The sequence below is a fragment of the Nicotiana sylvestris genome, chromosome 4 (genome assembly GCF_000393655.2).
Source record: "Nicotiana sylvestris chromosome 4, ASM39365v2, whole genome shotgun sequence".
In the NCBI taxonomy this organism is placed as follows: domain Eukaryota; kingdom Viridiplantae; phylum Streptophyta; class Magnoliopsida; order Solanales; family Solanaceae; genus Nicotiana; species Nicotiana sylvestris.
The window spans coordinates 65,014,504-65,086,592 of NC_091060.1; the positions used below are offsets into that span (position 1 = coordinate 65,014,504).

General features: G+C 40.6%; 1 protein-coding gene and 1 non-coding gene across 3 annotated transcripts; both read right to left on the reverse strand.

The window, feature by feature from the left end:
- Window positions 1-27,121: 27,121 nt before the first annotated feature.
- Window positions 27,122-27,270, reverse strand: LOC138890891 (U4 spliceosomal RNA). The gene has a single exon (XR_011407255.1). It is a non-coding gene; the product is annotated as a U4 spliceosomal RNA (small nuclear RNA).
- Window positions 27,271-27,334: 64 nt separating this feature from the next.
- On the reverse strand, window positions 27,335-36,380 carry LOC104233946 (probable alpha,alpha-trehalose-phosphate synthase [UDP-forming] 9). Of its 2 annotated transcripts, XM_009787412.2 has the most exons (5): window positions 36,101-36,380; window positions 31,065-31,130; window positions 28,521-30,611; window positions 28,087-28,354; window positions 27,335-27,978 (listed from the first exon to the last, which is right to left on the reverse strand). In XM_009787412.2, the coding sequence occupies exons 3-5, from the start codon at window positions 30,500-30,502 to the stop codon at window positions 27,655-27,657; spliced, it is 2,574 nt and encodes an 857-aa protein (XP_009785714.1). In that variant the 5' UTR covers window positions 30,503-30,611; window positions 31,065-31,130; window positions 36,101-36,380; the 3' UTR covers window positions 27,335-27,654. The 2 variants fall into 2 exon arrangements, with proteins under 2 accessions (XP_009785714.1, XP_009785713.1); XM_009787411.2 differs by lacking the exon at window positions 31,065-31,130.
- Between the last annotated feature and the right edge of the window lie 35,709 nt (window positions 36,381-72,089).

Below are 72,089 nucleotides of genomic sequence, written 5' to 3' on the forward strand. Positions count from 1 at the left end.
TAAAACACTATTGGGGTGGTGATATTAAATGTCACAAGACCTCGATAGATTTGGTTGATGCATAATGATGTGTTGAATCGTGCCGCGACGTTAAATTAGGCGCTTGTTGGGAGGCAACCCAATGACTAACATCACTAACTTTTAATTGTAGTTTACAATTATTAGATTTTATGTGTATAATGTTTTTAGTCAGGTGCAACCAGGAATTTGGCATAAAATCAGTGTACAATGATGTAAGGGGTGAATGGTGAGCTAAAAAATCAAAAAATATGCTAACTCTGTGAAATATTGGCCTACCGCATCGCATGGGGCGTCGTGTCACACACCGCACCAGGCAAAATTGCACAGATGAGGCAGAATACAAAATTTTCGGAGCAGCTAAGAATTTTGGCCTACCGTGCCGCGGGGTGCGCCGCGTGGGGCGTCGCGGCAGGCCAGTTTTATATATAATTTTTTTTTTTGCTTAAATCCGAACCCCCCTCCCTTTATTTCATTATTTCACTCCCCAAACTCTCTTCTTCTCTATCACTAAACTCAAGCACCCCAACCAAACAAATTCATTCAAAGATTCATCCACAAATCCTTCTTCTTCTTGCAAGGTAAGTATTCTCTTCTCTCTTTTCCTTCAAACTAGTAGTATTTCATTTTGTATTTCTTTCTTATTTTCAAGTATATTTGTATAAACCCTAGCAAGAATTGTGTTCATAATCTTCTTTTAGTTTCTTTTGTTAATATTGTTAAATATAGTATTAGAAACTTAGCTTGTATATTCTTTTTGGGGTTATGGAGGATTTGAAGGTGTGTTGAGGTGAAATGAGTTGAGTTTCTTGTTGAAGATTGTTAAGGAGTGTACTAATCCAAAAATGCATATAAAAAGTGAAAAATTGTGTATTGAATATTATTGTGAAGATGTGGTGATGTCATAGTTGTGATGAGAGGCATATTGGTGTTGTTGATATGGTGATTAGGCCTCTTTTGAAGTTGAAATTTTAAGAAAAAAAGACATGCTTACAATGTGTTTGTTAAAATGCCTAAGTGACATAAAATTGAGTAATGTTGCAAATTGAGAAACAAATTGCATTGTGAGATGTTATTATTGATAACAACTATAACATTAGGCCAAGCCGTGATTTTTTTGCTTTCTTTATGTAAAAATGAGATGTAAGATTCATGCTAATGTGCCTATGTAGTATATTTTATATATAAATTTTGAATTTTGTAAAATAGACAAATTTCTTTTTATGTTTATGTTTAATATTAATTTAGCTTGTAAAATCTAGCTTAGTTTTTGATTTTTATTTTATTTTTAATTGTTGCAAGTCTCTTTAATGATTGGGTAGGCCGATAAGCATTATATCATTCTAATTGAAGAACAGGGTAGTCTGAATCCCTGTTATACATCCTAAGTGTCAACATGATATAACATAAGTGTGGGGTATTTAATCCACTTGCTCTTAAAATAATTGTCTATCTTTAACTAATATATCATGTTGTGTAGGTATAATATCTCGGCGCCCAAGCAAAAGATCAAACGCTGGCCTAACTGAGGCTGCATCTACTAGCCGACGTGGAGGTAGAAGGGCACCACCTCCGGCACCAGTGGAGGAGGAAGAGGAACACTTTGACCCTGATGCAGATGAGGTGCCAGAGTGTAAATATGACATCAGGGCTATTCCAGCCCATACAATACAATGGTTCCAATCCTTCGTCCCTGCTGTGCCACCAACCCCAAAAATTGCCATAGATGAAGCAAAGCTTGCCCGTAAGTATAATGCCATATATACTGATATTCGAGCTTTGGATTTTGAAGGGTTTTTTCGCCAAGGTGATAGTGTGAACATCAACTTGGTAAAAGAATTTTATGCCAATTGGCAACCGGGCGGTGATTTAGATGCCAACTATCAAGTTAGGGTCAGAAATATAGTGATCCCATTTTCGTCAAAGGTCATAAATCAAATAATGGGTTTCATGGAACATTCACATAAGTTGTTCCAGAGGTTCGTGCGTAGACCAGATTACCCAGACATCCGCAGACAGCTATGTGGTGAAGATTCCTTTGCCTTGTGGACTAGAGTTACAAATGAGTGTCACAAGGAAATGAAAAAAGGAACATTCCAGCGTCCTGCACGAGTCATTTTGAAGATAATAAATGCCAAAATCATGCCAACACAAAGTGATACAGACGTATCAAAACTAAAGGTTTGCTTGATTTATGCATTTTTAACAGGAATGCGGGTGGATCTTAGGAAAATTATGCTGGAACACATGTCAAAGGTGAGACCTTTTCGAGGATGCCGCCTACACTATCCAAGTATAATTACTTGGTTATTGCGGACGCACTTCATTGAAGAAGAGTATCACTATGATCGGCGGATAGAAGTAACATATCCTATCAGGGCGCTTGATGTCACGACTGTGATAGATCTGCCTGCAGCTGCACTTAACCCCGATCAAAGGTTTGTCCGAGTGGAAGAGACTTTGCAGATATTATTTGCTGACCTGCGCCTTCGCGCTTCTAGAGGGGAACTGAACTTGGAAGAGTTGCAACAAAATCACCCTTTATCTCCTTTCACACAACAGAGGTTAGGAATGGCTCAGCATGGACAAATCCCACCGGATGAAGATGTGAACTCTATTCCCTCAGATGACGAAGAATATTTGCGCACCTTTGAGGATGACGATGCTTAGGACAATGGCCTCAGGGAGTCTTTTTTGATCTATTTTTTATCTTTTCGCATTAGGGACGATAAAACTTTTTTAAGTGTGGGGTGGTTGGCCCCTATTGTAATGTACTTACTTTTATATTTTCGTATTTTGTTTGATTGAGTTTAGTTATTTTGTTTGATTTTGTTTAGTTTGTTAAAATTGCTTTTAGTTTGTTTTGTTAGAATATAGTGTTGATAGATAGTAAGCAATCATAATTTCGGTATAGATCCCTCTTGGATTTTCTTGTTAAAAAATAAAGTCGGAAAAAAAAAAATCCATCAGAAAAATTCGAAATTATTGAGTTTGCAATTTTGTTTTATTTTCAGTTTAGTGTATGCTAGTTTTGGTTTAAATTAAAACTTTCCCCTTGGTTTTTCTTTACACCACGGTTGTTTTCCAAGGGTGTATTTGAACCGGGTATAGTGTAATTTTTTATTTCAATTGAATAAAAAGTTCCTAACTTACAGAGTTAATCTCCTCAAATGCACATGCTTTAGAAGTTATATGTACCTTATTTGTGATATTCAAATCTCAGTTCTTGATTCTAAATTAAGTGCCTTAAATTGTGTATTTATAACTATGCTTAACTGCTTTGACTAGAGAGTCAAGAAAGATCCAAGCTTGAATGAGTTGTGTGCCAATGTGTGAGTGAGGTTGTTGAAATATTCTGTGTGTAACAATTGATATCTAGAACTTGCCCTCAAGTGTTTTGCAAAGTGAAATAGTAGCATTATTCAGTTTAGGAGATGATATAGGCATTTCTTTGTTGAATCAGTTTGATAATTATCTCCACCTAATTGTATATATCTTAGTCAAATCTTTTGATCTGTTAATCATATTTCTTTGGCATCCGCATTATAAACCTTACCAATTTATGTAAATATATTAGTTGTTTGAACCTCTATCTCTTATGAGCACTTAGTCTTGTTTTAATATTGTTAAAGTTGAGAAGAGATTTGTTGGTTTATTAAAGGTTGTTTATTTGAAAAAAAAAGAGTGAAGAATAATTCATATATGTATATATATAGGGGGTGAATTTTCAGTAGTAACATTCCCTAACTTATGGTGCTTAAAGAAAAAGGGATTTGTTGTTAGTATGAAAAATCTCAAAAAGGTTGGAGATGGTTTAACATAAGAGTAATGCTGAAATTGTGAAATGAAATGGTGTATATATGAAGTGCTCAAAGAGATGTAGCCACTACATTCTATATTTATCACACTCTTCCTCAGCCTGCATTACAAACAATTAAAGTCCTATTTGATCCTTGATTGAATAAGCTCAATTAGTAGAGTATTACACTAGGGGCAAACATATGGTATGTCATCTGTTGCACATGAATTTTAATTCTGAGAGCGAGTTAATTCTTCCTATTTTGAGTTCCTAAATATTTGTGAATACTATGTTGAGATGAACTAATCTATATTAGTTGTGGGAGGGCACATGATTTGTGAAAGCAAGGAAACATTTTGACCTTTGTGTTAGAGTAAGTGAGCAAGTTATGAAAATGCGTGGCACTTGTGAGTCATGTCTTGAGGATTGAACTATTATGAATTGGTACTTAACTGTTGGCATGTGTTGTTAGAGAAATTGTTTGATAAAAAGGTCGTCCTTATGTGAAATGTATGTTAATTGCTCGAGGACGAGCAATGGTCTAAGTGTGGGGTGTTGATCATAGGCTAAAAACTCGTGTTTTAGTCGTTGTAACAACACTTTAATTATTGCATTTTACAAAGGTTTGAGCTTAAATGATCATGAATTGTACTAAATTCATGCTTTATGCCTTGTAGGAAGCTAATCCGACTTAAGAATTAACTTTGGGATGAATTTGATTGATTTGGGGCTTTGAAGTCTGAGTAAAAGCTAAATAAATCAAGTCGGGATCGTGTTCGGGGGGTCGCAAAGCAAGCCCGGATAGCAAAACAAATGAAAAAATGAAGCAGCGCAAAATTTTGCACTGTCGCGCCGCGGGGGGCGCCACGACAGTGCAAATATTTTCGCTGCATTGTTTTGCTTCGTTAAAATGCATTTTGCCTCTGTCCAATCCATGTACGCGTCGCACGGGGCACCGCGGGGCGCATTGCGGGTGTATAAAAATCACAAAATTATTCTATTTCGGACTAAAAAGGGCATACTTGTCAAAACCCCTTCCTACACGATTAAAAAGGCAAAAGCAGTGTCATTATTGGGGCAGACCTGTTTTTGGAGAGAAAAAGAAGAAGGAGATTCATCTTGAAGAAGAGAATCAAGGAGGAACATCAACTTGGAACGAGGATTAAAAGAGTTGTTCTAAATCTTCTCCTAGTATTTACTCATATTATGTTTAAGATTTTTATTGTTGATGTTTGTATCATTATGAGTGGCTAAAAATCCAAATATTCTGGGGTTATGAGTGTTAGATGATTATGTTGTTTGAAGCTTAGATTGATGATCTTGAAATTATTGTTAAGGGTTGTTTATTTGATTCTGTTGTTAATTATTTTACTGCGTAGCTAACAGTGAAATACATTTACGAATCTTGAGTTAAACTTGAAAAAGGAAATTCTTGATTGCATATAGAATCAAATAGAGCAAGATCGGGATCCTGGGCATCGGGTGAAAGATTCGCGATTAAGATAGAACTATACTGTCACGACCCAAACTGAAGGGCCATGACTAGCACCCGACCACACTTGCCGAGCACCAACGTACATTTCATCTAACCTTCATTATTATCTTTTAAGGCTAAAGAGATCAATATAAATGGTAGACCTAGATCATGGAATACCAGCAATAAAATATGATGGCATGAATATACATAGCAGGGGATGACCAGACAATCAAGAAACTACATATAAGGTATGAGCTACCACGCTACTATGAAAGACTATACAACAAAAACTAGCCTACAAGGCATACCAAACTATACATGAGCCGACACCTGTCTATGAGCCTCTAAAAGAACATAAGTGTTGCAACATAGCCGGAACAGGGCCCCGACATACCCATAATGTCTATAACAAAAATTGCATACCAAGACCAAGGCAAGTCCGGAGAAGGGATCTCGCCAATCACCGCTGATCTACTGTGGTGGGGGAGCTGCACCTGCCTGTCTATCAGGACCTGCAGCACGACATGCAACGTCCACAAATAAAAGGACGTCAGTACGAATAAAGTACTGAGTATGTAAGGCAAGGAACCATAAATACGATCAGTAATGTAAGCAAGGATAGAGAATATACAACCTGTAACATCTTAGTACCTCTGAGGGCTACTTACATGAAATGCATGATACATATGTATAAATACATAAACCTTTAAAGCATTCGCCTCTGTGGGCATCATCATCATCATATCGTACCCGGCCATAATAGGCTCGGTAGAATCGTACCCGGCCACGTGGAGCTCGGTAAAACCCAACTGATCAGTGGTTGCACAATAGGTGCCGTACCCGGCCAACTATAGCGTGGCTCGGTAGAGTAAAATAGATACATATATATAATGCATGCTCGACTCATGGAATCACATTCTAAACCTTTCGGAGTGACGTAAGGTCGGTATCCTCTGTACACGTTATTAGGACTAAGTCTTCACTATGAACCTTATAAGATTCAGGAAGTATGAACAACATTGATAACATAAGAATAAGAGAAGCAACATTAACATCAATCGTTCCATAAGAGGGAAAACAATGTAAGTACTGCTAGCTTCTAAGAGTAGAGTATCTTTGGAAGCTCGTTCATTACATTATGTACAATCGGAGTCGTGCAAAAGAAGGAAAGGGATAGCCTCACATACCTTGTATATACTGCCCAAATCTCAAGCTATGCAATTGTCAAAACTCCTTAGTCTACAATAAGAGAAACGATACTATCGTTATCATTTAAGCGTCATAACTATTATGTATCGACCACAACCTATTTTACGATGAAACGGACAGCACCTCCCCTATATATATGACCTCACACCATTCAAAACAATCACCAAACAGCCCAAACATCATCAATAATAAACATATTGAGCCTCCCGAAATAGTCCACACACAGCCTAATCACTCCATACATACGACGACCACCGTAGTCGTGTCAAACAACCTGGAAATGTTACGAATAACTATCAGCCCATAAACCTACATATATATGGTGTTTCTCCACACCCTTCCTCCTCCAAAACTCCACAAGATAGTAGTAAAATACGCAGCCCAACAACAACGCAAAACAGTCCACAAAACAATAACACTACTACCAAACCTTTCGATATATATCTCACAAGTTCTAGCTTCAATGGCTTAGCCGCAACTTGGATAATCTTAAATACATATAGAGTAAGAGGTTCCTTACCTTTATACAGAAAGAACAACTCCAATTTGACCTTAAATTTCCAAGAAATATCCCTCCAATGCTGCCACAACAACAAAAAAATGAAACTAGCGATCAATTAGTGTTTTTCGGCACTAGAATCACTTTAGAAGGCTTGAAATCACCTAGGATTAATATTAAGAACATTAGGGAGTATTTACAGAACATATACCCTTTAAAACAACCTCCCACACGAGTTGGAACGACACAAAAATGAGCAACAACAAGAAGAACAAGAGACTTACTAGCGCCACGGAATTCCCGACACTTGATTTGTGTTGTTTGCCCTTTTTTTGGGTCTTGAATCTTGAGAGAACCTTGAGAGGATGTTCCTAGGGTTCTAAGTTCTGAAAATAGTGAAAAGAAATGACTAAAAACGGGTTGTGGTCATCCTATATAAGTCCAAATATCTTAAACCGACTTAGTGGGCCCCATAGAGAGGTGCTTGGCGCAGTCTCGCGAAAACGCGAATATCTCTCTACTCCGAGATCGTATCGATGAACGGTTTAATGCGTTGGAAACTAGACTCATAGATCTTTAATTTGGTGGGTAGATAACCCCGTAATTCCTTGTAAATTATGAGAAAAGATTAGAAACATTTGACCTAATGTTTAAGTAAAATTATGAACCTAAGTTGCGACAACTTTTGTCGACTTTTGTTTCATAACTCGTTTGACTTCAAGACTTATGATACGGATATTATATGATTAAAATACCTTAATAAATGACCTCTTGAGTGTATTAAGCACCGCTAGATTACCTGAAAATACGAGTTACAACATCCTTGATTCGTTTAACTTCTAATATTGGTTAATCACCCTTATACACTCTTGTATCACTTAAGACCAATAGGATTGACTTCTTATCATCTCAAAGATAATTCCTTCTTGGATTTATGTTAACTAATATATGGCATGAACTAACACATGTGGATATGGGTTGTAACACCCTCCCCCCCTTAGGAACATTCGTCCTCGAATGTAAGGGTTTAGGGGGAGTTTAAATCACCGTGGATTCCAATGGAAATTTCCGATCAATTTTCCCCTATAAAATGGTCACTAGCAAAACTTGCATGTAATTAAGCCCAACATATGGCTTCACAAGGCTACACAAAGCATTATGCGTATTTACATTATCTACATATCACCATTTTGTATTAAGGAGGAGTATTCTCAAATTATTGCTTACCTCATAAAGCCGTTTCTTCTTCCAATGTATCCTGTCTTCCACCAGCATCCTTGTTATCTTCATTCTGGAATAAGTAAGGGTATTTAGACTTCATCTCCTCTTCTGCTTCCCATGTCATTTCTTCCATATTTTTGTTCCTCCACAATACTTTGACGGAAGCTACATCTTTTGTTCTCAGCTTGCGGACTTGCCGATCTAATATCGCCACTGGCACTTCTTCATATGATAGGTCCTCTGTAACTTGTACATCTTTGATAGGGACGACTCGAGAAGGGTCTCCAATACATTTTCTCAACATAGATACATGGAATACCGGGTGGACAAATTCCAATTCGGATGGCAATTCTAACTCATAAGCAACCTGTCCAATCCGTCGAAGAATTTTATACGGCCCGATATACCTTGGACTCAGCTTACCTTTCTTCCCAAAACGCATAATACCCTTCATTGGTGAGATCCTCAGGAAAACCCAATCACCAACCTCAAACTCTAGATCACGACGTCGGACATCAGAATAAGATTTTTGCCTGCTTTGTGCCGTCCTCAATCGCTCCTGTATCACTTTCACCTTCTCAATAGCTTGGTGAATCAAATCTGGCCCATATAATTCTGTTTCACCGACTTCGAACCATCCAACTGGTGATCTACATCTCCTCCCGTATAGTGCCTCGTATGGGGCCATTTTAATACTGGAATGGTAGCTATTGTTATAGGCGAATTCTATGAGTGGAAGATGATCATCCCAATTCCCCTTAAAATCTAGAACACATGCTCGTAGCATATCTTCCAGTGTCTGAATGGTACGTTCAGCCTGTCCGTCAGTCTGCGGATGAAATGCAGTGCTGAGATTTACCTGTGTGCCTAAACCCTTCTGGAAAGACCTCCAAAAGTTAGCCGTAAATTGAGCTCCTCGATCTGATATAATAGATATGGGCACACCATGAAGCCTAACAATCTCCTTGATATACAACTTTGCATAATCTTCAGCCGTGTAAGTTGTCTTCACTGGCAGAAAATGGGCACATTTTGTAAGTCGATCAATTATCACCCAGATGGAGTCAAACTTATGATAAGAGCGAGGTAATCCAATAATGAAGTCCATATTAATCACCTCCCACTTCCAGGTCGGAATCTCTATATTTTGAAGCAATCCACCGGGTTTCTGATGTTCTATCTTTACTTGTTGACAATTGGGACACTGGGCTACAAATTCAGCAATAGACTTCTTCATATTATCCCACCAATACTGCTCCTTGACATCATGATACATCTTTGTCGAGCCGGGATGGATGGAATATCGGGATTGATGAATCTCATTCATAATCTTCTCTCGCAACCCTGCCACATTAGGCACACACAATCGGCTCTGGTATCTCAGTGCCCCATCTTTTCCGATCCCAAAAGCCATACTTTTACACTGTTGAATGCTTTCTCTTAATCGTACTAAGATAGGATCTTCATATTGTCGTGCTTTTACCTCGGCTACCAAAGATGATTCTGATGTATTCTGTACAGTAACACCTCCGTCATCAGAGTCTAACAATCTGATTCTCATATTGGCTAGCTGATGAAGCTCTTTAATCAACCCCCATCTACCTGCCTCAATATGTACTAAGCTTCCCATTGATTTACGGCTGAGAGCATCTGCCACAACATTGGCTTTACCGGGATGATACAATATCTCGACGTCGTAGTCTTTCAATAATTCAAGCCACCTACGCTGCCTCAAATTCAACTCTTTCTGCTTGAAGATGTATTGTAAACTCTTGTGATCTGTGTAGATGTCAACATGGACGCCGTATAAGTAGTGCCGCCATATCTTCAAAGCATATATTACTGCAGCCAATTCCAAATCATGGGTTGGATAATTCTTTTCATGCTTCTTCAATTGTCTTGATGCATAAGCAATCACATTCCCACGCTGCATCAATACGCACCCCAAACCTATACCTGAGGCATCACAATATACCACATAATCTTCTGTTCCTTCAGGAAGAGTGAGCACTGGTGCAGATGTCAATCGATTCTTCAGCTCCTGAAAACTACGTTCACAAGTGTCAGACCACTGGAATTTGGTAGCTTTTTGTGTTAACTTAGTCAATGGTGATGATATAGAGGAAAATCCTTCTACAAACCGCCTATAATATCCTGCTAGTCCTAGGAAGCTGCGGACTTCTGATGGTGTTGTAGGTCTCGGCCAATTCTTTACTGCATCGATCTTCTGAGTGTCGACACTAATACCCTCATCAGATATCACATGGCCAAGGAATGCTACTGAGTTCAGCCAGAATTCACATTTGGAGAGCTTAGCATATAACTTACGATCCTGAAGCGTCTGTAATACTATCCGCAAGTGGCCCGCATGTTCCGCCTCCGAACGAGAATACACTAGAATGTCATCAATGAATACAATCACGAACACATCAAGATAGGGCCTGAATATAGTATTCATGAGATCCATAAAAGCTGCTGGGGCATTTGTTAGCCCGAACGACATCACCAAGAACTCAAAGTGCCCATATCTTGTCCGGAAGGCCGTCTTTGGAATATCTTTCTCCCTAACCCTTACCTGATGATACCCTGAACGTAAATCAATCTTGGAGAAATACTTGGCACCCTGGAGTTGGTCAAACAGGTCATCAATTCTTGGAAGTGGATACTTGTTCTTTATAGTAGACTTATTCAACTGTCGATAGTCGATACACATCCGTAACGACCCGTCTTTCTTCCGCACGAATAGGACTGGTGCACCCCAAGGTGAAGTGCTAGGCCTAATAAAGCCCTTATCCAGCAAGTCCTTCAACTGCACCTTCAACTCTCGCAACTCTGCCGGGGCCATTCTGTATGGAGGAATAGAGATCGGTTGAGTGTCAGGTAACACATCAATGCTAAACTCAATCTCCCTTTCAGGAGGAAGGCCTGGGAGTTCATCTGGGAAAACATCTGGGAATTCGTTGACCACAGGGATTGATTGTAAAGTAGGCGGTTTCGCCTCCGCATCCCTAACGCGAACGAGATGATAAATGTAACCTTTTGAGATCATTTTCCTTGCCTTAAGATAGGAAATAAACCTACCTTTCGGTGTAGCAATGTTCCCTTTCCATTCAATGACGGGTTCACCCGGAAATTGGAACCTAACCATCTTCGTACGACAGTCAACATTTGCATAGCATGAGGCCAACCAGTCCATTCCCATTATCACATCAAAATCAACCATTTCTAACTCAAATAAATTTGCCGAGGTTTGACGACTACAAATCATCACAGTGCAACCTCTATATACCCTTCTAGCAATCACAGAATCTCCTATCGGAGTAGATACCGCGAGGGGTTTACTTATCAATTCAGGTTCAATGCCAAACTTATTAGCCACAAAGGGTGTAACATATGATAATGTAGATCCCGGATCAATCAACGCATATACATCATAAGAAAACACAGATATAATACCTGTAACAACATCTGGAGACGACTCGAGATCCTGTCGACCTACTAGAGCATAGGTTCGATTTTGAGCACCACTCGAACTCGGCACTGCACCTCTACCCCTACCACGACCTGTCGACTGCTGAAAACCCCGTGCTGGAGGTCGAACTGATGAGGAAGAACCAGACACAGATCCAGTCGGCTGAGCCATACCATCACCTCCTCTATTAGGACAATCCCGCATCATATGGCCAGGCTGCCCGCACGAATAGCATGCATCAGAACCTCGACGACACAGTCCAAAGTGGGCCTTGCCGCACTGATCACAATGTGGTGTTGGGGGTCTCATCTGACTAGTATCCCTGTGATGTTGCGAGCCAGATGCCCGCGAACTCTGACCTGGACCAGAATAGGATCGATCATATCGAGGCCTCTGAAACTGTGGAGGAGCACTAGCTACAGGTGGCGCCGAACTCCTCGAAAACTGTGGCCTGATGCGGCCTCTGAAGTCATCAGAATACCCTGCAAATCTCGCCCTCTTATGCTGGCCTCTATCCTGCTCCCTAACTGCCCTCTGCTGGCGCTTACGATCCTCTAGGGTCTGGGCATAAGCTTGAATACGGGAAATATCCATGCCCTCCACCAAGGAGGCTGTCGTACACTCATTTATCAGATGTGGTCCCAACCCATTCACGAACATATGCACCCTATCACTCATCTCGGCCACCATATGGGGAGCATACCTTGCCAAAGAATCAAACTGCATACTGTACTCTCGTACACTCATATTACCTTGTCTAAGGTTCAAGAACTTATCAGCTCTAGCTCGTCGTATCTCAACTGGCAAGTAGTGACGAAGAAAGGCCTCAGAAAATTCCTTCCACACAGCTGGAGGAGGGTTCGGACCCCTGGATCTCTCCCAACTATCATACCAGAGAACCGCTAAATCCCGTAGCCGATAAGAAGCCAACTCTACTGTCTCTGTATCACTAACATGCATAACACGAAGTGTACGATGAACCTGGTCAATAAACGTCTGTGGGTCCTCCTTGGGGTCTGATCCGGTAAACACTGGAGGGTCTAAATTAATAAAATCACGAACTCTTGTACTAACTGGTTTCTCAGCAGCACCTGTATTCTGCCTCTGAGCCTGAGCAGCTACCAAGCTAGTCAATAACTGCAAAGCACTCCGCATATCCTGGTCTGGAGTGTCAGACGAAGGAACTGGAGGCGCTGGGTGCCTTCTAATATCCTCTGGAGGAGATGGAGTAGATGAGGTATGAGAGGGCATCTCACTTTGAGCCTCACTTTGTCCTGCTCTGACTTGGGGCACCTGACTGGTACCCTCTCCCGCTGCTGTATCAAGCCGCCTACTAATCGTTTGCTTCCTAGTCGAAGGCATCACTGAAAAAAACAAGGTGAATATTAGAGACAAACACTTACGACTCAACTCTACGCACGATCTAGATTCAGGAAGAAGGTAACAACCCTAGATGTCATGTAGCCTCCTGATTATAAATGTGGCGCGCTACACATCCATAATCAAGACTCTACTAGACACGGCTCATAGACAACCCCTAGGACAGACTTGCTCTGATACCAAGTTTGTCACGACCCAAACTGAAGGGCCATGACTAGCACCCGACCACACTTGCCGAGCACCAACGTACATTTCATCTAACCTTCATTATTATCTTTTAAGGCTGACGAGATCAATATAAATGGTAGACCTAGATCATGGACAACCAGCAATAAAATATGATGGCATGAATATACATAGCAGGGGATGACCAGACAATCAAGAAACTACATATAAGGTATGAGCTACCACGCTACTATGAAAGACTATACAACAAAAACTAGCCTACAAGGCATACCAAACTATACATGAGCCGACACCTGTCTATGAGCCTCTAAAAGAACATAAGTGTTGCAACATAGCCGGAACAGGGCCCCGACATACCCATAATGTCTATAACAAAAATTGCATACCAAGACCAAGGCAAGTCCGGAGAAGGGATCTCGCCAATCACCGCTGATCTACTGTGGTGGGGGAGCTGTACCTGCCTGTCTATCAGGACCTGCAGCACGACATGCAGCGTCCACAAATAAAAGGACGTCAGTACGAATAAAGTACTGAGTATGTAAGGCAAGGAACCATAAATACGATCAGTAATGTAAGCAAGGATAGAGAATATACAACCTGTAACATCTTAGTACCTCTGAGGGCTACTTACATGAAATGCATGATACATATGTATAAATACATAAACCTTTAAAGCATTCGCCTCTGTGGGCATCATCATCATCATATCGTACCCGGCCATAATAGGCTCGGTAGAATCGTACCCGGCCACGTGGAGCTCGGTAAAACCCAACTGATCAGTGGTTGCACAATAGGTGCCGTACCCGGCCAACTATAGCGTGGCTCGGTAGAGTAAAATAGATACATATATATAATGCATGCTCGACTCATGGAATCACATTCTAAACCTTTCGGAGTGACGTAAGGTCGGTATCCTCTGTACACGTTATTAGGACTAAGTCTTCACTATGAACCTTATAAGATTCAGGAAGTATGAACAACATTGATAACATAAGAATAAGAGAAGCAACATTAACATCAATCGTTCCATAAGAGGGAAAACAATGTAAGTACTGCTAGCTTCTAAGAGTAGAGTATCTTTGGAAGCTCGTTCATTACATTATGTACAATCGGAGTCGTGCAAAAGAAGGAAAGGGATAGCCTCACATACCTTGTATATACTGCCCAAATCTCAAGCTATGCAATTGTCAAAACTCCTTAGTCTACAATAAGAGAAACGATACTATCGTTATCATTTAAGCGTCATAACTATTATGTATCGACCACAACCTATTTTACGATGAAACGGACAGCACCTCCCCTATATATATGACCTCACACCATTCAAAACAATCACCAAACAGCCCAAACATCATCAATAATAAACATATTGAGCCTCCCGAAATAGTCCACACACAGCCTAATCACTCCATACATACGACGACCACCGTAGTCGTGTCAAACAACCTGGAAATGTTACGAATAACTATCAGCCCATAAACCTACATATATATGGTGTTTCTCCACACCCTTCCTCCTCCAAAACTCCACAAGATAGTAGTAAAATACGCAGCCCAACAACAACGCAAAACAGTCCACAAAACAATAACACTACTACCAAACCTTTCGATATATATCTCACAAGTTCTAGCTTCAATGGCTTAGCCGCAACTTGGATAATCTTAAATACATATAGAGTAAGAGGTTCCTTACCTTTATACAGAAAGAACAACTCCAATTTGACCTTAAATTTCCAAGAAATATCCCTCCAATGCTGCCACAACAACAAAAAAATGAAACTAGCGATCAATTAGTGTTTTTCGGCACTAGAATCACTTTAGAAGGCTTGAAATCACCTAGGATTAATATTAAGAACATTAGGGAGTATTTACAGAACATATACCCTTTAAAACAACCTCCCACACGAGTTGGAACGACACAAAAATGAGCAACAACAAGAAGAACAAGAGACTTACTAGCGCCACGGAATTCCCGACACTTGATTTGTGTTGTTTGCCCTTTTTTGGGTCTTGAATCTTGAGAGAACCTTGAGAGGATGTTCCTAGGGTTCTAAGTTCTGAAAATAGTGAAAAGAAATGACTAAAAACGGGTTGTGGTCATCCTATATAAGTCCAAATATCTTAAACCGACTTAGTGGGCCCCATAGAGAGGTGCTTGGCGCAGTCTCGCGAAAACGCGAATATCTCTCTACTCCGAGATCGTATCGATGAACGGTTTAATGCGTTGGAAACTAGACTCATAGATCTTTAATTTGGTGGGTAGATAACCCCGTAATTCCTTGTAAATTATGAGAAAAGATTAGAAACATTTGACCTAATGTTTAAGTAAAATTATGAACCTAAGTTGCGACAACTTTTGTCGACTTTTGTTTCATAACTCGTTTGACTTCAAGACTTATGATACGGATATTATATGATTAAAATACCTTAATAAATGACCTCTTGAGTGTATTAAGCACCGCTAGATTACCTGAAAATACGAGTTACAACATCCTTGATTCGTTTAACTTCTAATATTGGTTAATCACCCTTATACACTCTTGTATCACTTAAGACCAATAGGATTGACTTCTTATCATCTCAAAGATAATTCCTTCTTGGATTTATGTTAACTAATATATGGCATGAACTAACACATGTGGATATGGGTTGTAACATATACTTAATTGCCTTGTTTGGCTGAGAAATAGGACTTGTAAATGCATTTGAGTTAATATTAATACCATAGAAATATAGGTGTTAATTTAACTTGAATAGGCGCATAAGAAATCGACAGATTCTTATGGGTATTATCAACCCTATAATCAATAACCCAGATAATTTAATAAATTATTTTTAAGCTAAAAACGTAGCATGATCTCTAGAAAGCCCTTAACCCCGGGATATCTCTTTTATTAATTGTTAAAAGAAAAATTCATAAGTGGCGTAGTAACTTTGCGTTGTATTATTGTTTGTCTACTAGTTAAATTGTAAATTTGTTATTTATGTATTTTGTGATGAATTAGCTTGAATCGATAATTGTTTGAGTTTGCATCAGTCGTTAAGTTAATCACAAGTCCTCGTGGGAACGATACTCTACTTATTACTATATTACTTGAAGATCACGTACACTTGCGTGAGTGTTTTGGTCGCAACAGTAATCTTTGAGATGGCTGGTATGCGACAAATTCTTGAAATGGTTGAGTTTCAACAATGGGCGCATCTATTCCAAATAGATGCACCTAAGGCATATGAGGATGAGGTATAAAGCTTCTTCGCTAGCCTCTTTCCTGTTGAGACAGACCACATCTGTGCTTTAGTGAATGGAGTAGATATCGTGTTCGATGTAAAGTTGCTTGGAGAAATTCTTAAAGTTCCTACAACTGCTGTGTCCAGTGTAAAGGATGTGTGTCAGTTTAACTTCAGAAATGCCGTGGTAAAAGACAATGCAAATCACAAAGGGGACCAGATCCATAAGAAAGCGTTACTCCCTGTCTATCAGCTATTGTTCGAATTGGTAAACAAAGTTCTATTGCCTCGAGCTGAGAGGAGTTTAGTGACTTCTAAGTCTGACTTGTTCTTGATGGAGCAACTAGATAGCTTTACTCCAGTAAGCCTGTCTGTTATTATGATTGAACACATGCAAAAAGTTGCCACCTTCAAAGATGGTAATCATGGCCTTCCCTACGGGTTCTTGCTTACGCGAGTGTTTAAATTCTTTGAGGTACCACAGGGGCCAGGCAAGGTGGGGACTAAAAAGCAGACTTTCTCACAGACAACATTGGAAGAATGCGAGTTCATAGAAAAGAATGGGGGAGTAGGAAGTACATCAACCGTCTCACAACTTATTAATGCTCAGAACAGTGCAGCTGAGGAGATTCTTCGGTTGAAGGCCATGAATGCTATCCTGGAAGGTCAGCAAGCCTAAGGGGTTCCAGCGTCAAATGATGAAGTAGCTCGTTTGACAAAAGAGAATGCTGATCTTAGGGCGCAAGTAGAGAACCTGAAAGCAGAACTGTTCAATGAACAAAAGTCAGCCAATGCCCGAGTAAACCTTGTTCTCCAAACACTTGCTGCAGCTTCCAAGCCCTCTACTCCTAGTGCCCCCTAAGTACCCCTTCAGTGCCCAATTTCTGGAAATGTTCTTTTAAGTTTTTTTGTGTTGTTTGCCAGATGTTTTGTTCTTTTTTTTATGAGGTTGGGATGAAACAATATTGCTCCCATCTTAACATTCCAATGTTGCCTTTACCTTTTAAGAAAAGGCATATAATTTTTTTTATCAATATCAAATCTATCCTCTCTTATTGTCTCATTGCTTAAATTCTATGTTTCTCTTCTCTATCATGTTGTGTGCACATATGTGGCATGAGTTAGCTCGGCTAGACTTCTTTATGTTGTTTATCTGTTTGTGTCTTTTTAATGATGCCAAAAGGGGGAATAATAATAACTAAGTACTAAGTGTGTAGGAGATAAAATGAGAAATAAGGAAGGCATAAAGTCAGGGGGAACTTGTGAACCTGTTACTTAATCTGGCTCTTACTGCTCTAAATCCAATTTATAAATGTTAAGTTTGTCATCATCAAAAGGGGGAAATTGATAGGTTTTATATATCTTTGCCTTATGTTTTGATGATCTAACAAACTTACTGTTAAGAATCAGATAGGGAACCTGACACACTTGGATTACACTGCAAGATTAACGGATTCTAGCTAAATGTGAATTGCTATAGCTTCAGGAGATAGGTAACCAAACAAGGACCTGATACCCATGTGGTTCCCTTATAGCAGTACAAAGTCAATTGGACACAGCTAGAAGTGACGTGACCGCCTGCACTGTTTCTGCCTTGCCTGCACTGCAGTGTTTCCAGTGCCCACTTATTCCTGGACCAACTAAAGTGCTTACATTATTTCAAGTGATGTCATCAAGGTGTATCAACAATGAGTTTATATCAAAACATCACTTGAACATTTCTGTTTCTCATTCAAGCCTTTTGCAAAACAGAGAAATCAATTCTTACAAGCTTGAAGAACAAAGTTAAACGCTACTACAGACTAGTTCCTAAAGTTAGTATTTTGTTGTCCTTAGTTGAGTTGTAACTTTGTGATTGTTCTTATTGTATCTCCTAAACTGCTTAGCCAGAAGCGTTGATTAGGAATCCTCTTGTAAAATCCGTAAACTCTCTGAGCTTATGGTGTGACTAGGTTTAGTCATAAGTTAAAGTCTTTGTCACTAGAGAGTGACAAAGTGGATTGTGGTGAGAGTATCACAAGTTAGTCAAAGTCTTTGTAACTAGAGAGTCACAAAGTGGCTTGTGGCGAGAGTGCCACAAGTTAGTTGAGTTGAATCCTTTGTAATAGAGTTATTACAAAGTGGCTTGTAATAGTTGTTTACAAGTTAGTGAAGTTGAAAGCCTACAAGTGTAGGTCGTAGTTTTTGTCCCCTTGAGTTGGGATTTATCCACATAAAAATCTTGTGTCTCACTTACTTACAGTTTTACTATTATTCTCAGCATAACCTCATAGAGGACCAGATACTCTACTGTTTGGTGGACTCATACAAACTAACAAAAAGGAAAAGGCCGACAAGTAGTCTCGTCTAAATGACGATCCAGGAATAACTGGATTCAGCCATATCGGGGCGGGATGACCTTGACTGGAAATATACTGCGCTGAAGTCCAAATTTGAGGCAACCTCGATTGATTTCTCTGAGGTCGAAGAAAGGTTGGCCTAGTATAAAACTGAGGTAGAGATAAATGAGGCCCGTTGAATAAAGAAGGCCGAATATATAAAGTGGTTGTCCCAGAGGGAGACCCTAGAATAGATTCACGCTTGGGGATTTGATCTGTTGGCCGAGGCAAAAGAACTTTATGAGCCCGAAGGTTCTGGTGTCGAGTCGAGCTCCGATGAAGATCAGGCAGAGATGCCTTAGCTCTTTTTTGTTTCTTTTTTATACATTTCCTTTTTTGCTTATTTTGAGGTTGTTTTATCATGCCTTTGTATTTTGAAATTTATATAAAAAATTTCCTTTAGCAACACCATGTTTTTTACTTTTCAGCATCTATTTGCAATTTTTTTATTTGCGGATCGTCCTTGATGCCTTAGCATAGAATCAGATGTGATCTGGAGCATTCGTTCTCTGCAAGCCCGAATGAGGCCCTATTTCAATGGTAACTCCAGATTGTTCGTGGCTTCAAAATTTCGATAAAAATTGAAGGCCTTTGAGATACTTAAGTGTTTCAGTCATATAGGATGGTGTTTTGCCGAGGGTATCCTTTTAATAGGTTCTAATTATACTTAAGGGCCTTACTTTCTGAGTATGGATTTCAGGCCTCTCCGGGCTATTTTAGGTGGGCCGTAGTCTTTCATGTTCGGGACCTACCTAATAGTCTTGGTGCCTCCAAGATTCGATAGCCCGAGCCATCTGATATTTTTATTAGACGATAGATAGTGATAAAGTATAAAGAAAGCAAAGATTTCTTTCATTATTTTGTATATAAAGTACATAATTGGAGGCTCATACGCCTTGTGTCGTGGTTAAAGTGGTCTACATAGGCACGATTCGTTTGACCGTTTGACCCTTACAACGAATCCTAACTACCAAGCCTTGGCTTTAATTATTAAGTTATTGCACCTTCTAAAGATCCAAGATCCTGACCTAGGGGTAATGGCCCCCAGTGTTGGTTCAGTGCAAATGATCAGCAACTCCGATTTTAGGCCGACCTTCGAAACTAAGGTAGCACTTTTACTGTTGCCACGTTAAAAACCTTGCCGAAAACCCATTTCGTAAAAAAATCGGTTCAAGGAAAAAAGAGTACAACATGTGCTTTCTGACCTAATAGTCACATTTGCCTTTGGTCGAGTACCTGCATATGTTAGTCTGTAATATAACGAAATTAAAAAGGGAATTAAGTTCGTACCTTAGCAGTAGTACCGCTTTAAGTATGCCATGTGCTAGTTGTTTGATAGTTGTAAATTGTTCTCAACTCGAGTTTATACGAGCCTTTCTCGGTTATTCCAGCAACTTTATATAACCCTTCCCAATTAGGGCCTATTTCCCGTCGTTTGGGCTCCTGGTGTAGTGTTACTTTTCTTAATACCATGTCCCCGACTTGAAAATATCAAAGGTTAGCTCTTAGGTTGAAATATCTCTCTACTTGCTGCTTCTAGGCGGCCAACCGAACCAGAACGGCTTCCCTCCTTTCGTCTAATAATTCTAGGCTCGCGGTCATGGCCTCGCCGTTTGACATTTTGTTAGCATACCGGAACCTGAGGCTCGGTTCCCCTACCTCGATCAGGATTAAGTCTTCCACTCTATAGACTAGATAGAAGAAGGTCACTTCGGTACTGGACTTCAAAGTCATTCGATATGCCCATAAGACTTCGGGCAAGATTTCCTTCCACTTTCCTTTTGAATCGGTCAATCTCTTTTTCAAGTTTTGGAGTATAGTTTTGTTCGTAGATTCCGCTTGCCCGTTCCCACTGGGGTGGTAAGGTGTTGATAATATCTTCTTAATATTGTGGTATTCGAAAAACTTACTTACGTTGCTGCCGATGAATTGTTTTCCATTGTCGCAAACGATCTCAACCGGTATCCCAAATCGACATATTATGCGATCCCAGACGAAGCCGGTGACCTTTTTCTCCCGGACCTTCTCGAACGCCTGAGCCTTTACCCAGTTGGAAAAATAATCGGTCATGAGTAGTATATATTGGGCTTTACCTAGCACCCATGGCAGGGGACCGACGATGTCCATCCCCCATTTCATGAACGACCAAGGCAACAGGACCGGGTGAAGCATCTCTCCCAGTTGATGAATCATTGGTGCGTGTCTTTTACATTCATTGCATTTCCGTACGAAGTCTTTAGCATCTTTCTCCATTTCATTCCAGCAGTAACCAGCTCTGATCAACTTCCAAACCAGGGATTCTGCCCTCGAGTGGTTCCCGCAAGTGCACCCGTGGACCTCTCTCATGGCGTATTCGGTCTCTCTTGGACCCAAGCACCTAGCTAGTAGGACGAAGAAGGATCTTCTAAACAATTTCAACTCGACCAAACTGAACCTGGCATCTTTGGTGCGCAGGGCTTTCGATTCATTAGGATCCGATGGCAGTTTTCTTGTCTTCAGGTAGTCTATGTATTTGTTTCTCTAATCCCAAGTCAAACTTGTCAAGTTTACCTCGGTGTGACCTTCTTCTACCACCGAGTTCATCAGCTGTACCACTGACCCCAAGTCGAATTCATCAGGGTCGACAAACGACCCCAAGTTGGCCAGTGCATCGACCTCACTATTTTGATCCCGAGGTACATGCTGCAAAATCCATTCCTTGAATTGGTGTAGGGTCACCTGCAATTTGTCCAAGTACCTCCGCATCCATTCCTCTATGTTCCGTTGACTTGATTTATGGCAGGGAATCATATTTGGCTTTGATCACTTTGGCCCCGAGGCTCTTAGCTAGTTCTAGACCTGCAATCATAGCTTCATACATGACTTCATTGTTAGTCAATTTTACAATTCTGATGGATTGTATAATTACGTTACCCACAGGTGGTTTTAATACAATACCGATCTCAAATCCTTCTGCATTGGCGGCACTATCCATGAATAGGGTCCAGATCCCCAAGCTAGTTCCCGAAGTGAGTAGCAATTCCATTTCGACCTCGAGTATCAAGGCCAACATAAAGTCGGCCACAAAGTCTGACAAAATATAAGATTTTATGGCAGTCTGGGGGTTGTACATGATATCATACCCGCTAATCTCTATAGCCCATTTGGCCAACCGACCTGAGAGCTCGGGCTTATGCATGACATTCCTCAGCGGGTAAGAGGTCACGACACATATGGGGTTGCATTGAAAGTACGATTTTAATTTTCTAGAAGTGCTCAGTATGGCGAGCACTAATTTTTTATGTGAGGATACCTTGTTTCGGCATTACCTAGGGTTCTACTAACATAACAAATAGGAAATTGTGTACCTTATTCCTCCCGGACTAGAGCACCACTTACCGCCACCTCGAAAACTGCCAAGTAGAGGTACATCTATTCGTATGCCTTCAGAGTGTGCAACAAAGGGGGTCTCGATAGGTATCACTTGAGTTTTTTCAAAGCTTTCTGGCATTCCGGAGTCCAAGAAAAATTGTTCTTCTTTTTCAATAGTGATAAAAGCCGATGACTCTTATCCGACGATCTCGAGATGAACCGACCTAATGCTGGTATCCACCCAGTCAGTCTTTGTAGTGCCTTGACGTTATCAACTACGGTGATATCCTCTATGGCTTTTATTTTGTCGAGGTTGATCTTTATTCCCCAATTAGATACCATGAATCCGAGAAACTTGCCCGAGCCGACCCCAAATGCACACTTATCCGGGTTTAGCTCCATGTTGTACTTCCTCAATATGTCGATGGTTTCCTACAAATGTTTCAAATGGTCCTCTGTTCGCAGGGACTTGACCAACATATCGTCAATATAAACTTCCATTGATTTTCCTATTTGTTCTTCGAACATCCGATTGACTAGGCGTTGGTATGTGGCATCGGCGTTCTTTAATCCAAACGACATTATGTTATAGCAGTAGGTGCCAAACTTGATTATGAAAGAAGTCTTTTCTTGATCACCCAGGTCCATCCGAATTTGGTTGTACCCGGAGTAGGCGTCGAGAAAACTGAGTATCTCGTGCCGACCATCGCGTCGACCATTCGATTGATGTTAGGAAAAGGGAAAGAGTCCTTTGGACATGCCTTGTTTAGATCTTTATAATCTACACACATACTCAGTTTATTTCCTTTTTTAGGTACTACCACTACATTAGCTAACTAATTCGGGTATTTAACTTCTCGAATGGAACCTATTTTCAGAAGTTTAGATACCTCGTCCTTGATGAATGAGTGTTTGATCTCGGACTGTAGCCTTCTCTTCTACTTAACCGGATGGAACTTCGGATCCAAGCTTAACTTGTGAGTGGTTACCTCCGGTGGGATCCCTATCATGTCTAGATGGGACCAGGCAAAATAATCGGTGTTAGCTTTAACTCCTCGATCAATATAACTTGCTCCAACTCCTCGATTGTCAATTTAGTGGCGTTGGTATCATCGGGTGCTATAAATGATCTTGGGACATTGTAATCGTCCTCATCGTCCGCTCCGTGCTTTTTTTGTTTCTCTGACTCGGTTGAGACTGGCATCATTGATTGCTATTTAGTTTCTTCTTTTCTGGTCGGCTCTGCACTTTTTGATGTTGAAACCGCGGGTACCAGGATCATTTCATTGACAATGAACATTTCCCTTGCGGTCGCCTGTTCTCCATAGACTGTTTTGACTCCTCCCAGAGTGGGAAATTGCAGCGCCTGGTGTAAGGTCGAAGGCACCGCCCTCATGTTGTGGACCCACGGCCTTCCAAACAAAGCATTGTACCTCATATCTCCTTCGATCACGTAGAAATTTATTTCTTGGGTGGTCCCAACAGTGTTTACCGGTATTATCTCACCTTTCGTGGTCTCACATACCATGTTGAATCCATTTAATACCCGAACTGTTAGTACAATTTGATCTTGTAACCCTAGTTGCTCTACGATCCTCGATCTGATGATGTTGGCCGAGCTATCTGGATCAATCAACACACACTTAACCCGAGATTTATTGATAAGTACAGATATTACTGGAGCATCATTGTAAGACTGTATGATGCCCTTGGCGTCTTCGTCGCTGAACGAGATAGCTCATTCCGGGATGTAATCCTGGGTGAGTTTTTCCCTCATGATAGATACTTTAGTGCATTTTATCATTGGACCTTGGGGACATCGATTCCCCCAATGATCATGTTGATTACGTGCTGAGGCTCCTCTTGCTCGACCTATTTGTTGTCGTCCCTGTTTCTGAAGTTGTTTTTCGCTCTCTCACTTAGGAATTCTCGGATGTGCCCATTGTTGAACAATCGAGAAACTTCTTCTCTTAACTGACGGAAATATTTGGTCCAATGATCGTGAGTACCGTGGTACTTACACATAAAATTAGAATCTCTATAGGCAAGGTCGGACTGCAATGGTCGGGGCCACTTGGTCTCTTTGGTGCGCCCTATGGCTTACAATATGCTTGCAGCGTCCCCGTTGAAATTATACTCCGTTAATTTTGGTGCTTCCCTACTCCTGAGCGACCTGTCAAACCTGTTCTTGCTCATCAGACCTCGACCGCTTGGTCCTCGATCATTCTCTTCTCGTTCCTTGTCGGATAACGCTTGGATCCATTTCCCCTCCGATCCGTGATGTATGACTTATATCGATCTCGGAATGGCCTTGGCTCTGGATCAATGTTCCTCTTGGATCTGTCATCGGTCCTAATGGAGTAAACATAACTCGAATGGGCCCCAAGTTGATCGTCTTCGACCCTAATCTTTTATTGATATCTATTATGTACGTGGGCCCAGCTAACCGATGGGTACTCCACCAAAATTTGTTTCAGCTGTTGAGAGGCCACAGAACTTCAGGGGTTAAGCCCTTGAGTGAATGCCCGAACGGCCCAATCGTCCGCAACTGGTGGCAGGTCCATTCGTTCCATCTAGAATCTCGACACGAACTCCATGAGCACCTTGTTATCCCTCTGTTTGACCTTGAAAAGGCCTGACTTCCTGGTCTCGACCTTGATGGCTCCGGCATGGGCCTTCACGAAAGCATCTGCAAGCATAGCAAACGAGTCAATAGAATTCAGAGGCAAGTTGTGATACCATATCATCTCTCCCTTGGACAAGGTTTCCCCAAACTTTTTCAGCAACAGTGACTCGATTTTGTCGTCTTCTAAGTCGTTCCCTTTGATCGCGCATGTATAGGAGGTTATATGCTCATTTGAATATGCGGTCCCATTATACTTGGGAATATTGGGCATTCGAAACCTCTTCGGGATTGGCTTCGGTGCTGCGTTCGAGGGGAAAGGATTCTGAATAAACGTTTTGGAGTCCGGTCCCTTCAATATCGGAGGCGCTCCCGGGATCTTATCGACCCTGGAGTTGTACGTTTCCATCTTCTTGTCGTTGGCCTCAATCTTTTTCTCGCCTGACTCCACCCGTTTTGTCAATGCTTCGAGATCTTCATCACCTTGGAAGTTTCCTCGGGTCTGAGCTCATCCGGTTCTACAACAACTTGTTCATCCCTTCGAGTATTTTCCCAGGACTATTCGAGTTCGACCATGTTAGGGGCGTGTCTTTGGTTCCACAACTGTGCTATCGCCGCTTGTTGAGCCTGCAACATTTTGAAAATCAACCGCAGGCTTAACCCATCACCTTCACCTTCGGGCGCTTCTCGAGCCGCTGGTCGGGGTCCCCCACGAACACTGTTTTCGGGATCAATTCGTAAATTGATGTTGATGGCCACCTGTGAGTTAGCATCGACCGGGTCGGCGGCTGGGACACCATTGGGATCAATAGGAGGCACATCATTATTAGGCATCACGTTATTGTTCACGTTGTAATGGCCTGACTCAGCGTCAACGTTCAAGTGAACAGACTGAGAGTTTGACATCCTTACGCTAACCTGGAATCGAAATTTCAAAGAACAAGCGTAAAATAGGGTGTTATGGATATTCGTATCAAATCACCACTATTATCCTTAGCCCCACGGTGGACACTAAATTGTTTACCCCAAAAATGAGTAACAATTGAATTTGTACGTAGTTTAAAGGATATGTGATTTAATTCAATACGAACGATTAAGAACAACAGGTAAATGAGTTAAAGACAAAATAAATGATCAAACAAATCGCAATAAGGTGACAAAGCATGATCTTAGATTGAACAGTGGAATTCATCCTCGATTGGACCTTCGGTACAAGCTCGGTCGCGAATAAAGAAAATAACAAATGAATAATGCTTTGAACAATAGTTAGAAGACAAAAGTAAACTTTTTATGCTTTGATTTGCGTGTCACAATGTGTAAGAATAAAGAAAACTTTCCCCTTTATATAATAGCTAATTTCAATCCTAGTACAAGTCTAAATAAGGTAAAAATCTTCTTTTTCCGGTAAATGTCAATCTACAGCTGATACTGAACGGAATTCACACCGTAATATCCGGCTGAGGGCGAATATTACGGCCCCCTACTCGTCATGAGTAACCATTCTCTGCATTTCTCGAAGTCCAGAAGCTATACTTGGTCTGGTCCGTTATTTCACCGTGCCTGATCTCAAATACATTGTTCATTCCTCCGGGTTTTGATACGGGTTTCTTGGGCCTCGATTATAATCACGTCGAGCCTGCTTCCCCCCTGTTTCCATATCAGGGAATCGGGGAAAACTCAGCCTAGATTTTACCCGTACACAAAGTTTTACAAATATTGTGAGTAAAAATATAGGGTGAATTGTATGTTACCGATTTCTGTTTGAAGAGACGCAGAGAAATTTTTGAAGCAACCCGGTGCACTAAGCTCCTGCTATGCGCAGAGTCTGGGGAAGGACCAGACCACAATGATCTATTGTACACAGCCTTACCCAGTATTTCTGCAAGTGGTTGTTTTCATGACTCGAACCCGTGACCTTCTGGTCACATGACAACAATTTTACCAGTTATGTCAAAGCTCTCATTCCAGAGACCAGAGAAATTGCTTCTAAAAATATCAGGAATATTTCTTCCGGATAACAAAAGCAGGACCTAAAGCTAGAAATATTTTCTATTTCATCGTCTTTACTCACATGGGCAAGTTACTGTCCTAGACTTTTCTTGTTAGATTTTTCGAAAAACTTTGCTTATGAATAACTCCTCCTCTCAAGGCTACAGCTTTTTAAATATTTTTTCTCTCTCTGAGTCATCTTTGTTTGCACCTATTGCTGCTACTTGAAGGCAGAAATGAGTCGATCGGTCATTTCTTAATGACATTTCAGAAAGGCGTCTTTTATTTTGAGGGCATAACTCCGAAGGGAGCCATTCCAAAAATTCTCATCTGCCAGGGGCGAACCCAGGCCAAAGAGGAGGTTTGAAAATAGTTTTCAACCAGCAATAGACTTGCCTCAGTTAGAACCTCACTAGCAGTCATTGCCCCAAGCAAAAACACGCCTCGGTGACAAGTTGCTATAAAGAATTCAAACGATGCATTTCATCCATTAAGATAACTCAAGTGAGATAAACCAAACTGTCATTCATATTAAAGATTCGTGTATCTGTACAAAGTAACGGTGCCTGTTAAATCATTCAGGGCAAGCACCAGGACTGCTGCAAAAGTGTACTTTGAAAAAGGAACTCTAGCCCTGATGATACTTTCTACACTAAGTAGCCTGCAAACCTCAAGCCCTGAATCCAGCATAACTTGGAAATGCCCAAGCCTGTATCCAGTCATTCATCACATTAAGTTAGGATTGAAGATGGGACTCATTCCTCATCTGTAAAAGAGATTCCCAAAAGCAGAACTATGTACATGAGCTGCAACTTGTTTGCCCACTCAAATAACAGAGCCAAACGCGAGCTGGAATTGAGCAGTATGCCTTGGCTTTGGACAAGAAGCATTAGCAAGGCCTCCAAGCAGTCTAAGAACATCGGCAGTATCATCGAGGTAATACTTGGCTTTGCTTGGCTTTTGCCCAACAGTGCAGGCAAAGATATCAGGGGCAGCAGTGACTGACGGACTGGATACAGTGCTTAATATGCTCTCAAACATGTCTTCGTCTGACCTATCATCTCCAATGCACATAACAAAATCGGGCGGATTCCCACTATCAACCATCATTGAGAGAACCTTCTCTGCAACTATTCCTTTGGTAACACCCTGCAAGGCACACAGAGATACGTCAAGACTTTTGAATAGCATTATGCAACATGCTTGTGGTGTATCATTAAAGGAACACACGCACAAAAAAAGGAGGAGAAGGTTTACTTGTGGCTTGATTTCAACAATATGTTGGCCCCTCTTAACAACTGCAGGTTCATTTGCAAGTACGCTTTCCAAATGATCCAACAATTCCTTTGCCTGGCAGGAGCCAAAGTCAGGGTCTGCATCATGATGGTGCCACACTAATGCACTCTCTTTAGTTTCTATATATGATCCATCAGTTGCTTCCGTGTAAAGTTTCATCACAGGTTCCACAATTTCGTTCCATTCAAGATCAGACGCCAAAGATTCCCAATCAGAGGTTTTACTCTCCCTGCAACAAGAGAAAGCAGTAGAGAACTTGTTATACATGAACGTGTACAAAGAAAACTTGAACACAAATTCCAGATGAAAAACAACAGTCCAACTGCAAATCAAGGAGACTATATGACAATTAGCATGAAAGCAACCCTACAAATAAAAGATGGTTAGCTCTGTACCTTATGAAGTATCCATGTTCAGCAGCTATTCCAAGCCTTTCACATGGTGCAAGCCATTCGCTTAATGAGGTCCTTCCTCTGCCGCTAACAATATACACAGTGTTTTTAGGGTCATTGCTTAGAGTGTTCAACAATGTAATAACTTCAGCACTCGGAGCTTTAACCATAGATGACTGAGGTACGACAGTACCGTCATAGTCCAAAAATATCGCCCTTCTCTGTGTCCTCCTGTATGAGGAAACAATGTGATCTATGGACAACTTTCTAAAACTTGGCGAAAGCGCGATAACTCTGAAACCTAGGCCAAGACCAATTCCCCAACATCGCTTACTGTAATGATCTTTGCATGCTCTCTCCAAATCCTGCATGAAGCTAAGGGCCCAATAAGCTACATCGTGAGAGCTAACATAGCGGTAATGCTTCTCGTGACGAAGCACTTTCTCAGAATCCGAAATTGTGATGGCCCAATTTAAAGCCTCAGCGACAGCCTCAATATCCCATGGATTTACCCTAATTGCTCCACTCAATGATGGTGAACAACCAATAAATTCAGACACAACAAGCATGCTAGTTCTAGGGGAATCAGCTTTGATACCCATAGCCTCATCCAAACCAAGAGAACCCTGCCTACAGACAATATACTTGTAAGGCACTAAATTCATCCCATCCCTCACGGCATTGACTATGCAACAATCAGCAACAGCATAATACGCAGTCTTCTCATAGCGAGCAACTGGACGATCAATCAAAATTACAGGCTCATAATTAGATCTTCCATAAATTTGGTTGATCCTGTCAACAGTCAAATATGTCTCCCTCTTAGCTTCCTGAACATCTTTCCCAGAGCTACGAGCAGGATTTACTATTTGGACAAGGACAAGTTTACCCTGCAAATCCTCATGCTGCTGTAGTAGGTGTTCAAAAGCTAGTAATTTCAAACTAATACCTTTAAAGATGTCCATATCATCCACACCGAGAATGACTTTCATTCCCTTGAACTGTTCTTGAACTTCTTTAGCTTTAGCAAACGTAGAGGAAAGATTTAACACCGACTCCAGTCGACCCATATGTATTCCTACTGGCAGAATCTTTATGTAAACTGTACGACCAAAGTAATCAAGTCCAATGTGTCCTCGTTTAGATTCATAATCTAGACCTAGCATTCTACTGCAGCATGACAGAAAGTGACGCGCATAATCAAATGTATGAAAGCCAATTAGGTCGCAGTTCAACAATCCTTTTAGAATTTCATCCCTAACTGGGAGAGTTCGGTAAATTTCTGATGATGGAAATGGGCTATGAAGAAAAAACCCAAGCTTCACTCGATGGTATCTCTTTCTTAAAAATGTTGGAAGAACCATGAGGTGGTAATCTTGAACCCAGATGTAATCATCCTCGGGATTAACCACTTCCATAACCTTATCAGCAAATAGTTTATTTGCTGAGACATAAGCTTGCCAGAGCTGACGATCAAAACGATCTCCATGATCTGGGCACATTGGAAGCATGTAGTGAAAAAGAGGCCATAGTTGTTGCTTACAGAAGCCATGATAAAAATTTTCCTGGATGTCACGAGGTACAAAGGTAGGCACACACTTGAACTCCTCAAGTAGTCTCTGTGTAACTTCCTCCTGTTCGCTCGGTTCAACTTCAACCTTGAGAGAACCCACATAGATAACCTCAGTTTCAGGTGAAAACCCATCCTTCAGTTGCAATAAAAGAGAATCCTCATCCAAGCTAAAGCACCACTTTTCAGCTGCTGTATCCCTTTGAGCATGCAAAGGCAGCATGTTAGCAACAATAATTTTTCGCTCATGACAAGCAGATGACACACTATCTGAATCTCCATCATTGCTTCCATAACCACCAGAGATGATTCCAGGAACAGTCATCACACGGGGAAGAGCTCTAGGAGTCTGAGGTATATCCAGTATCTCCACAGATGCCAAGTCAAAAAAGTTTGCACTAGATCTTGATGCCATGACTCTGAAGTAGAATTTAGCTTACGTTGTCATAAATATTTTGCTGAAATCTGTGAAACCTAAGAAAAGTGTACCCCCAGCAATTGCAGAATTAATGTTTTCCTGCAGTCTACAACACCAAAACAGAAGGGAAAATATCAATCACGATTTTTCTCACATGTGCATCATAGGACTTCACACAATTCCAGAGAACAATGTCACCCATATTAAAGACGAAAAAGGAAAGAGAACTGTTGAGTAACAAATAATCTTAAAGTAAGTTTTTATATGGTTGTGAAAACATTGTACTTTTGTAACAGGATCCTCTTCAAGGGATTCATCAATTAGACAATCAAGATGAAATCAAGTGTAATCCTACAGAACTCAAGAGCAATAATGTCTTTATATTAAAGGTACCAAGTAGACAAGTACAACATACAGAAGGAAGAAATATCAAGCCATTCTTAACGGGTTGGAGTGCAGGGTTAAGAATGGGTATACCAGAACAACAAACACATTGGGATGTGACTGCATCGGGGGTATGGTCTTAGCATTATAACAGGCACGTGGCGTTTTAACAAACCTTGGCCATCTTGTAGCAATAATGGTGGTTCTTGAGCTGAAAGCCAACTTAATTCTTATATGAGGCCTGTGAATAAACCATACACGAAGAGTTACCATTCTAAAAAGACGATTCAGTTCAAACCTATTATTTCCTGTGTCAGATACACTGGTTCAGGTTTCAAAGGGGCCTGGGAATGATATTCAGTAAGCAAGCCTCTCGACAGCCAGCTTACACGTGAGTTCAGGTGAATTATTCATTGCCTTCAACTTTCAGATTAAAGGAAGTGATTAAACATTCAAAAGCTGCTTCAAAACAATAATGATAACCTTTCTTCTTCCCCCTCAATATATAATTAGCAATATCGACCTAAACTTAAACCCAAGAGGGTGACCTAGCACTCAGTGAAGTTAAATGAAAGCCATAGAGGCCAGTGTTCAAAATCCAGTAGAGGCAACATACACTAGGTGAATTATTTTCATCTGCCTTTTTTTTTTTGATACGGTAAATATTAATTATTTTCATCTGCCTAAGCTTTGATGGACAAAGTTACATGATACTTGTATTGGTGCGAGAGAGCAGGCATACAATGAAACAGTCGAGGTGCGAACAAACTAGAGAACTCACTTCCAATATCCCAAATAGATCTTCTAAATCTGGTTGCTGAAGAATATGAAAGAGAAAGATTTCAAATAGGTGATAAACCATAAAAGATGGCATAACACTAATTGTCATTACGTAATGAACCTTCCTATTCCAATATCTATCTGAAAATATCAATGACTATTGAAACTGTTCGAATCAAATAGATAGCTTTATGGTCAAACCACAAAGATTTCATTCAAAAAAAGACTACCGGTTTAGTATTACACCACTAATGATTATCGACAAACTTTTACTCTCCCACCTCTCTACTTATACTTGGGATTTCAGCAAATAGCATAAAATTCCGAATTCTAGATCAACTAGATAGCTATATGGTCAAACAATAACAACAACAACAACAATCCCAGTGTACGCAGACCTTAACCCTACCCTGAGAGGGCAGAAAGGTTGTTTCCGATAGATCTCGGCTCAAGAAAAAATGAAAAGAAGCAGCGCCAACAAGCAATAAAACAACAAGATATTAAGAAAATCGAAGCGAAGATAGCAATCAAACAACAGGCACTAAAAAAGCAACCTAAGAATACAAAAGATATCATACTAGTACTAATACTACCGGTATGGGGAAAAAGAAGAAAAACTTTCGATTACCTGCTAACCTTCTGCCCTAATACTCAACCTCCACACCCTTCTATAAGGGTCATGTCCTTGGTAGCTGAAGTTGTACCATGTCCTGCCTAGTCACCTCTCCTTAATACTTATTTGGCCTACCTCTACCTCTCCGCATATCCACCAAGGTCAACCTCTCCCACCTCCTAACTAGGGCATCTGTGCTTGTCCTCTTCACATGCCCCAACCATCTAAGCCTCGCCTCCTGCATCTTGTCCTCCATGGGACCGCTCCCACCTTTTCCGGAATAACTTCATTCCTAATCTTATCTAATCTAGTAAGCCCGCAAATCCTCTCAACATCCACATTTCAACTACTTTCATCTTCTAGATATCCACATTTCAGCTACTTTCATCTTCTAGACATAAGAGTTCTTGACTGACAAACACTCTGCCCCATACAACTTGGTCGGTCAAACCACAAAGATCTCATTTCGCAAAAGACTTTCAAATTAATAATAGTCAGCTGATGATTATGTACAAACTCTCCAATTAGCATAAACCCCTACTTTGGATCCAATAGTAGCTATATGGTTAAACCACAAAGATTTCATTTCAAATGGAATAATAATAAACGACTGATGATTTTCAAAGTGTTCTCAGGGTGTTGTCTAATTAGCACATTAACCCGTACGGGAAGCAGAGCAAATAACAATATGAAATTTCATCTACATTTATCTTCAAAGCGGTCCATTGAGTCTCACAAGCTAGTCAACGATGACTTGACAGTAGCAGAATGTATCATCCTAAGATGGTTTTGTTCTCTTACTAAATCAAACCTTGTCATCTCTAGTGCCAAACATGATGCAGCGGTTATTCAAGTTAGTAGAAACAGATGAAAGTTTTACTACCATTTATATCTCAATAACAATAAAACAACCAGTAAGTACAACCATCGGATATGAGACAGGTAAGCAGTGATTCTGCATGGAGATGGTGTCCAGGTCTAACTTTCATTTCTCTTTGTTCTCTTAGCAAAGGTAGGCTCAAAAGAGACTTTTGGTCTGCTAAAACTGGGTTAAGGGGGCACAGTGACCCCAACAGAAAGTTCCAGTAGGGGAAAGGAGCCTTGGTAAAGTGGGACATATAATTAGGTTTCAAATCAAATACCAGTTAGTACAACATGCCACTACTAGCTAATAAGCCTAAACAACAGAAGCCATACACTTAAAACCTACAATATACACTGTCACTATTAAAAATGCCATGGCCTGAGCAGAAGAGTAGCCAGTAGGGTAACCATGTTCATAAATCCTAATGCACCCAAAAAAGCATGTATTCTCAATGTGCCCACACTGAGATCTTCCATTATCTAAGCAGTGGTCATGTTGGGTGAAGAATAAAGGGCAACTCGGTGCACTAAGCTCCCACTATGCGTACGGTCTGGAGAAGAATGCTTGCAGCAAACACCTAGGTGTGCCCGAAGCAAAAAACCTAAAAGATTTTGCTCGAAAGTATTGTAATTTGCAAGGGAGTTTCAATAGCAAGCTGTTCATGCTGGTCACCTGGTTTGTTGTCGTGCGTCAACTCCACTTTTGTAGCATTAAGTACAACGAAAGAAAATCTCTAATGGAAAAAACATAGATCAAGTAGCGTCTGATTTCATAAAACAAAATTCCTCTGTGTGTGATCATCATATGCATAAACCTTTGTTGGATATTACCAAAAATAGGTATAATAAATCCTGCTGGATATTAGCTAAAAAACTTAAATGCCTGATATCCTACCTTCCTGAACTATCTAAAATACTAAATATGTTATTCTGCCGCGTTATGAACAACATTAATTTTACTTTTGAGGTGTTGCATTCAACCTTAGTATGATGAGATATTTAGCTTTGTCCAGTCGATGAAGACAAACTACTAAAAATTAGGTTTGTCTGGTCGACGCACACAAACTACTAAAAATTAGTCTTCTCTGGTCAATTCACATAAACTACAAAAACTTCTAACGGCTACCAATAGACCTATCTGGTTTGACATGATTGTCGTTTTGTATTTATATGTCTACCTCATAATTGTTGAAGGTTTCCAATCAAAGAAATCCTACTTCTCTTTTTTCCTTTTCTTTTACTCATTAATGAGTGTCATTCACATGCATTCTTATGTGGAAGCTTCTATACCGAAACTAGTTGAACTTCTATTAGACATACTACTTTGTTGTACTATTAATGTACGTTCATCTACGTGCATGGACATGCATGATTCGAACCCTCCAAGGTTCATAACTTTAAATACTCCATTGCTCACCCTCTAGATACTTTCCTGCTCCCCTTTTACTTTTATCTTAATGTTGGCAATGCATGCACAAACATATTGGTGACATACATCTACATTTTCTTAATGAAGATACAAATCTATGTTGATGTAATGTTAGAGTTATACTCCTTTAGTGCCTCGTAGGTCATGGGTGCAAAGCATGCAAATAGCCTCTTCGTAAAAATGCAAGGGGAAGGCAATCTACAACATATGCGCACTTTCCTCCTACAACCACACTAGCTCCGGAGCAATTTGTGCAAGGCTTATATAAGTACTAATTTCAACATTTTCCATTTAAATCATATTGTCATTTATTTACTGCCATGACTCTTACACATTTTTTCAATAGTAAACTAGTATGGGTCGTTTCGTTCAGAGACAAGTTACGCAGGAATTAATTATGTAGGGATTGCAGTGTAGGATAAATTGTAATGTCGGGATTAATAATGCAGGGATTGTACTGCAATCATTATTATATGGGTATTATTTCTTGTTAAATGTACATTTTAAAATATGTGCTTTCTTTAAATTTCAGAAAAAGGATTGTCTAAAACATGAGGGTTATTTTGGTCATTTTAATTTCTTTAATTTATGTATTACCAATTCCCATATTCTTATCTCACCTTTTAGTGTGCATAGACTCAAGCATAACTTTTTCGATAACCATAGATTCATGCATAACTTATGCCTGTATTATTTGTTAGCAACAAAAATGAGAACCAAACAATGCATAAATAATGCTGAACTTTATGCCAGGTATAAAAAACCAAACATTGTATTGCTTCTGCTGAATTTACGGCGGGTATTACCACCCCTTATACTGAAACCAAACGAGCACTTAATAGGGAGAAGGCATGTATATTCCATTTTCACAAATCTAATCTGATTCAACGAATACCACAGGACACATCTCAAGATACTATAAAAATAACCATTTTATGATGACAGCTTCATATCCAGGAAAAACATTAAAGCTCCGGTTTCATTTTTGAGTGAGAGAAGCAAGGAATCAGGAAATGGAAAAACTAAAACGACTTGCAAATTGGAAAAAAAAAAAGGAGTAACGAAAAAGTAGTAGCACTAAAACACTCCATTAAAAGCATTTTTCTTTCAATGACAGAACAAGGACCAAATTACTAATTGATTTTACCAATTCGTGATACTGGTAAAACACCATGTAAATAAATGAATCCTTAAACAATGAAATTAATATCCAAATAAGAAAAAAGTCTCAACTTAAATTCGAATTAGGCAAAATTAGAAACCTTCAAAAGTACAACTCATCAATTTCCCAATCAAAGCAAAGTAGCTTATATATTAAATGATGACTTTCAGTGACTGCTCCTCAATACATACACAACTAGATATCAATCTTCCGTTTATTGTAGAACTCATAAGAAAAAAAACAAAAAATATTCCAAAAATAATACATCATCGTCTGATTCCATTTTCAATTTGTTGAGCAAATAATATATTAAACATTAATTCAAAAAATGAGAAAAAGATCAAAGGAGAGGGAGGCGCATACATATAAGACTTTTGGATCCGGTGACCGGTAACTATTGCTGACGTCAGAAACCGGCGAATTTCCGAAGCGGTGACGGTTATATCACACACAAATAAATTAATAATAATAATAATAATAATAATAATAATAATAATAATATAATTAAAAGAGAAGTAGTGAATGCAGAAAAAGGAGGACAAGTTTTGTTTGATATTTCAGCTATCTACGGAAGAAATAGAGAGAGATGTCAGATATAGGAGTAGAAGTTCCTTTTTCTTTTTCTTTTTTTTTTGAGAGAGAGAGGAAAATGGATAGTGGATAATGCCAGCAAATGGGGATTTATTTAATTGCATAAGACAGGAAGTGGTACAATCGTTGATGCATAAGGTACGACGCGTAGGGACCTTTATGTTTTACGTGTTGGAAGAGAAAAGATAAGTTTCTACTTTCTACTCTCTACTCTCTACTGCGACGGAGCTTTACCTTAGTTAGTTGCAACTAACCCTGGTTTCGGATAACATTTCGAGCTTTTCAATTCTCCCAATGTCTTCGCACAAATTTCCCCCTTATTGCTATATTGTTACGATTATGTCCTAACATCTTGGTCCCAAACTCCTAATGTAGTTCATTTTTACCATTTTCTCCGCATTTAAGTTATATATATCCTAACATTTATAATCTTCTATATTTATATCTATATCTAAGTCTATATTATTATAAAAACACGAATAATTTATGTTAAATATTGAACGATTAAAATATCCTTGAAACATTTATCGACTTCTATGCCCTTAAATATTTGTATAATTTTAAAATCTAGTGATAAATTAACTAATAATAGAATTGTTTTTCGATTTAAATTATATATATACCCGGCCCTACAACATTGATCCTACTTGAATTAGAAAAGTACTGTCCCTAATTACAATTCTTATAACAAGGAATGTAATAAAAGAAAGATACGTACTAAAGAAAATTTTAGTACTACGTTAAAGAAAACATCTATAAAATTTTAAACAAAGTTGAAATTCTTACCATTCTTTAAAGTCTTAATTTATATTTAATACATATAAAGCTACAACTAAATTAAGTTAGTATCTTTTACCTAAATATTAGGAGTTACTACATATTTCAAATAAATTGAGTTAATTTTTAAAATATTAAATAATAAGAAAATAATTAAATGATAATTTTTTAAAATATAAAATCTAATTTTAAAGTGCTAAAATAATAGGGGAAAGTTTAGATGAATATTTTTATTTTACATGATAATAAAGTGGTGAGATTGTGATCTTTAATTTATTTATTTTTACTTCAGTATGAGTAATTGATTCCTTTACAAATTTCTCAAAGAAAATCAATTGATGTTAGTATAGATTAGGTTTCCTAAAACAAGTTCGTCCAAGTCTCCAATATATCGAAGTTTAACAATTTTTTTTAATTGATTTATTTTCATTAGATGCTCATGTGCCATAACTTGGTAAAACAATACGTATATTTCTCCTAAAAAGTATGTAAAATAGGTATACTATATATAATGCACATATATACAGAAGAATATTATCTGCTATTATTTTTTGTAATAGTTAAATATATATATATATATTTCTCTAAAATCTTAACTAATCATGGACTTGATTTATCAAACACGTATATGATTAATATTTTATTGCTTTGAATGTGATAAAGTAGTAATAATTTTACTCGGGTTATATCTGACATAACTTAAATTTGACATAATTTTATAAATAACTGAGACAACCCTCACAAATATGTCAAAGTACAATAGTGAAAAAGTAATACTTTTTGGAGGTGATTCAAAGATGGACAACTATATATTTTACTTTTGAGATGGAGAAGCCAAAGTTATAGAAGGAACATACACCAAAAACGTCCTCTATAAAGTATTAGATATGATACTACCACACTGAATATTTATACACTATAAATAGAATATCATTTAACTTAACTAAATTGATCATCTTTGTAGGTTAAGACGATATAATTTTGAATTCAAGTATTCTATCTATGTAATAACATTATTCTTTAGCATTTAAATAATTGTTGTATTTTTATCACGTTAATTACTTTACAATGATTATATCATCTTATAAATAATTACTTACTAAATTTAGTTAGTTGTTCTTTCACATAAAAGTTCCGACTAAATATTTACGTGCAGTGCACGTACATAGTAACTAGTACTATATTAAAAGCACGAAGGCCCTTAGCGAAATGTCGTTCGTCTTTTTTACCCCTTTAAAATAGAGTTCAAACTGGACAAAATAGTTATTTTATTATTTTTCTAATATTTAGAAATATTAATTTATGTAGAAAGCCCTAATATTTAGGAATTTAATCTTTTCCTTATATAAATTTTACTTATATAAATCCTTCCTTATTTCAACTAGGTCGAAAATATTAATACTTACTATAACTTTAAATCAATTAAAACTAGGATCCTTAAACAATAGCGTTTACTTCTCGAAAGCTTCGGTACTTTTTTTTTCGGAAAAAACTTTGTTTCTTATCACTAAGATTTAATACTTATTTAGGAACACAATTTGCTTTCTTCTTGAGGAATGAATAGACTGTGCCTCCCAATGATTAGCTAAAGGAGTGATTATAGACATATGGGTTTAAAATAAAAAAAATTGCATGAAACAAAGGAGGCATCAAATAAAAAACGTGAACATCCCAAGTTCAAACGAAAAAAGTCACCTTTGAGGATTCTTCGAGGAAGATTATTGTTGGCCATTTTATTAAATTGGAAGTTCTTCTACTCTTCATCCATCTAATTTATTTTGGTCTGTTTTGCATCTTTGAGAGAAAATACATAAAAGCATAATACGTTAGATAAGTTTTTACTTTGTTATGTTCTGTTTACCTTTTATATTAATTATTCTTAAACGTACTTTAGATACAATTGTAAATATTTTGCGTAATAATTTGTAATTATAATTCTCCACTGATAGTAGTTGGGTTGAATGGTGTGATTTTGTGTTCAATATTTTTGGATGTAAAAAGTTTACTTGTGACAGTTCCATAAGCTTATTCCTAATTAGTTTCAATGTATAAGAAGATTTCTTCCGGTTAGCTTAATTGAAGTCAAATTCCCTCGACATCATTTGTGCGTTCGGTATATGTTAAAAGTTATTTCTTGTAGTGTCGAATTGTCACAATCCGGATTTTCCACCCTCGAAAGTTGTGATGGCGCCTACTCGTGAAAGCTAGGTAAATCGAGTATTATAGATTCACTAACTCTTTTATTTAGCTCTTTTTAACAATTTAAAACAACATACGATCAACAGTGAAATATTAAAAATAAATAAAGATATGCGGAAGACGTAATCTGATAACTTAACCAAAAAAACAAGTACGACAATACCAAGTACATCTCTACCCGGAACCGGTGTCACAATATCACAGACCATCTATGAATACTACAAACAATTGTCTGGAAAGAAAGATACAATCTGTCTCTGAAGTAAATGAAAACAGAATATAAAGATAGAGGAGAACGTCGGGGCCTGCGGACGTCTGCAGGACTACCTCGGAACCTCCGATTGGACTGAAGGCAGCCTCCCAAAGCTATGGTCCAAAAGCTGCCGCTTAGGGATCTGCACACAATACAGAGTGTAGTATCAGCACAACCGACCCCATATGCTGGTAAGTGCTTGGCCTAATCCCGACAAAGTAATGACGAGGCTAAGACTAGACTACCAAATAAACCTGTGCAGTTAAATCATATATAGCGAAAAATAAAACAGAAATGAATAATTAAAGATGGGAGGGGAAAATGCTACGGGGAATAACATTTATCAACAGTAATTTAAGAGAAAAGCATAAAGAACAATTTAGAATTCACAGCAAAAGAATAAGAAAATCGTAACCAATCAATAAACACTTTCATTATTTATTGTTGCGGCGCGCAACCCGATCCAAATCATAAAACATTGTTACGGCGTGCAAATCGATCCATATCATCTATTACTGTTGTCGCGTGCAACCCGATCCGATTATATTATTGTTGCGGCGTGCAACCCGATCCAAATATAATATGGTTGCGGCGTGCAACCCGATCCAAATATAATATGGTTGCGGCATGCAACCCGATCCAAATCATGCAATTCAACACCAATCACAAAAGAGTCCCGGCAAGGGAACGATAAGGAAACAACACTATCCCAGCAAGAGAATCGATAGTATAAGTAAATACGTCCCGGCAAGGGAATCAGCTATAACCAAACTTGTTCCAACATCTAACTTCACAGAGAAATCTAAACTAACACCAATACCCAACCATAAGCAATTTCCACGAGAATAATCATAATTCTTACTCAACACAGAGAATCAACCACTTAGGCATTCGTAGTACTTATTAGGAACACAACGATTTCAATTTAAGACTCACGATCATGCTTGACACCAACGTATAGATACTCGTCACCATGCCTATACGTCGTACTCAACAAGTAACACATAGCAAATAGGACACAACTCCTAATCCCTCAAGCTAATGTTAGACCAAACACTTACCTCAAACTTCCATGGCCAACTCAAGCCTCAAACACCACTTTTCCTTTAGAATTTGCCTACAAATAACTCGTATCTAGTCCAAATTGATTTAACAACATCAATAAATGCTAAAGAATTCATACTCAATGCTTAATTATAGGTTTTTTATCATTTTTCCCAAAAAGTCAAAAATTGACTCTGGGCCCGCTTGGTCAAAACTCAAGGTTCGGACCAAACCCGATCATCCATTCACCCACGAGCCCGAATGTGTAATTAGATTCGAAATTCGACCCCAAAACGAGGTCTAAATTCCAATTATTCAAAAAGCCCTAACTCTACCCAAATTCCCAATTTTCTACCATTAAAACCCTAGGATTTTAGATAAAAGTTGATGAAAAATATTAGAGAGTTGAAAGAAATCAGTTAATGAACACTTACTTATGAATTGGGAAGAAAATCTCTTGAGAAAATCGCCCTAGGCATTCTATTTTTATGAGATTTTGAAAGAGAAAACACTGAAGTTTTGTTTTAAAAGACTCCACTGTCCGATTCTCGCACTGCGGTCCTTAGGTCGCACCTGCAAAATCGCACGTGCGGAAAATAGACCGCTTCTGCGGAAATGATTAGGCCCGCTGGGGCTGCATCTGCGAGGGAGGACCCGCTCCTGCGGAATCGCTTCTGCGGGAGCTTGTCCGCATCTGCGAGAGGCTGGACCGCACCTGCGACCCACTATTCGCACTTGCGAGCTCGCACCTGCGAGCTCGCACCTGCGGTGCTTGACTCGCAGGTGCGGTTACACCAGAACTGATGCAACAACAGTGATTTCCTAAGCCTAAACACCCCGGAACCTACCCGAAACTCACCCGAGCCCTCGGGACTCCAAACCAAACATGCATACTAAATCAAAAACATCATACTAACTTACTTGTGCGATCAAATCGCCAAAAATAACATCAACAACTTTGAATTTAGCATCAAAATCATGAAATCCTTAAGAACCTCAAATTTTCCAATTTTCTCAAATACAGTCCGATTTACGTCAAACGAGTTCCGTTTCTTACCAAATTTTACAAGCTCGACTTAAACCACATATAAGACTTATACCGGGTTCCTGAACTAAAATGCGGGCCCGATACCATCAACTTCCAAACATTTCATTTCTAAAAACTCATATATATTTCAGAAAATAATTTTCTTTAAAAAATTTATTTCTCGGGCTTGGGAGCTCGAAATTTGATTTCGGGCATAAACTCAAGTCCCATATTTTCCTACGGACCCTCCGGGACCGCCAAATCACGAGTCCAGATCTGTTTACCCAAAAATATTGACCAAAGTCAACTTAAATTCATTTTAAAGGCAAAATTCATCTTTTCCACAGATTTTCACATAATGGCTTTTCGGCTACACGCCTGGACTGCGCACACAAATCGTGGTGATACTAAAAGAGGTTATTTTTAAAGCCTCGGGACACAGAATTTATTTCGAAAACAAGTGATGACCCTTTTGGGTCATCACATTCTCCACCTCTAAAACAATCGTTCGTCCTCGAACGGACCTAAGAAGGAAGTACTTGAATCGGGGAAAAGATGGGGATAACGGCTCCGTATATCAGACTCGGACTCCCAGATCGATGCCTCAGTAGGCTGACCTCTCCACTGAACACGAACAGAAGGAAAACTCTTTGATCTCAACTAACGAACTTGCCGGTCTAGAATAGCTACCGGCTCATCCTCATAAGGCAAGTCCTTGTCCAACTGGACAATGCTGAAATCTAACACGTGGGATGGATCGTTGTGGTACTTCCGAAGCATGGACACATGAAACACTAGATGCACAGTTGACAAGCTCGACGACAACGCAAGTCTGTAAGCCACACACCCACTCAATCAAGGATCTCAAACGGGCCAATGAACCTAGGGCTAAGCTTGCCCTTCTTCCCAAATCTCATCACGCCCTTCATATGCGATACTCGAAGTAATACCCGCTCACCGACCATGAAAGCCAAATCATGAACCTTGCGGTTGGCATAACTCTTTTGCCTAGACTGCGCTATACGAAGCCTATCCTGAATAATCCTGACCTTGTCCAACGCATCCTTTACTAGATCTGTACCCAACAATCGAGCCTCTCTCGGCTCAAACCATCCAACTGGCGACCGATATCGCCTACCATACAAAGCCTCATAAGGAGCCATCTGGATACTCGACTAGTAGCTTTTGTTGTAGACAAACTCTACTAAAGGCAAAAATTGATCCCACGAGCCTCCAAAGTCAATGACACAAGCTCGGAGCATATCCTCCAAAATTTTGATGGTCCGCTCGGACTACTCGTCCGTCTGAGGATGAAACGTTGTGCTCAACTCAACCTGTGTGCCCAACTCTTGCTGAACTGCTCTCCAAAAATGTGAGGTAAACTGTGTACCTTGGTCCGAAATGATAGACATGGGCACACCATGAAGACGAATAATCTCCCGAATATAGATCTCAGTTAACCTCTCAGAAGAATATGAGACTGCCACAAGAATGAAATGTGCTGACTTGTCATCCTATCAACAATAACCCATACTGTATCGAACTTCCTCTGAGTCCGTGGAAGTCCAACAACGAAGTCCATAGTGATACGCTCCCACTTCCACTCGGGAAGCTCAATCCTCTAAAACAACCCACCAGGCCTCTGATGCTCGTACTTTACCTGCTGACAGTTCAAACACCGAGCCACATATGCAACGATATCCTTCTTCATCCTTCTCCACCAATAATGCTGCCGCAAATCCTGATACATCTTAGCAGCGCCCAGATGAATAGAGTACCAGGAACTATGGGCCTCCTCTAAAATCAACTCTCAGAGTCCATCCATATTAGGCACACAAACTCGACCCTGCAATCTCAAAACTCCATCTTCTCTTAAGGTAACCTGCTTGGCACCTCCGTGCTGCACCGTATCTCTAAGGACACACAAATGAGGATCATCATACTGTCAATCTCGGATACGCTCCAATAAAGAAGAACGAGCTAACACACGGCTGGGCTCAGAAATATCCAACCTCACGAACTGATTTGCCAAAGCCTAAACATCCAAAGCAAGCGGTCTCTCACCGATCGGAATATAAGCAAGATTGCCCATACTGGCTGACTTCCTACTCAAAGCATCGGCCACCACATTGGCCTTTCCCGGATGATATAAGATGGTGATGTCATAGTCTTTTAACAGCTCCAATCACCTTCTCTACCTCAAATTTAGCTCCTTCTGCTTGAACAAGTACTGCAGACTCTTGTGATCCATGAACACCTCACATGCCACACCATACAGATAATGCCTCCAAATCTTCAACGCGTGAACAATGATTGTTAACTCCAAGTCATGAACTAGATAGTTCTTCTCATGAATCTTCAACTGCCGCGAAACATAGGCAATGACCTTGCCATCCTGCATCAACACCGCACCAAGTCCAATACGAGATGCATCACAATAAATTGTGTATGGCCTTAAACCTAAGGGCAAAACCAATACTGGTGCCATAGTCAATGTTGTCTTGAGCTTTTGGAAGCTCGCCTCACACTCGTCCGACCACCTGAATTGGGCACCCTTATGGGTCAACCTGATCATCGGGGTTGCAATAGACGAAAACCCCTCCACAAACCGACTATAGTAGCCTGCCAAACCCAAGAAACTCCGGATATTTGTAGATGATGCGGGTCTAGGATAGTTCTTGACTGCCTCTATCTTCTTTGGATCAATATGAATACCCTCTGCTAATACAACATGACCCAAAAATGCAACTGAACTCAACCAGAACTTACACTTCGAAAACTTGGCATAAAATTGAATATCCCTCAAAGTATGAAGAACCACTCTAAGATGCTGCTCGTGCTCCTCTCGGCTACGGGAATAGATCAAAATATCATCAATGAAGACTATTACGAATGAATCCAAGTAAGGCCTGAACACTCAGTTCATCAAATCCATAAAAGCTGCTGGGGCATTTGTCAACTCGAATGACATCACCAAGAACTTATAATGCCTGTACCAAGTGCGGAAAGCTGTCTTAGGGACATCGGATGCCCTAATCCTCAACTGATGGTAGCCAGACCTCAAGTCAATCTTCGAAAATACCTTGGCACCCTGAAGCTGATCAAACAAATCATCAATCCTCGGCAATGGATACTTATTCTTGATTGTAACCTTGTTCAACTTCTGGTAATCTATGCACATCCTCATCGATCCGTCCTTCTTCTTAACAAACAACACTGACGCACCCCAAGGTGAAACACTAGGTCTAATGAAACCTTTTTCAAGCAAGTCTTGCAACTACTCCTTCAACTCCTTCAACTCAGGAGGGGCCATACTATACGGCGGGATAGAAATGGGCTGGGTGCTCGGAGCCAAATCAATGCAGAAGTCAATATCCCTGTCGGGTTGCATACCTGACAGGTTTGAAGGAAATACCTCAGGGAACTCATGAACCACAGGCACATAATCAATAAACGGAACCTCGGCACTAGAATCACGGACATATGCCAAATAGGCCAAACACCCCTTTTCGACCATACGCCGAGCCTTCACATAAGAGATAACACTACGGGTAGAATGACCAGGAGTCCCTCTCCACTCTAAACTAGGTAAACCCACCAAGGAAAAGGTCACAGTCTTGGCATGACAGTCCAAGATAGCGTGATAAGGTGATAACTAGTCCATCCCCAACATGACATCAAAATCAACCATGTCCAGAAGTAATAAATCTACACGAATCTCAAGACCCCCAATCACAACTATACACGAACGATGGACTCGATCTACCACAATAGAATCACCCATCGGTGTAGACACATATACAAGAGCACTCAAAGAATCACTAGGCATGACCAGATACAATGCAAAATAAGATGACACATAGGAGTATGTAGATCCTGGATCAAATAAAACTGAAGCATCTCTGTTACAAACCAGAATAGTACCTGTTGTGAGCACGTGATTTTTGCCCTATGAGAGCTACTCCCAAAAATTCAAAATAAAATGGTTTTGTGTTGTTTGTGATTTATTTGTATTTTTGTCTGTGCATATTTATTTCTACTTTAATTAAGAAAAATACAAAAATATGTGTTGCATGTGCATTTAGGATTTAATTTTACAATTTAGGAATTAATTAAACAATCAAGTTTGTTTTACAAAATGGAAAAATCACAAAAATATGTACTTTGCATTTAATGTCCGAATTGTGTGATTTTTATCTTTATTGATGTTTAATTTCGTGTGATAGTTATTATTAAGAGTTAATATTTTTAGTTAATTGTCGATTTTATAATTTAATTAGAATTTTTAGTTTTATTGTTGAAAAGGAAAATTGAAAGGGAAAAGAGAATAAGCAGAGGAAAATTCAGTTGGGCCAATTTGGCCAAGCCCAAATCCAAAAACACAGTCAAACCTGGCCAAAAAAAACTAGCCCATACCCGCCCCAAATCCAGTCCACCTGCGACCGATCCAGAACGACATCGTTTGGACATTGTGAATCTGGACCGTCAATCTCATACGATCAAACGGTCCAGTCCGCCTCCAGAATTATCCAAACGACGTCGTTTTAAGTCAGTCAATCTCAACCATTCATTTGATTGGATAGAACGGTCCAGATCACCCCATCCTCACCCGGTCTAGCCCGACCCGCTTTACATTCAAACCGACCCAACCCCCGCCTCAAAGAAATGGTGTCGCTTCTATTAAGTGTTTAATCCAGTCCGTTAATTTTAATTAATCTAACGGACTGGATTGAATCCTTAATCCACTATATATTCCCAAACCATACCCTGCCCCCCAAGACAAACCCCCCTCACCTCTTCGTCTCTGAGCTTCAGAGACCAAACAGATCCTCCGCCTCTTACCACCGTGCTCCGCCCACCGGAAATCGCCTCACAGCTGTTCCGGTGGTCCAAACAACCCCATCTTTTCACCACTGATTCCCCTCGACCTCCCCATTCCGAATCCCTAACTCTTATCACTCGAATCTCAGCCGTGTGCTTTGAATATTAGATCGAAAATCAGGCCGGAACCCTATCTCTTCCAATGGCCTCCAATTTCACACCACAGCTTCCCCGAGACTTCCTCATTCCAGTCCCATACTCATTTCCCTTCGAATCAAGCCCAAGCGTTTCGAATATTCATTCAAAGGTCCAAACCCTAGCGCCGCCAGAAGATTCTCTAATGGTGGCGCCACCTCCCAAGCCATCCCTAACTAACACCTAGTAACCTCCTTGACTCCCTCACCCCAAATCCCACTCAGGTTCTGTCCAAATCTTGTTAGAGCCTTTCGAATTTCAGATCGAAGGCAAACCCTAGAGGAACCAGCTTCAAACTGTGTACGAGGTTAAAGGTTTGAGGTCTTAACCGACTTTAGTCGAGTGTTCTCAGTCGAGAACACTCGATTAAAGTCCGTTTTGGCTTTAAAATTTCAAAACGAAGTGTCAATGAGAATAAAGTTCATTTGGGTTTCTGATTTTTGAGGTAATTCTTCTCTTTTCTTTTTTCTTCTTTGATTATTGTTTGTTATTTGTCTAATTAGGTTTCCTTGCTATGTTTGTCAATCAATCGTCCTCCTCTTTCGGACCTTTTTCTGGTCCAGTTTTCTCATCTTGGTCGATTGGCGTACGTTGAATTTATTATTATGATTCGTCGATTGACCCGTTCATGTATATAGTTCAGTTGTTCTTCTCAAGTTATTGGTTGTTGTTTTCCGACCTTGGTATTTTCAGCCTCAGGGCTCATAGCCCGTATACTTATTTGTTCCAACATTTTTGTTCGAGGTGAATTTAGAATTGTATTTGTTCCTAATATAGATAGCTTACTCTCATGCATATGTATGAATCAATTTCTTGACCTTAATAGTCTAGTCTGACTATTGTTCTGAATCATTGAGTCCCCATCTTGGTTGAAATGCTGTTGGATTTGATTTGAGTTCAGTTGTTGATTAAGTTTAATGACTTGGATCTACTTGTTAGTTCTGTTAAGTTTGTTCTGATATGAATCTGGCTTTGTTGAATTGTCCTAATATTGTTGATTGGGAGTTAGTTTCATGTGTTTGATTAGTCAATTGTTAGGATTTCTAACTTAGTTGAATTGGTTATAGCTGATGGATTTGGTACAGATTGAAAATGGTTGAGGTAGGATAGTAATTTCAGGGGCTTTAGGAGGGTATTTTGGGATTGAAAAGGTTTGAAAGTAGTTTAAGTTGAATGGTCTAACATTAGGGTACTAAAATACAATTAAACTAATGAATTATTTAAGTGCTAATGGGGAACAAAACATAATGATAAGGGAAGGTTTAAAGGAAATGGATTAAGAAATAGACGCCCATACCTATTTGAATTTAAATAAAGAAAAGACAAGGGAAGTGGGGAACAAGTGAATTAAAAAGGGAACAAAACATGTAGTAGTGGTCGAGGAATATCATGGGCAGAAAATCTGATAGTTTCAAGGCAGAGAGGGCAGGCCTATTTTTGGGTTATAAATAGAGTCAATTTAGACAGATTGGGGGGGGGGTGAAAATTTGAAGGGGGATTTAAATCTGAAAAAAGGTCAGAGTTATAGAGTAAGGTTAGACTGGATTTTTGACACTAAGAATTCAGAATTAAAAAGTAAAAATAGGCTGGTCTTAAAATCAAAAAGAGTTCAGTTTTAGAGAGTGAAAACAGGTTGTCTTTGTCCTGAGATTAGTAGTTTGAGAGTTTTTTTGAGAGTGTTCTATTTTGAGTGTTAAAAAAAATCAGAACTGTCCATTGCATCTTTTGCACTTCTGAATACATTCTGGTTCTGTTCTGATTGCTGGTTATTTCTGGGATTTCACTGAGGTTTTAAGTGGTTTCTCGAGTTGTTATTTCTGGTTTGCATTGGTTTGTGTTGGTACTGTTTCATTGAGTGTGATGGAATCCTGTTGGTTTTCAAATCTATCACTGGGTGTTCTGTTTACTGGTTATTGCTGGTTATTGTTGCTGTTGCTGTGTTACCTACTACTCTACTGATCTTCTTCTTGTTGTATTCCAATACTAGGTACACTACCCTGAACCACATTGATGTAAGCTCGTTGAAGTTTGAAATGAAATGTTCGAACACATTTATTGTTCAACTGAGGGCTGCCTGCATTTTAATTGATAGTAGTTTAGATGTTTTCCTGTTATATAGATGGTAGTTATGTGTATAATCAAAACTGTTTCTTAAGGTGGGTTATCTGTTAAACATTGTATAACATTGAACTGTTAAATTGAACCCTTGGAATGGCATGAAGTGTAGTCAGTTCAATAGGTTTGTGAAATGGGATTGTTGAATCAGTTTGGAGGAACTCGATTGTAATCAGTAATAGGTGGATCTAGATTAATGTCAGGTTAAAAGGGTAATGAACTTGTAATAGGATTTCAATTCATGAGTTGATCTAGTAATATTCATCCTACTCGTTAGTAATTTTATCATTAATCATGCTAGTGTATTAGGATGTCTCCGTTTGAATAATAGTTTCTGAATTCGATAGTAAGCAAAACCTAAATTGTTGTTGGTAGATTAGTGTTGAAATCAGTTAAAAGTCAGGAAAAGAAAGGCTCATTTACATTAAATCGGTTCATTAAAACCCATAGTTCGTAATAGATAATGGGTATGATAAATTGGTTTAGGAATTTTGGAGTTCATGTCTGTCAATTAAAATGAAGGTATGCATTGTCGTTGAGGTGCGTCATCGTTAAGTTGTTGGTTCGAACAACAAAAGCTGGGACATTGCAAGCTTGTAATTAATTAGGCCTTTTTCTCTATCTTTAGAGACAAAAGTAAATAGAGAACCATAGTCGCTTTAGGATATCCTTAAAATAAACGAGGCGTGCCTCGCCTAATAAGTTGCAAACTGCGGGGCCCTCAATAGGTGCTTATGATAAACACTTAGGTTTCGGGATATGCCGTCTTAGCAAATTTCGCGGTATTCTCAAAATAATAACGCGTTAGCATCTTTAGGCGCGTATTTAATAATGTTACCTCCCTAAACTCGAGTGCACATTTATGTGACTCAAATCCAAATCTCAACGAAGTTGGAACGTATCAAAATTGCGGGTACATTTATGTGGCGCAGTTCGAGATGCATTCTCACGACGTTGCAATCTCTTTAAAAATAATAAATAATAGAAGTGGCTGATTAGCCCTTTTAAAAATAAGTGAGGCGTGCCTCGCCGAATAAATTACAAATTGCGGGGCCCTCAACGGATAGTTATTTCAAATGCTTAGATTTCGAGACAGGCCGCATAGCGAACTTTACGGCTTTTTCTCAAAATAACAACGCGTTAGTATCTTTAGGCGCGTATTTAATAATGTTATCTTCCTACGGGCGTGGGCCAACAGGAGGTGTGACAGCTCTGGCGACTCTGCTGGGGACATAAGAACCCAGAATCTCTGGTTCAGGGTTCAAGAATTCGAGCCTGGAATAATTGTTATCATTTGGCTTCATTTATTATTTGATCTTATTACATGTTTTGGCCTAAATGTGCAAAATGTTGCTTTTATCGCTTTGATATTATCTGAACTGTATATAAACTGCTACGAAACCCTTCTCTTCTCACCTACGGGGATGTGCTTACTGGTTGAGACTCCCTATTCTATTAGTGTCATACCCTGAAATAAGAAAGAGGTCATACAAGTTACAAAGCCGGACGATCTCGCGGGTCCCCGGTACGTAGCCCCCTCCTCGGCTCGAGTTGTCCGCTCGGGTACACAGTCTAGAACAAATACCCAGGTTACGAACCTAGAATAACTCAGCTTCATGCCGGATCCCTAGTAGGAACGTTCATTTGCATCATGTGCATTTGACGTTGGAGGCTCAACACAGGGATTGGGTCTGTCTAGGACAGGTGTACCAAAACGACAAAAGACCATCCTGATGCATCCAACTTGCTACCTGTGCATTTGTTTGCTTCGGACTTGCTTGCTGACCAGCTTTTGAATACTTTGAGGAAAGAGAGATAGAGGTAGTTAATCGCCTGTTTTGAAAAAAAAATCAATGTCCAAATAGCGTCGAAACTCTGTCGAATTTTTGAGAAAATGAAAAAAAGGGGTTTGTTTATGAAAAATGGTTTTATTTGCCATTGAAAAGACTCTTGTTTTCAAAAGAAGTTTGTTTTATCTACCCGAACTACGCCGGTTTGATTCTCACAGGGTGAGGGATACGTAGGCAACCCTCATCGGGTCCAACCTCCCATGTACAAAAATGTCAAAATTTTAATTTTCGTCATAAATAAGTCGGGTGACGCCATTTTGTCAAAATAGCCGAATGTTCCCAAAAGGGACGCCGAAAGGCTGACTTTGCATAAACGGCCACTTGTGGTCATTTGTTTTGATTTTTGGCCGGTTGACTCACCCAGCCTCAAAATCTTCGTTCCCGAAGTGCTGAAAGGCCGTGCTCGGAACCGGATCTTTCTTTTAATCTATGAAAAAATAAAAATAGCCAATTGGTTGAGTCAAATAAATTTTATTTTTTGCTTAATCACCTTAATAAATGTGCAGGATGAGCACGATGCAAAATGAACCTTTTTCAATAATGACTAAAATTCCTTTCAAGTTGCGGCTATGGTGGGATGATTTAGGTGGTGAAGGGCGAGATGAGGTCAAGAAATATCTAAAAGGTCTTACGGGTTTATTGGAAATCCAGCCTCGAGGGGATATCATAAGAGCTTTGGTCACCTGCTGGGACCCGACACACAATGTCTTCCACTTCTCCGATTTTGAACTCACCCCGACTTTGGAGGAAATAGCCGGGTACATCGGAAATGCTGAAGTTTAGTTGAGGCAAAAATAACTGGTTGCTCCAAGAGCTGTCACTGTGCATCGGTTTTTAGATTCGGTAAAGATCCCCAGGACGGTCCATAACCCAGATTTGGCCGTAGGTTTTTGTAATCCGCGCTTCATATACGACAGATATGGTCATGTCGGAGGATTCAATAACCCGGGTAACAAGTTATGCAGCAAAAGTAACCGTCATAAATGGGACGAGCATAGATGAGTGGCTTTTATGATAACCTTTTTGGGCCTTTTGGTATTTCCAAGGAAAAACGGAAACATTGATCTGAAAATAGCCGGGGTCGTCAGTACCTTGCTCACTCAAGATGAAAGCACTCTTGCGCCTATGATAGTATCTGATATCTTCCGAGCTCTCACAGCCTGCAAAGCCAGAGGGGACCTTTTCGAGAGGTGTAACTTGTTGCTACAAATATGGATGACTGAGCATCTCTGCCACCGTTCCCAGCTCTTGAGTTATGGTTCCTCGAAGAAAACTTGCATAGAAGAGTTCTACACAAGAATCAAGGGGGTCAGTCTACCCGAGGGAGTTACGGCGTGGACATCATTCTTTCGGACCCTCACAGCTAGCCAAATACAGTGGACACTAGGATGGTTACCCGTTGACGAGGTCATCCATATGCCGGCAGCCATGACCCACTTTCTATTGATGGGGCTCAAGAGCATTTAGCCTTACGCGCCATATGGGGTTTTGAGACAACTCGGGAGATGCGAAACAGTGCCACAAGAGGAAGATCTTAGTGCTCAAGTAATTGAGATTAGCCCTGACAGACAGTTCCCTGAAGCAAGAGTCCGTCAGATCTGGAGTGAATGCCAATATTTAAAAGTAGATACTTGCGTGCAGGATCAGGACAAAGGCGAAATGGCGCCAAGATACCTTGCTTGGTACATGAGAGAACTTGAGCACGAAAGGCCGGCTAAAAGACCCCATCTCCAGGAATTCGTCAAGGCGCCGCAAGAACAGTGGGATTGGTTGGCTAAAGAGCACGAGTACAAGGTTACAATAGGCAAGTTGGAGAAGCAAGTTATAGATTTGAAATTTGAGAAAGATTTGCATATCGTTGCAGATGAGGGAGAAATGAGAAAACTAGATCAGGAAAACGAGGTCCTCAAAGCTCAAATCCAGGAAATGAAAATAGCTACCGGAAACCCGAAAAGAAGCCGGGCTGATGAAAGGCTCATAAACGGTCTAAAGAAGAAAGTCCTCGAGTATCAAGAAGACCTAGAAAAATCTAAAGCTGGTCTAGCGAGAATCCAGGTGAAATGGATAAAGAAGGCAGAAGAGCGAGCACGGTCTATGCAACAAATGAAGAGGGACTACGAAAGGAACATCGCTATATTGAGAGAAACAATATCCACTCTCAAAGAGCAGATCTTCAGACAAGCCCGAGATGCCAGAGCAGATAGGAAGCACTACTATGATCTAATGGCCCGAATGGAGAAACAGATGAATGAGTTTCAGGATCAACTCCTTTGCAACGCTCAAATTCTAGGGACGCGGAATCAACAAATAGAGCGATTGCTTATGGAAAGGGACAGAATCAAGGGAAGAATCGACGATATCGGGCACTACATCACCATAAAGTGCCTAGCTTATGAGGATATGTCCCGTACCACCTTCTGTGCTTCAATAATGATTTATGTCCACCAGATCATGGAAGATTTGAAAGATCTACAAAGGGTCCTTGCACTAAAGCCCGCAGTAAGGCCGAACGATGCCCCGCGGGTGCCAAAATTCAAAACTCTGAAACATTCATAGTTTGAGTCTGTATTTTCCTCATAGTTTGAGTCTGTTGTTCGTCGGAGTTTGTATTTCCCTTTTTGGCATAAAGTCTGTAGTCTGTATCAAGTCTGTCAATTTCCTTTCAAAAATGTTTTGCCTTGTAATAAACTGTTTTGCTAATAAAGGTTGAAAAATCCAAAAATGGTGTCTTTATTCTCCGCACTTGTCGCAGAACTACGCGCGGTCTGATTCATGCAGGGACATGATACGTAGGCAATCCACATAAGATTCGACCACCACTAAAAAGAAAAAGAGAAAGGCAAAGTGAATAAAAGAAAGGAAAAGAAAGAAATAAAAAGAGAGATAAAGAAAGTTTCAAAAACACTTAAACGAGGCACAAACAAAGTAAGCCGGAATGACGCATGCGGTCGAAGCAACGACATGTTAGAAATGGTTAAACTACCTAGGAACATTGCATCCCCCAACGTGAATTGCAATATGTGTTAAACTCTAACGCTAACAAGTTTGTTGTCCTTCCAGAGATTTCGAACCAGTTAGTTTGTTAGAACGTTCTGGCAGATTACCATTACCAAACAAGATCCAAAGGGCCCATACTAAAAAGCATGACTAGTTCAGACCAAAGTGTCGAGGATGAAAGGACGGAGAATCAAATGCTGAAGGAGGAAATGGATAAGATGAGACAGGAGATGAAAGAAATGCAGCTGGCCTTAGCTAGGGTACAAAAAGTGCCTAACCCTCCCATTACTCCCACTCTCCTACCAGGACACTCGCCGGAATCCCCTCCCCCCGGCCCTTCGACAAGCTTCCCCAGTCACCAATACTATCAGGGAAGAAATGCCTATGATCCCCAAGCTTCACAACCCAATCAGAACCCTCCTCCACCAAATGTTCCTGTTTTCGTGGCACCCCCACCAGCCACGCTGCAAAGATCATCCAGCGAGTCGTTGTTTCAGGCTCACGATAACCAATATTACCCCCCTGAACCAACCTTCAAAGCACCCGAGTCACATACTTATAATACTCACTTCGAGAACCCGGTAGAGACTGAAAAGCCGGCTAAGAGCCCAGAGCAAGACGAAGTGCTTCGAAAGTTTAAAAGCCTGGAGCAGTCTTTCAGGAATATCCATGGGTTAGGCAACCAAGTCAGTGTGGCCTACAAATATCTGTGCCCATTCCCCGACATTCAATTGTCGGCAGGGTTCAAGATTCCAAAGTTTGATCTATACGAGGGGCACGGTGATCTAATGGCACATCTGCGAGGTTTTTGCAGTAAGATGAGAGGGGCCGAGGGAAAAGACGAGCTATTGATAGCTCATTTTGGTCAAAGTCTAAGCGGGTCTGCACTGGAATGGTACATAAGACAGGATCCTAGGAGGTGGTACACCTGGGATGTTTTGGCACAAGCCTTTGCAGGCCACTTCCAGTACAACCTTGAGATCATCCCTGACCGTCTCACATTGCTGAAACTTGAGAAGAAGCCCGGGGAAAGCTTCCAAGAATTTGGGTTCCGCTGGAGAGAGCAGGCGGCAAAAGTTGATCCTCCGATGAGAGAGGGGGAGATGGTGGACTACTTTCTGCAGACTCTGGAGCCAACTTACGTCGGTTACCTGGTGACGTCAGTTGGCAAATCTTTCAACGAAGTAGTAAAAATGGGCGGTATGATTGAAGAGGGACTTAAGTCCAACAAAATCCTGAGCTATTCGGCGATTAAAGCAACCACTCAGGCCATCCAGAGCGACACGGGAGGTGCGCTCGGAAAGAAGAAAAGGGAAGACGTCGCAACAGTCAAGGCAGGTACTTGGTCCAGATCCAGAGGTCCCTCCCCCCTCACTACCAACCTAGACGCCATCACTCAAATTACCCACACATTCCATACGGCCCTCCACAGCCCTACTACCCACCACAAGAGCCACATTTCTCTGTCCATCACGCCCAAACTTACACCCAGCCTCTGGCTCGCCCGCAATGGCGTGCGCTGGCTCCCTAGAATACATATCCACCTCTACAAAACACATATCCACCTCCACAAAATACATATCCACCTCCATAAAACACATATCCACCACCAAGGGCCTACAGGAATCTTTCGGGACCAGGTTTCCGTGGGAATCAGACTTTCAGGAATGAAAGGGTGCAGAGGCAGAGAACATTCACTCCGCTGGGAGAAACCTATACTACTTTGTTCCACAAATTGAGGCAGTTAGGCCTATTGAGTCCTGTGGAGCCCAAATTGCCAAATCCCCTTCCCAAAAATCTGGACCACCCGGTAAGTTGTGAATATTGTTCGGGGGCTCCCGGGTATGATACTGAGAAGTGTTGGAAGTTGAAGACTGCCGTAAAAGATCTTATTGACACAAATAGGATCGAGGTCCAGGAGCCAAAGGCACCTAACATCAATCAGAACCCGTTGCCGGCACACTATGAAGCCCACATGATCGAACTAGTGCACGAAAGAGGGAAACTCAAGAAGCCCTCACAAACGGTAATGATGATCCATGTCAGTCCGAAAGAAAAGTCGATCAGTGGAAAGGCGGTAGTACAGTCGGAAAGGGTAGAAGGCAAGCCAGTGGTGGTGATGGGGAAGAGTTCGTCTGATGTTGCCAAGAATCCAAAGCCGGTCAAAGTAACGGTGCAAGGGATATCAAGCAAGCCAGTAATGCAGTTGCCAATAATCTGCGAGAAAGCTGTGCCATGGAGCTACAGTCAAGTAATGGTAATGCATAAGGGGAAGGAAGTTGTGGAGGAAATATGTGAGGCACAGGGGTTAACTCGTTCGGGAAGGTGTTTTGCTCCCGCAGAGTTAAGAAGGGCCAATCCAGTAGCGACAAAGAATCCAGTTACCGAGGAAGAGGCGGAAGAATTTTTAAAGAAAATGAAGGCGCAAGATTACTCCATTGTGGATCAGTTGAGGAAGACCCCGGCACAGATCTCATTGTTATCATTGTTGATCCATTCAGACGAGCACCACCGGGTATTGATGAAAATTCTGAATGAAGCCCATGTTCCGGATAAGATCTCTGTGAACCATCTGGAGAAAATAGCAAACAAGATTTTTGAGGTCAACAAGGTCACTTTTTCAGACGATGAGTTGCCCATGGAGGGTACAGAACATAATAGAGCCCTTTATTTGACTGTGAAGTGTGAAGACTCGGTAGTCACTCGAGTACTGATTGATAATGGGTCCAGTGCCAATATCTGTCCTTTGGCCACATTGAACAAACTGAAGGTCGATGGTGACAGGATTCACAAGAACATCATCTATGTTCGAGGGTTTGATGGTGGTGGTACAGACACAGTGGGTGACATCATACTTGAATTAACAATTGGTCCAGTCGAGTTCACCATGGTGTTTCAAGTGTTAGACGTGGCAGTGTCATATAATCTTCTGTTGGGGCGACCCTGGATCCACGCCGCCAAAGCAGTGCTTTCTACATTACATCAGATGGTCAAATTCGAGTGGAATAGGCAAGAGATCGTAGTACATAGGGAAGACAATGCAAGCGCCGTAAGTGATGCCATCGTGCCTTTCATAGAGACTGATGATGATAAGGGACCGTGGGTTTACCAGGTTTTTGATACGGTTTTAGTGGACAAAGTTCCCGAAGGTGAAAACATCCCACTTCCCAAAATAGCAGCTGCAACTGTCATGGTAGCCTCAGAGATGTTGAAGAACGGGTTTGTGCCAGGCAAAGGTTTAGGGGCTGATCTTCAGGGTATTGTTCAGCCGGTTTCTTTGCCCGAAAATCTGGATACCTTTGGGTTGGGGTTCAAGCCTACAACGGCGGATGTGAGACGGGCCCGCAAGTTGAAGAAAAGAGTCTGGGTCCTTCCCAAGCCAATCCCGCGCCTATCCAGATCATTTGTCAGAGCATGTATCAGAAAGTTGTCGGTCCCGAAAGTTCTCGGACCACTGATTGGGCCAGATGGAGATTTGAATAAGGGCTTTGAAAGGCTGTTCACCGATGTCAACATGATAGAAGCTGGAGAAGGGTCCAGTAGGTTAGATGTACAGTTTGTGGGGCCTAGGGCGAATATCAACAATTGGATGGCTACTCCCTTTCCTACCCGGAGGGAGTCTTGGAAGTGGGCTCTGATTTTTCTTTCTTGTCTTTTTGGATTATTCCAGGGTTGTAATCCAGTTTTGTTTTGTATTCGGCAAAGTGTGAAACTCTATTATCCCGTATTTTAATAAAGTGAAAGCTTTTTTCTTCTTATTTTGTTCTAATTTTGTTTTCTTCTTTTCTCTTTCTGAACAGTTCTCTTTATATTTGTTCTAATGACATGACATGCACAATGGATCTTCAACCCAGTCTAAAAAATCAATCTGATTCCGAACTAATTGTACAAGAGGTCAATTATGATGATGAATCGGAATACGACGAGGACGAAGCCTCCGAAGAAATAAACAGAGAGTTAAGCCAGTTTGAAGAGAAATCTAAGCCCAACTTAAATGACACAGAAGCCATCAATTTAGGGGATGCACATGATATCAGGGAAACTAAAATAAGCATCCACATTGCACCGAATATCAGGGAAGAACTAATCAAAGCACTTATTGAGTTCAAAGACGTTTTTGCATGGTCGTATGATGACATGCCGGGGTTAAGCACAGATTTAGTGGTTCACAAATTGCCCATTAACCCGGTATGCCCTCCCGTCAAGCAGAAATTGAGGAAGTTCAAAACAGACATGAGTGTGAAGATTAAAGAGGAAGTAACCAAGCAGCTGCAAGCAAAGGTTATTCGGGTCACTCGATATCCTGATTGGTTGGCTAATGTGGTGCCAGTGCCGAAGAAAGATGGGAAGATCAGGGTGTCTGTCGATTACCGCAATCTGAACAGGGCAAGCCCAAAGGATAACTTTCCATTAGCCAACCTCCATATCTTGATCGATAATTGTTCCGGACGTGAGATCGGGTCTTTTATGGATTGTTATGCTGGGTATCATCAGATTTTGATGGATGAAGAAGATGCGGAAAAGACGGCTTTCATTACGCCGTGGGGGACTTATTGCTACCGGGTAATGCCATTTGGTTTGAAGAATGTTGGGGCAACGTACATGAGAGAAATGACTATTGTGTTTCATGACATGATACACAAAGAGATTGCGATATACGTGGACGATGTGATCATAAAATCCAAGCATCAGGAAGACCACGTAGCAGACCTAAGGAAGTTTTTCCAAAGACTTCGAAGGTACGATATTAAGCTCCACCCGACCAAATGTGCATTTGGTGTTCCATCTGGAAAGTTGTTGGGATTCATCGTCAGCGGTGAGGTATTGAGTTGGACCCGTCAAAGATCAAATCCATCCACGATTTGCCACCGCCGAAGATCAAGACAGAAGTAATGAGTCTGTTGGGAAGGTTGAATTATATCAGCAGGTTTTTTGCTCAACTCACAACAACTTGTGAACCCATTTTTCGGCTACCGAAGAAAGATGTTGCGGTAGAATGGACGACAGAATGTCAGGAAGCATTTGACCAAATCAAAGGATATTTATCAAATCCACCTGTGTTGGTTCCACCTGAGCCGGGAAGACCGTTAATTCTTTATCTAACAGTCCTGGAGAATTCGTTTGGCTGCGTACTGGGGAAACACGACATTATAGGAAGGAAAGAGCAAGCCATCTATTATCTCAACAAGAAGTTTACAGGCTATGAGGTTAAGTACACTCAACTCGAGAAGACATGTTGCGCCCTAACTTGGGTGGCCCAGAAATTGAAGCATTATCTGTCATCATATACTACTTATCTCATTTCACGCTTGGATCCACTAAAGTATATTTTCCAGAAGCCTATGCCATAGGGAGATTGGCGAAATGTCAGACATTACTCACAGAATTCGACATCGTCTATGTGACGAGGACGGCCATGAAGGCCCAAGCATTGGCTGATCACTTGGCTGAGAATCCTGTTGATGAAGAATACGATCCCTTGAGGACGTATTTTCCTGATGAAGAAGTGATGCATATAGATGAGTTGGAAATGACCAAGGAACTAGGATGGAAGCTTTTTTTCGATGGAGTCGCAAATGAGAAGGGAGTTGGAATATGAGCGGTACTTATTTATGAAACATGACATCATTATCCTGTTACGGCTCAGCTGCGTTTCTATTGTACCAACAACATGGCTGAGTATGAGGCATGCATTTTGGGTCTACGGCTAGCTGCAGACATGGATGTCCAGGACGTCTTGGTCTTGGGAGACTTGGACCTCCTGGCGCATCAGATTCAGGGTGAATGAGAAACAGGAGATTTGAAACTCATACCATATCGACAATGTTTGCACAATCTGAGCAAGAGATTTCGATTAGTGGAGTTCAAACACATCCCAAGAGTTCATAATGATATTGTCGATGCTTTGGCCACCTTAGCATCAATGTTGCACCACCCAGACAAAATTCATGTTGACCTGTTGCATATTCAGGTTCGTGATCAGCATGCTTATTCCAACATGTTAGAGGAAGAGCTGGATGGAGAACCATGGTTCTATGATGTCAAGGAATACCTCAGGATGGGGATATACCCGGAGCAGGCCACCGGAGATCAAAAGAGAGCCATTCGGCGACTGACAAATGGATTTTTCCTCAGTGGAGGAGTGTTGTATAAAAGAACACCAGATTTGGGATTGCTGAGATGTATAGATGCTAGTCAATCCACGACAGTTATGACAGAGGTACATGCTGGAGTTTGTGGGCCACATATGAGCGGATATGTATTGGCGAAGAAGATTCTTCGAGCAGGGTACTATTGGCTCACTATGAAGCGTGATTGTATCAGTTTCATGCAGAAATGCCATCAGTGTCAGATACACGGAGATCTGATTCATTCTCCGCCAACAGAATTGCATACAATGTCAGAAATATGGCCATTTGTTGCCTGGGGCATGGATGTCATTGGACCTATTGAGCCGGCAGCTACCAACGGTCATAGGTTCATTCTGGTGACCATCGATTATTTCACTAAGAGGGTTGAAGCTAAAACTTTCAAGTCGATAACCAAGAAGGCAGTGGTAGATTTTGTTCATTCCCATATCATCTGTAGATTTGGGATCCCAAAAGTGATCATCATGGACAATGGTGCTAATCTTAACAGCGGTTTGATGAAAGAAGTATGTCAACAGTTCAAGATTACACACCGTAATTCCATACCATATTGTCCCAAGGCGAATGGAGCGGTTGAGGTGGCCAACAAGAACATAAAGAAGATACTGAGGAAGATGGTAGAAGGGTCAAGACAATGGCATGAGAAGTTACCATTGGCATTGTTGGGTTATCGCACTACTGTTCGTACTTTATTAGGTGCAACTCCTTATTTGTTGGTATACGGAACTGAAGTAGTGATACCGGCAGAAGTTGAAATTCTATCCCTTCGGATTGTCGCTGAGGCTGAGATTGATGATGACGAGTGGGTCAAAACCCGTTTGGAGCAGCTGAACTTGATTGATGAAAAGAGATTGGCAGCTGTGTGTCATGACCAGTTATATCAAAAGAGAATGGCAAGAGCATACAACAAAAAGGTGCGTCCCCGGAAGTTTGAAGTGGGCTAGCAAGTGCTGAAACATATCCTCCCACATCAGGCTGAGGCAAAGGGCAAGTTCGTTCCGAATTGGCAAGGGCCATTCATTGTAACCAGAGTGTTGTCCAATGGCACTTTATGTTTAACAGATATCATGGGAAATGCGTATGGATATCAATTCTGATGCAGTTAAGAGATATTATGTATGATTTCTTTTAATTGTAATTGTTGTTTGTTTGCATTTGGCATGGTATCGGAGAATGAAATGACGGAGGCAATTTGTTCTTCCATCTAAACACTTCAACCTTTACTTCCCCTTTTGAGCCTTATTTATTCTTTCATACCCTCTTTTGGAATCAGTAATGAAAATGAAAGAAAAAGAGAAGAGAAAAATGATGATAATAAAGACAAAAGAAAAGTCACAAGAAAAACAAAGGAATTGGGAACTACGTTTGACCTGATTCCTCAAAAAAGGATACGTAGGCGCCTCACGGCTCGGTCATAGTGTAACAAAAATAAAAAAATCCCCAAGCAAGAAACTGGGGCAGAAAGTGTGTTTGTAATTTTGGGAACGAAGTTTGATTCCAAGAGTTGTAATGTTTTACCCATCAAAACTATTTTGAACCTTTTGATACCCCTTTTCTTTTAGCCATACACAAAAAACCATATTGATGTCCAAAAAGACCTCCCGATCATTATCTGAGAAGTGCCAAGTCATGCAAATGGAAGTCGGGAATAACACTCTGATCCCTAGTAGAGAAGAGGATCATAAGATGGAAATGAATTGATAGCCGAAAGAATCCCCAGTAGAGAGAGTCATATCGGTAACACTCCAATCACCAGTTGAAAAAATAAAATGAGAGTCTTATCGGTGAAAACCTCCACAGGCACCATAAGGCGACGGAAGTTGAGAGATATAAAACGAGAGAGTCTTATCGGTGAAAACCTTCACAGGCACCATAAGGCGATGAGAGTTGAGGGAAATGAGAGAGTCTTATTAGTGAAAACCCCTCGAAGGGCACTATGAGGCGACAAGGGGTCAAAAGAGGCAAACAAGATAAGATTGATGGAAAGGATCCGTCGAGGCATGAAGTAGTGCAAAGATGTCGACAAAAGAATTGGGCGCTTACATATCCCCAACCAAGTAAGGCCATCAGAAAGATTGATTGATATAAATAGACTGGGTTGGTTAATCCAAAATGCACGACGTGATCATTGGGATCGGTTGTACCATTCAGAAAACTATTCTTCTCTTATTTTCTTGAATTCATCATTTTTTATTTTTAAAGACTTTATCTCCAGCAGTTTGTTTTTGAAAAGGATTTTCAGAGCTTATTACCAGTTGCCAAGATGGTGCAAAAACACAATGTGGATATGACGGGCCAAAGATAATGCAATAGAATGAGAAAGACGTTCGTTGCAAGACCAAATAATGGATTGGTCTAGGATTTCGGGGAGAGTATGGAGAAAAGTGGGAAGCACAATTGGTGAATAAAGAATCATCAAGAAACAAGAGCATCCATGGCAGATTATCGACCAAGTCCCAAGAGGGTTGGACAATACGAAGCAGGGAAAGAAGAGGGGGAAAACCATCCCCAGCGGGAATATGATCGCCAGCAGAAATATCATCCCTAACAAATAATCTCATCCCCAGCAAGCTTTAGTAATGTAATGGAACACAAAGCTGGGAAATGAGAAAGAGAAAACCATCCCCAGCAGGAGTGGCACGACCATTCACCACGTTTTAAACTAACAAAACTTTTTCTTTGATTTGAAGCAGGGACAGGAAATGTTATAGATGATGAAAAGACATCATGATACAAGAAAGATTGTCAAACTGGGGCAGAAAATTTTCTTTCATTTTGAAAATTTTCTGGAAGTCCGGTACCCACTTGGGGAAGAAGCAAGATAACACAAGTTTGGGGAAAAATGGCATCCCCAGCAGTTTTCGGAAGAAGGCCAAACAAGTTTTAAAGGAAGCAATTTCGGAAGGAAGATAACACAAGTCTTAAGGGAAGCAGTTCCAGTGGAAGGAAAGCACCAACTTTAAGGGAAGTAGTCTTTGAAGAAGGAAAATAACATATTTGTGAATAAAATACCGGTGTTATCCCCAGCAGTTTTCAGAGGAATGAAACACCAGTTTTGAGGGAAGCAGTTCTGAAAGAAGATAATTTCAAGTTAGAAGGAAAATGGTCCAGGAGCCAGGAAGGAGCAACAACAATAAAACACATTTTTTAAGAAATAGTCGAAGTCAGGAGCCCGCCTGAAAAATGGAGGTGTTATATTTTTAAGTTGTAGTCGAAGTCAAGAGCCCGCCTGGAGAATGGAGATGTTATATTTTTAAATTGTAGTTGAAGTCAGGAGCCCGCCTGGAGAATGGAGGTGTTATGTTTTTAAGAAATTGTTGAGGTCAGGAACCCTCCTGGAGAATGGAGGTGTTATGTTTTTAAGAAATAGTCGAAGTCAGGAACCCGCCTGGAGAATGGAGGTGTTATATTTTTGAGTTGTAGTCGAAGTCAGGAGCCCGCCTGAAAAATAGGGATGTTATATTTTTAAGTTGTAGTCGAAGTCAGGAGCCCGCCTGGAGAATGGAGGTGTTATATTTCCAATTATAGTAGAAGTCAGGAGCCCGCCTGGAGAACGGAGGTGTTATATATTTAAGTTGCAGTCAAAGTCAGGAACCCCCCTGGAGAATGGAGGTATTATCTTTTTAAGTCATAACAGAAGTCAGGAGCCCGTCTGGAGAATGGAGGTGTTATATTTTAAGAAGTTATTGCAGTTAGGAGCCCGCCCGGAGAATGAAAGTGTTATATTCTGGAGAAATGGTTGTTGTTGAAGTCAGGAGCCCGCCTGTAGAATGAAGGTTGTTATATTTTAAGTAAAGGAGTCAGGAGCCCGCCTGTAGATCAGAGGTCGTTATATTTTAATTTGAAGAAGTCAGGAGCCCGCCTATTAGAACGGAGGTGGTTATATTTGAAGTTGATGAAGTCAGGAGCCCGCCTGTAGAATGAAGGTTGTTATGTTTTAAGTTGAAGAAGTCAGGAGCCCGCCTGTAGAACGGAGGTTGTTATATTGAAGAAGTCAGGAGCCCGCCTGTTAGAACGAAGGTTGTTATATTTGAAGTTGATGAAGTCAGTAGAACAGAGGAATAAATTTCAAGTTTGAAGTCAGGAACCCGCCTGTAGCACAGAGGACTGCACTCAATTTCAAGTCAAGAGTCAGTAAAGCGGAGGATTACAACAAAATATCCCCAGCATGAATCCCATTTCAGAAATCAGAAAGAAGACTACAAGAGCAAGTCGAAGATAGATAAGATTCTGTAATCATTAGTTTAGTCTAGCTTTTTGTTTTCTTTCTAGCAATGGTGTAATAAGGAGGTCGAAAAGCAGTAGTAACAGCGGCAACAGCAGCGACAACAATATCAGTAAATCCACAGCTCCATGGTAGTCCCAGCTACCAAAACTTCCCGAACTACATTGACCTGATTCCCTTTTAACCGGGATATGTAGGAAACCTTCGAAGCAGAGGTTCAGTCAAATCTTTCAAAAAATGCTTCACACGGAGTAGCCGAACGGGCAAAAATCGCTCGTATCGGCTCACTTTATCTTTGCACGGAAACTCTTCGTATTTTCGGACAAAGAGGGGCAGCTGTGAGCACGTGATTTTTGCCCTATGAGAGCTACTCCCAAAAATTCAAAATAAAATGGTTTTGTGTTGTTTGTGATTTATTTGTATTTTTGTCTGTGCATGTTTATTTCTACTTTAATTAAGAAAAATACAAAAATATGTGTTGCATGTGCATTTAGGATTTAATTTTACAATTTAGGAATTAATTAAACAATCAAGTTTGTTTTACAAAATGGAAAAATCACAAAAATATGTACTTTGCCTTTTTTTTTGCATTTAATGTCCGAATTGTGTGATTTTTATCTTTATTGATGTTTAATTTCGTGTGATAGTTATTATTAAGAGTTAATATTTTTAGTTAATTGTCGATTTTATAATTTAATTAGGATTTTTAGTTTTATTGTTGAAAAGGAAAATTGAAAGGGAAAAGAGAATAAGAAGAGGAAAATTCAGTTGGGTCAATTTGACCAAGCCCAAATCCAAAAACACAGCCAAACCTGGCCAAAAAAACCAGCCCATACCCGCCCCAAATCCAGTCCACCTGTGACCGATCCAGAACGACATCGTTTAGACATTGTGAATCTGGACCGTCAATCTCATACGATCAAACGGTCTAGTCCTCCTCAAGAATTATCCAAACTACGTCGTTTTAAGTCAGTCAATCTCAACCATTCGTTTGATTGGATCGAACGGTCCAGATCACCCCATCCTCACCCGGTCTAGCCCGACCCGCTTTACATTCAAACCGACCCAACCCCCGCCTAAAAGAAACGGTGTCGTTTCTATTAAGTGTTTAGTCCAGTCCGTTAATTTTAATTAATCTAACGGACTGGATCGAATCCTTCATCCACTATATATTCCCAAACCATACCCCGCCCCCAAGCCAAACCCCCCCTCACCTCTTCGTCTCTGAGCTTCAGAGACCAAACAGATCCTCCGCCTCTTACCACCGTGCTCCGCCCACTGAAAATCTCCTCACAGCGGTTTCGATGGTCCAAACGACCCCATATTTTCACCACTGATTCCCCTTGACCTCCCCATTCCGAATCCCTAACTCTTATCCCTCAAATCCCAACCGTGTGCTTTGAATATTAGATCAAAAATCAGGCCGGAACCTTATCTCGTCCAATGGCCTCCAATTTCACACCACAGCTTCCCCGAGACTTTCTCGTTCCAGTCCCTTACTCATTTCCCTTCGAATCAAGCCCAAGCGTTTTGAATATTCATTAGAAGGTCCAAACCCTAGCGCCGCCACAAGATTCTCTAATGGCGGCGCCACCTCCCAGCCATCCCTAACTAACATCCAGTAACCTCCTTGACGCCCTCACCCCAAATCCCACCCAGGTTCTGTCCAAATCTTGTTAGAGCCTTTCGAATTTCAGATCGAAGGCAAACCCTAGAGGAACCAGCTTCAGACTGTGTACGAGGTTAAAGGTTTGAGGTCTTAACTGACTTTAGTCGAGTGTTCTCAATCGAGAACACTCGATTAAAGTTCGTTTTGGCTTCAAAATTTCAAAACGAAGTATCAATGAGAATGAGGTTCATTTGGGTTTCTGATTTTTGAGGTAATTCTCCTTGTTTCCTTTTTCTTCTTTGATTATTGTTTGTTATTTGCCTAATTAGGTTTCCTTGCTATGTTTGTCAATCAATCCTCCTCCTCTTTCGTACCTTTTTCTGGTCCAGTTTTCTCATCTTGGTCGATTGGCGTACGTTGAATTTATTATTATGATTCGTCGATTGACCCATTCATGTATATAGTTCAGTTGTTCTTCTCAAGTTATTGGTTGTTGTTTTCCGACCTTGGTATTTTCAGCCTCAGGGCTCATAGCCAGTATACTTGTTTGTTCCAACATTTTTGTTCGAGGTGAATTTAGAATTGTATTTGTTCCCAATATAGATAGCTTACTCTCATGCATCTGTATGAATCAATTTCTTAACCTTAATAGTCCAGTCTGACTATTGTCTTGAATCATTGAGTCCCTATCTTGATTGAAATGCTGTTGGATTTGATTTGAGTTCAGTTGCTGATTAAGTTTAATGACTTGGATCTACTTGTTAGTTCTGTTAAGTTTGTTCTGATATGAATCTGGCTTTGTTGAATTGTCCTAATGTTGTTGATTGGGAGTTAGTTTCATGTGTTTGATTTATCAATTGTTAGAATTTCTAACTTAGTTGAATTGGTTATAGCTGACGGATTTGGTACAGATTGAAAAGGGTTGAGGTAGGATAGTAATTTCAGGGGCTTTAGGAGGGTATTTTGGGATTGAAAAGGTTTGAAAGTAGTTTAAGTTGAATGGTCTGACATTAGGGTACTAAAATACCATTAAGCTAATGAATTGCTTAAGTGTTAATGGGGAACAAAACATAATGGTAGGGGAAGGTTTATAGGAAATGGATTAAGAAATAGGTGCCCATACCTATTTGAATTTAAATAAAGAAAAGACAAGGGTAGTGGGGAACAAGTGAATTAAAAAGGGAACAAAACATGTAGTAGTGGTCGAGGAATATCATGGGCAGAAAATCTGATAGTTTCAAGACAGAGAGGGCAGGCCTATTTTTAGGTTATAAATAGAGTCATTTTAGACAGATTGGGGAGGGGGGGCTAAAAATCTGAAGGGGGCTTTGAATCTGAAAAAAGGTCAGAGTTATAGAGTAAGGTTAGACTGGATTTTTGACACTAAGAATTCAGAATTAAAAAGCAAAAATAGGCTGGTCTTAAAATCAAAAAGAGTTCAGTTTTAGAGAGTGAAAACAGGCCGTCTTTGTCCTAAGATCAGTAGTTTGAGAGTTTTTTTTGAGAGTGTTCTATTTTGAGTGTTAAAAAAAAATCAGAACTGTCCATTGCATCTTTTGCACTTCTGAATACATTCTGGTTCTGTTCTGATTGCTGGTTATTTCTGGGATTTCACTGAGGTTTTAAGTGGTTTCTCGAGTTGTTATTTCTGGTCTGCATTGGTTTGTGTTGGTACTGTTTCATTGAGTGTGCTGGAATCCTATTGGTTTTCAAATCTGTCACTAGGTGTTCTGTTTACTGGTTGTTGCTGGTTATTGTTGTTGTTGCTGTGTTACCTACTACTCTGCTGATCTTCTTCTTCTTCTTGTATTCCAATACCAGGTACACTACCCTGAACCACATTGATGTAAGCTCGTTGAAGTTTGAAATGAAATGTTCGAACACATTTATTGTTCAACTGAGGACTGCCTGCATTTTAATTGATAGTAGTTTAGATATTTTCCTGTTATATAGATGGTAGTTATGTGTATAATCAAAACTGTTTCTTAAGGTGGGTTATCTGCTAAACATTGTATAACATTGAATTGTTAAATTGAACCCTAGGAATGGCATGAAGTGTAGTCAGTTCAATAGGTTTGTGAAATGGGATTGTTGAATCAGTTTGGAGGAACTAGATTGTCATCAGTAATAGGTGGATCTAGATTAATGTCAGGTTAAAAGGGTAATGAACTTGTAATAGGATTTAAATTCATGAGTTGATCTAGTAATATTCCTCCTACTCGCTAGTAATTTTATCATTAATCATGCTAGTGTATTAGGATGTCTCCGTTTGAATAATAGTTTCTGAATTCGATAGTAACCAAAACCTGAATTGTTGTTGGTAGATTAGTGTTGAAATCAGTTAAAAGTCAGGAAAAGAAAGGCTCATTTACATTAAATCGGTTCATTAAAACCCATAGTTCGTAATAGATAATGGGTATGATAAATTGGTTTAGGAATTTTGGAGTTCCTGTCTGTCAATTAAAATGAAGGTATGTATTGTCATTGAGGTGCGTCATCGTTAAGTTGTTGGTTCGAACAGCAAAAGCTGGGACATTGCACGCTTGTAATAAATTAGGCCTTTTTCTCTATCTTTAGAGACAAAAGTAAATAGAGAACCATAGTCGCTTTAGGATATCCTTAAAATAAACGAGGCGTGCCTTGCCTAATAAGTTGCAAACTGCGGGGTCCTCAATAGGTGCTTATGATAAACACTTAGGTTTCGGGATATGCCGTCTTAGCAAATTTCGCGGTATTCTCAAAATAATAACGTGGTAGCATCTTTAGGCGCGTATTGAATAATGTTACCTCCCTAAACTCGAGTGCACATTTATGTGACTCAAATCCAAATCTCAACGAAGTTGGAACGTATCAAAATTGCGGGTACATTTATGTGGCGCAGTTCGAGATGCATTCTCACGACGTTGCAATCTCTTTAAAAATAATAAATAATAGAAGTGGTTGATTAGCCCTTTTAAAAATCCGAATAAATTACAAATTGCGGGGCCCTCAACGGATAGTTATTTCAAATGCTTAGATTTCGAGACAGGCCGCATAGCGAACTTTACGGGTTTTTCTCAAAATAACAACGCGTTAGTATCTTTAGGCACGTATTTAATAATGTTATCTTCCTAAACTCGGGTGCACATTTATGTGACCCAAATCCAAATCTCAACGAAGTTGGAATGTATCGGAAATTGCGGGTACATTTATGTGACGCAATTCGAGATGCATTCTCATGACGTTGCAATTCTTTAAATAATAAATGATAAAAGCGGTTCAAGGTTAAAATCGGTACATAGGTTCAAAAATGTATAAAAATCAGATAAATAAGCCAAATATGATAGTTGAGCGATCGTGCTAGAACCACGGAACTCGGGAATGCCTAACACCTTCTCTCGGGTTAACAAAATTCCTTATCCGGATTTCTGGTACGCTGACTGTTAAACAGAGTCATTCTTTTCCTCGATTCGGGATTAAACCGGTGACTTGGGACACCATAAATCTCCCAAGTGGCGACTCTGAATTAAACAACAAATCCCGTTTCGATTGTCCTTTAATTGGAAAAACTCCCTCTGTGCCCCTGCGGGCGCGGACCAAAAGGAGGTGTGACACCTATGATAACTGCATCGGAAGCCTCAGCCTCAGGCCTGGCTGGTAGAGCATAACATCGGGGTTGGGCCCCACCACCCTGAACTACATCTCTAGGACGCCCTGCTACTAGTTGGCCTCTACCTCTAGCTGCCTGACCTCCACCTCTAATACCTCTACCTCCACCTCTAGCACCTCTACCCCCACCCCTAGCTGGCGGAGCAGGCGGTAGAACACCTGGCACTTGAACCATAGCACGGGAACCCTGCTGCTATGACTGAGTACCCACCAACCTCGGACAAGCCCTCCGTATATGACCATACTCACCGCACTCAAAGCATCTACCTGAGAGCTGCGGCTGAGGAAACCGAGACTGACCCTGGCGACTTGAATGACCACCCCGAAAACTCTGGAGCGGCGGTGCACTGATAGGAGCTGGTGGTGCACTATAGGGCTGCTGATCAGAATACTACATATGAGAACCACAACCACCTGAAGCCCCATGAGAAACCTGAAGTGCTGACTAAAAAGGCCTAGGAGGATGACCCCTACTATACGAATCCTTGCCTCCAGACGAGGCACCACTAAATCTGCCTGAACGAAGAGGACTCTTGTTAGACCCCTGACCACCCCCTACGATAGAACCATCTCAACTCTCCTGGCCACATTGGCTGCCTCCTGAAAAGAAATTTCACTCCCCGTCTCCTTAGCCATCTGAAGTCAAATCGGCTGAATAAGTCCCTCAATGAACCTCTTCACCCTCTCTCTCTGTGGGAAGTACGATAAGATCATGGCGGGCCAAGTCGATGAATCTGGTCTCATACTGAGTAATGGTCATAGAACTCTGCTAGAGACGCTCAAACTGCCTCTGGTAGATCTCTCTCTGAGTGATAGGGAGAAACTTCTCCAAAAATAGCTGAGTAAACTACTCCCAAGTCAAATCTGGTGATCGAGCTGGTCTAGCCAAAAAATAATCTCTCCACCATGTCTTGGCGGATCCAGACAAGCGGAAACTAGCAAAGTCGACCCCATTGGTCTCCACTATCCCCATGTTCCTGAGAACCTCATGACAGCTGTCTAGAAAATCCTGGGGATCCTCAGAAGATGCACCGCTAAAAGTAGTAGTAAAGAGCTTGGTGAACCTGTCCAATCTCCACAAAGCATCGGCAGACATAGCTGCTCCATCACCGGTCTGAGCTACCACACCCGGCCGAACTGCTCCAACTAGCTGAGTTGCTAAAGTTTGAAACTAGGGAGCCATCTGCTCCGGAGTGCGAGTAGCAGGAGTTTGGGCTCCTCCTCCAGCCTGAGAGACGGCTGGTGCTACATGAAGCAAGCCTTCCGGGGTGACACTCTCCATAAGGCCCACTAGACGGACCAGAGCATCCTGGAGTACTGGGGTAGAAATAAACCCCTCTGGGACCTGAGCTGGGCCCACCGGAACTATCTGGGCCGGAACCTCATCATCAAAAATCAACCTGAGGCTCCACCGCTGGTGCTGTTGCTCTAGGCTGAGCTCTACCCCTACCTCAGCCTCTAGCACGCCTCGGCCTCGCCCTCTGTCCCTCGTGGGAGCTACTGCTGGGGGCTCGGGCTGCTGATCGATGGATGAGGAAGCGCATGTTCTCGCCATCTGTGAAAGAACAGAGTAGAAATTTAATTAGCATTGAGAAACCAAATCGCACGACAGGAAATAATAAATGTGAAGTTTTTCCTAACTTTGTAGCCTCTAGGGGATAAATACAGACGTCTCCGTACCGATCTCTCAGACTCTACTAAGCTTGTCCGTGAATTGTGAGACCCATGTAACCTAGAGCTTTGATACCAACTTGTCACAACCCAGATTTCCCACCCTCGGGAGTCATGATAGCGCCTACTCATGAAACCTAGGCAAGCCGAGTATTATTGATTTACTAACTCTTTTATTTAGACCTTTTTAACAGTTTAAAACAACGTACGATCAACAGTGAAATATTAAAAATAAATAAAGACACGCGGAAGACGTAATCTGATAACTTAGCCAAAAAAACCAAGTACGACAATACCAAGTACATCTCTACCCGGAACCGGTGTCACAATATCACGAACCATCTACGAATACTACAAACAATTGTCTGGAAAGAAAGATACAATCTGTCTCTGACGAAAATGAAAACAGAATATAAAGATAGAAGAGAATATTGTGGCCTGCGGACTCCTGTAGGACTACCTCGGAACCTCCGACTGGACTGAAGGTAGCCACCCAAAGCTATGGTCCAAAAGATGCCGCTCCAGGATCTGCACACAATACAGAGTATAGTATCAGCACAACCGACCCCATATGCTGGTAAGTGCCTGGCCTAACCCCGGGGAAGTAGTGACGAAGCTAGGACCAGACAACCAAATAAACCTGTGTAGTTATATCATATACATCGGAAACTAAAACAGAAATGAACAATTAAAGACGGGAGGGGGACATGCTACGGGGGAATAGCATTTATCAACAGTAATTCAAGAGAAAAGCATAAAGAACAATTTAGAATTCACAGCAAAAGAATAAGGAAATCGTAACCAATCAATAAACACTTTCATTATTTATTGTTGCGGCGCGCAACCCGATCCAAATTATAAAAACAATGTGGCGGCGTGCAACCCCATCCATATCATTTATCACTGTTGTGGCATGCAACCTGATCCGATTATATTATTGTTGAGGCGTGCAATCCGATCCAAATATAATATTGTTATGGCGTGCAACCCGATCCAAATATAATATTGTTGCGGCGTGCAACCCGATCCAAATCATGCAATTCAACAACAATCACAAAAGAGTCCCGCCAAGGGAACGATAAGAAAAAAATATTATCCCGGCAAGGGAATCGATAGTACAAGTAAATACGTCCCGGCAAGGGAATCAGCTATAACCAAACTTGTTCTAACATCTAACATCA

Bases quoted from the DNA above. Each gene is read 5' to 3' on its own strand.
- LOC104233946 (XM_009787411.2), bottom strand. From the start codon at position 30,502: ATGGCATCAAGATCTAGTGCAAACTTTTTTGACTTGGCATCTGTGGAG. The intron at 28,355-28,520 runs GTACAGAGCTAA...CTCTTGTTGCAG, and splicing joins GAACATGGATACTTCATAAG to GGAGAGTAAAACCTCTGATT. The intron at 27,979-28,086 runs GTAAACCTTCTC...TGTGCCTTGCAG, and splicing joins TTGTTGAAATCAAGCCACAA to GGTGTTACCAAAGGAATAGT.